General features: G+C 42.6%; 1 protein-coding gene across 2 annotated transcripts; it reads right to left on the reverse strand.

Annotated features, from left to right (window-relative positions):
- Positions 1–249: 249 nt before the first annotated feature.
- rlbp1b (retinaldehyde binding protein 1b) lies at positions 250–30,549 on the reverse strand. Of its 2 annotated transcripts, none has more exons than XM_052040614.1 (7): positions 30,538–30,549; positions 24,868–24,996; positions 19,452–19,656; positions 14,893–15,071; positions 12,335–12,493; positions 6,831–6,941; positions 250–402 (listed from the first exon to the last, which is right to left on the reverse strand). In XM_052040614.1, exons 1-7 carry the CDS (start codon positions 30,547–30,549, stop codon positions 250–252), a joined length of 948 nt encoding a protein of 315 aa, XP_051896574.1. The 2 variants fall into 2 exon arrangements, with proteins under 2 accessions (XP_051896574.1, XP_051896573.1); XM_052040613.1 differs by lacking the exon at positions 30,538–30,549 and adding an exon at positions 28,402–28,413.
- Positions 30,550–57,649: the final 27,100 nt, after the last annotated feature.

The following is a 57,649-nucleotide window of genomic DNA, read 5'->3' on the forward strand; positions in this document are numbered from 1 at the left end:
AATGCAGTTAATATTTTACTAGTTATCTTTAATTAGTTATCACTGACCTAAAACATTAACTCTGTTCCTCTCTCCGCAGATGCTGTCTGACCTATTGAGCATCTCCAGCTTTTCAGATATCCAGCATCTGCAGTTTTTTTGTGTTGCCTTTTGAAAACAATATCCTGTGGTAACTAGTCTGCAATTAGCTTCCCCCCCACCCTCCCCACCTCCCTAGTTAAGGTTTTCTTCAATGCCATTTATGGGTAATTAAAGGGCAGTATCTTCTGATTCAATGCCAAAGATTTTCTCAGCGATCATTTTGCCGTCATATTTGGGTTGACTCCCTCCAAAATCTTCCGGGAGGATATCAATATCAATCTCCTTAAAGAAAGCTTCCAGTTCCTCACCATGGACATATACCTGGAAGAAATAATTGGTAATTATTCATTGTTATAAATAATTAAGGTGCTACCAAGGCTATAATTTTGCAGAAATTGTGGATTTTGCGATATTCGACCTCAAGTGGAAATATTTGGCAGAAGGTATCAGTGCAGAAACCAGCCCACTCACTCCCTCACTCCCTGATATTTTTTCCCAATGGTTGGTCCAGAAAGGAAGGAGAGACGGTGGAGCAGGGTGTGAGATAAGATGGAGGTATGTGGGAGTATCAGTTCATGCCTGACCATGAGAGAACAGGAAAACTGGTGGCCTACCTGCAGAGGTTTTGGGGAAGTCAGCCCAGCTCATTGGTGAGGAGCAGTCAGCAGGTTGGTGGGAGCTGGTCCAAGGTCTGGATTGGACAGAGTGTTGGTGCTGCCCTCATCCCAGGTCCAGGTGTGAGAGAGAGTGAAGGAGCACAATCCCTCCACTCTTCCTGTACATCAATGCCAAGAGCCACACCTCACTCCCCAGGCATGGATAACAGCTAAAATGATGACTATCACCTGCATGTGCTCCTCCCCTTCCCCCCACCTTCTTATTCTGGCTTCTGCCCTCTTCTTTTCCAGTCCTGATGAAGGGTCTCGGCCTGAAATGTCGGCTGTTTATTTCCCTCCATGGATGCTGCCTGACCTGCTGAGTTCCTCCAGCACTTTTTGTGTATTGCTCCAGATTCCAGCATCTGCAGAATTTCTTGTGACTGACAGCTTGGAATTGGCAGAAGGTGGTTCCCAACAAGAACCATTATTAGCAGGTAACAAATGTCCTTAACATGTATAAGGAGTGGTTCAGTCAATTCTCCCATCCCATTGAAACAAATATGCCATCTAACTTTTGAAAATTATTGCTATTAATAAGAAGTCAATATTTTCCATATTTTTTTCTGTTCTGTCTACAATTCAGCTGTAATTTGTTGAAGTTCATCCTACAATTTATGTTGAACCCATAAATAATCTAATTGGGTTAAAGGTGCAGCATTATGTATAATTTATGTATAATTCATGTTTTTTTTTGTTGTCTGAATCTATGTGCCTGTGATGTTGCTGCAAGCAAGTTTTTTATTGTACCTGCACCTCACCGTACTTGTGCACATGACAATAAACTCGAGTTGACTTGTAAACTCATTCACTGTTATCTGTAAAGGACTATTTTAAATGGTAAGCTGACATTTCTACTATCCAACACGAACAAAGTTTTTAAAGAATTACATAATTAACTTTATTAATTGAATTTTCACTTCTTTTACTTCCAATAGGTTTTCTTCAAATAATTTAAAAAAAACAAGGAGTAATTTCCAAAACTTTGCTAAAATTTATGCTGCATGTTTTCCATAAGGAGAGGCTGACATGGAAATTATTTTGCACCTTAGGAAGTGTACTTTGTGTGAAAACCTTGTACCAGTTTTGTGGGTGGTGCCTATTGGGAGTTGGGGTTGGTGTTGGGAAACAGACTAGGCCAAGATCCAGTTGTGGGAATGGGGTAGTGACGTGATTTAGGGCAGGTCGGTTGGACAGGAGGTGTTGAAAGACACAAGCAGGGTGGCGAACAAACATTATGAAAAAATCCTTAGCACAAGAACACAAGAAAATAGAAGCAAGAGTTGGCCACCAGGCCCCTCAAGCCTGCCCTGCCATTTAATACGATCACAGATGATCTATGTAGGCTTCAACTCCCATTCTGTGCAGGTTCTCCACAGCTCTCAGTTCCTCAATCTTTCAAAAAATTATCTTCCTCCACCTTAAATACTTCCAATGATCCAGCCTCCACAACCCTCTGGGGGAGAGAAGTCCAGAGATACACTACCCTCTGCAAGAAGAAATTACTGCACATCTACATTGTAGGGAACAGGCTCCTCATCTTCTATGTCCCTTTGTTCACGGCTCTCCCACCAGTGAGAACATCTCAACATCTATCCTGTCAAGCCCTCTCAGGATCTTATATGTCTCAATAAAGTCACTCCTCATTCTCCTTAGCTCCAAAGGATACAGACCCAAACTCTACGAATGGGACAATCTTCTTATTCCTCATTAAAACATATTCTATTAAAGAAAAGATTGGAGACACAAGGACCAAGGTTATTGAGGGATATTGAGGCCCGAGTAAAGAAAAAACGGGAAGTGCATATCAGGTATAGGCAGTTAGGATTAAATGAGGCACTTGAGGAGTATAAGAAATGTAAGAGAACACTTAAGAGAGAAATCAGGAGGGCTGAAAGAGGACATGAGGTTGCTCTGGCAGACAGAATGAAAGGGAATCCCAAGGGTTTCACTAGCTATATTAAGAGCAAAAGGGTAGCAAGGGACAAAATTGGTCCTCTTGAAGATCAGTGTGGTCATCTATGCAAGGAGCCAAAAGAGATGGAGGGAGATGTTAAATTAATTTTTTGCATCCGTATTTACTCTGGAGACAGACACAGAGACTATAGAACTGAGGCAAAAGAGTAGTGAGGTCATGGATCACATCTGGATAATGGAAGAGGAGGTGCTGGCTGCCTTGAGGTGAATGAAGGTGGATAAATCCCCAGGACCTGACAAGGTGTCCCCTCGGATCTTGTGGGAGGCTAGTGCAGAGATTGCAGGGGCCCTGGCAGAGGTATTTAAAACATCCTTAGCCACGGGTGAGGTGCCGGAGGACTGGAGGATAGCTAATGTTTTTCTATTGTTTAAGAAAGGCTCTAAGAATAAGCCAGGAAATTATAGGCTGGTGAGCCTGATGTCAGTCGTGGGTAAATTGTTGGAAGGCATTCTAAGGGATGGGATATATAAATATTTGTATAGGCAAGGCCTGATTAGGGAGAGTCAATATGACTTTGTGTGTGGTAGGTCATGTCTAACCAATCTTATAGAGTTCTTCGTGGAGGTTACCAAGAAAGTCAATGAGGGAAAGGTGGTGGACATTGTCTCCATGGACTTTAGCAAGGCCTTTGATAAAGTCCTGCATGGGAGGCTGCTCCAGAAGGTTAAGTCGCTTGGCATTCAGGATGAAGTAGCCAATTGGATTCGACATTGGCTTAGCAGGAGAAGCCAGAGGGTGGTAGTAGATGGTTGTCTCTCTGACTGGAGGTCTGTGCCTAGTGGTGTGCTGCAGGGATCGGTGCTGGGTCCATCGTTGTTTATCATCTATATTAATGATTTAGATGATAATGTGATAAACTGGATCAGCAAATTTGCAGATGACACCAAGATTGGGGGTGCAGTGGACAGTGAGGAAGGCTATCAAAGCTTGCAGCATGACCTTGACCAGCTAGGAAAATGGGCTGAAAAATGGCAGATGGAATTTAATGCAGACAAGTGTGAGGTGATGCACTTTGGGAGGACAAACCAGGGTAAGAGTTATACAGTGAATGGTAGGGCTCTGAGATATGCAATAGAACAGTGGGACCTGGGAATACAGATCCATACTTCCTTAAAAGTGGTGTCACAGGTAGATAGGAGGGTGCAGAGGAGGTTTACTACGATGCTGCCTGGATTAGAGGGCATGTGCTTTAAGGAGAGGCTGGACAAACTTGGGCTCTTTTCTCTGGAGTGGCAGAGGCTGAGGGGTGATCTGTTGGAAGTGTATAAAATTATGAGGGGCATAGACAGGGTGGACAAGCAATATCTTTTTCCCATTATTGAGCGATCCAATACCAGAGGGCATGCACTTAAGGTGAGAGGGGGTAGGTTCAGAATAGACGTGAGGGGTTAATTTTTTTACTGAGAAAGTGGTGGATGCCTGGAATGTGTTGCCTGATAGGGTGGTGGAGGCAACTTCATTGGGGGCTTTCAAGAAGGGCTTGGATGGGCACATGAATGAGTGGAAAATGGAGGGATATGGGCATTCTGTAGGTAGGAGGGATTAGCTATGTTGGCACAACATTGTGGGCAGAAGGGCCTGTTCTGTGCTGTACTGTTCTATGTAAAGAAAGCTTTTGGAACTTTGGCCTTCATAAATCAGGGCATAGAGTGCAGGAGTTGGGATGTTATGTTGAAGTTGTACAAGACGTTGGCGAGGCCGAATTTGGAGTATTGTGTGCAGTTCTGGTCACCCACCTACAGGAAAGATCTCAATGAGCTTGAAAAAGTGTGGAGAAAATTTACAAGGATGTTGCTGGAATTGAGGACTCGAGTTATAGGGAAAGGTTGAATAGGTCAGGACTTTATTCCCTGCAGCACAGGAGAATGAGGGGAAATCTTATAGAGGTATACAGAATTATGAGGGGTATAGAAAGGGTGAATGCATGCAGGTTTTTTCCTTCAGGTTGGGTGAGACTAGAACTAGAGGACATAGGTTTAAGGTGAAAGGTGAAATACTTAGGGGGATTCTGAGGGGAAACTTCTTCACTCAGAGGGTGGTGCGAGTGTGGAACGAGCTGCCAGTGGAAGTGGTAGATGTGGGTTCAATTGTAACACTTAAGAGAGGTTTGGATTGGTAAACTGACGGGAGGGGTTTGGAGGGATATGGTCCGGGTGCAGGTAGATGACTAGGTGGAAGATCAGGTCGGCATGGACTAGATGGGGCGAAGGGCCTGCTTCTGTGCTGTCACACTCTATGGCTCTATGCCTAAGAGACTGCAGATGCTGGAATCTAGAGCCACAGACGATCTGCTGGAGGAACTCAGTGGGTCAGGCAGCATCTGTGGGAGGAATGGAATTGCCAATGTTTCGGGTCGAAACCCTGCATCAGGCCTGTAGTTTCCCTATAACTCTCAATTCACCAACCTTTCTAAGAAAAGGTTGGTGCCTCAGTCCTGGGCCTGGGAAAGCTGCTCCGCTTTAAGTAACATGAAACCAAGCCACAGCTGTCTAGTTAGTTCCCCCTTCCGTGTGACTGAGCCAAGCCATTGGTGCAACCATGATTTTTACACAAGTGACATCAAACATGTGTGTACAATGCTTGACACCTCTGTGCCGACCTGGCTCTCCCAGTGTGTACATGCAGAGGGGGTTTGCAGCAAATTTTCCAATCTGCACAACCCCCCTCGCATTTAACAGTTTGTTTTTAGACTAGATTCCTTTGTATCCATACAGAAACAGACTGCTAATCAAAGCAATTGTTAGCCCAGTGTTTGTATAAGAGAGATATAGTGACATTCTTTTGATTGGATCCTTTTATTTGATGTCTAAGAAAATGTTAAAAGTCTTGATTCAAGGGAGAGAGGAGTGTGAGTCACGGAGATTGGGAGTATTTTCTTTATTGAATTGCATTCTATTTTTCTCATGTTCTGATTAACATGCTGTCCCTCAGCAAAATATAATTGCATGTTCACATTTACACAGTGTCACCAGCTCTACCTCAGCAGTAGTTTCACTTTACATCTCAGGTGCCTGTATTTTACCAGACTGCTTGTGTAACATTCACTCATCCAACTGAATCTTCCGAAGACTGAAGACAATACCTTCAGCACAAACCCCGGTCCCTTGCCACAGATTCCATCTCACTCTGCAGCCAGTCTCAGACTGAACCTCAGCTGAGCTCCCACTAGCATATCACCTTGACTGATGACTTCTGTCACATGATATTATTTGTCTTTACATATGTCTCAGCCCAACTGATGTTAGTGACCTTTCTTTCAGCTTTTAATACCTCCTGACTTGATTATTCCAATGTTCTCCTGACTAGCCTTCTATTGACCAGTCTATGTACACTTAAACTTATCAAGATTGGTATTGGGTTATTATTGGCTTATTACAGTGAAAAGCTTTTGTTTTGCATGTCATCTAGACAGATCATGCCATACATAATTACACTGAGGTAGTAAAAAGAAAACAGAATATAGTGTTGGAGTTACAGAGAAAGTGCGGTGCAGGTGGACAAGTAAAGTGCAAGGGCCACAACAAGGTAGATTGGGAGATCAAGAGTTCACCTTTTAGCATATGAGAGGTCTGTTCAAGAGTCTGATAACAGTCAGATAGAAGCTGCCCTTGAGTCTGGTGGTTTGTGCTCTCAGACTTTTGTATCTTCTGCCCAATGGGAGAGGGGAGAAGAGAGAATGACCAGGGTGAGAGGGTCCTTGATTATGTTGGCTGCTTTCCCGATGCAGCGGGAAGTGTGGTCAATGGAGGGGAGGCTGGTTTGCGTGATGAACTGGGCTGGGTTCACAACTCTTTGCAATTTCTTGTGGTCTTGGGCAGAACAGTTGCCAGACCAAGCTGTGATGCATCTGGATAGGAGGCTTTTTATGGTGTATCTGTAAAAATTGGTAAGATTCTACTCCACTTGTCCTGGCACTTTCTTAAAATTAACAACTGTTTTAGCATCAGCTATGATATGTGGATGAGAAATTTTGACCTTCAGAACGGAGATTTACTTGGGATATCTAAAGAAATTTATGCACAGAGCATTATGGAGAAAATCTTAATAGGGATTTAAGTGAGAGCAATTGGTTAGAGAAGTGCTCAAAGGAACATTCCCTCTTGTTATGTACTTACCCTCTCCAAAAGTTTGCCCTTCAGAAAAGGCTTGACCATGTTGTAGGTGGTGGTGAAATACCAAGGCTGATGGATGAAGTGTACAGCTTTAAACCGAGCAGGGAAGGAATCCTGGAAAGAGGAACAACATGAAACTATTAAACTCTTTTCAGAGTTTCCTAGTCTGGTGTGTATACATATATGTCTCAGGATAGAATAACTGAATGGTGATGGAGACAATATCCCATCGCTCAGGGCTCAACACTTGAGATATCATTTGGTGAATAAGCAAAAACAAACCATCTGCATTGTCAGTAGAAGATCCTTTGGAGTAACTTGGGTTAAGCCTAGTGTACAATGGGTTCAGTGAATGTGTCACTTGGATTCAGAACTTCCTCCTGAGCTTCCCGTCTCAGCAAAGATGATTTGGAACTGAAGTTCTCGTCCTTCCCATGAGAAAGGGAAGATAATTGGGAGACTTATCTGCAAGTTGGTCTTATTGACCAGCCTGAGGCAGCATCATAGCAATGAGTTGCACAATGTGGACCATGGCATGATATGTCTTCAATAGTCATCTAAAGTAAGTATAAAGTGCGAGTTCATGGACACGCATACATATGTTTCCTGCTGTTGTTAAGATTGTAGATTAGGCAGAAACCTTCACTACAATTAATAGGTACCTTGGTGATAACTTGATAAGTATTAACCTGCGAGACTGCAGACTGAGAGTTGGGAAGTGGGATTAGCTTTAAGTCCGTTTTTGCTAGCATGGACATGATGAGCTACACGACCTCTTTGCACGTTCTAATCTTCTATGATAATATCAACAGTTCCTTAGGATAGAGGATGACTTGCCTCCACTCCAGTTCTGTAGTGGCTCATGAGGGACCCACAGATTCAGCCACAGATGGGGCAGGAGGTGTTTGACGGGGCGGGTGGGTGGCTAGTTTGGGAGAAGGTGTCATCCTTCTGCTGCTTCCACTGGGCCTCTCTGAGCACCTGATGAATGGACTCAAGGTTTTCAATGCTATCCTGAAATGCTCCTTTTCCAATATGAATGCACAAAGGCCGGAGATTCCCAGGAATTGGTGGGAATGTTATATCTTTTTAAGGAAGCTTTGAGAACATCCTTAAATTATTTCCTCTGTCCACCTGGCAAGCTCTTGGAAGCTCAGAATAGTAATTTTTTGTTTCAGAAAGCTTTTGTCGGGACTGCAAACTTCTTAGCCTGCCCAGAGGCCTCAATGGTGGGAATGTTGATCTGGGATAGGACACTGATTTTAGGTCATTTCTCCTGTGTCAGCATTGGTGGGACTTCCCCAGAGCTTTAAGCTGTCTGCTGCAGGTAGTCCTGGTCTTAGAAGTGTACGGGAAGTCCATGAGCTTTGAGCTGGGTTTGAGGTCTTGATCTTCAAACACTCATTTCCTCAGATGGCCAAAGGCTGCACTAGCGCATTGAAGGGAATGGTGAAATGGTGAATTTAATCATTGACGTCAGCCTTCACAGAGAGGTGGCTCCCCAGATATGGTAAGTGGAGCACTTTTTCCAATGTCTTGCTGTAGATCTTCTATTGTTGGAGAGTGGTGTTCTATAGTAGGGGGAGGGGGCTGGAAGAGGAAACTTGTTCTTTGTATGTTTTTTTCCTCATTGCCCCCCCCCCATTTCTCATTTCTTTCTCTTTTTTTCCCCTTTTCTTTGGAGCAGACTCGATGGGCCGAATGGCCTACTTCTGCCCCCTTGTCTTGTGATCTTGTGATGTTGAGTATAACGCCAATATCTCATATGCTCCAGTGAATGAGTGGATGATGATTCAGAGCTCAGTTTGTGATTGCATGCATCAACAAGTACTGTTTGCATATTGCAGCTTGATAATTGAGGTCGGATTCAACTTGCTTCTGGAGCAGAGGGAACAAAGGTTGACTAGCTTTCCATTTGTCCTGTAGATTAGTTCTCCTCCAGAGGGAAGTTTGTTGGAAGTGAGGTGTAGCAAGGCAGCAAGAAAATCTGAGGGAAGTGTTGGGGTAATGATGCAGCCTTGTTTGACACCAATCTGCACTGGGATTGGGCTGTTGCATACCTAAGATAAGATACCTTTATTAGTCACATGTACATTGAAACACACAGTGAAATGCATCTTTTGCGTAGAGTGTTTTGGGGGCAGCCCGCAAGTGTCACTACACATCCGGCGCCAACACCTACTGGTTAAGATCAAACTTGCATGCTATCATGTAGCAGAAGTAAGATAGGCACAACTTTCTGATTTAAGAAGGATGCTCCACAGTCCCTCTCAGTTGATGGGGGAAAAGGTTTATATGAGGTCCAAAAAGGCCATATAAAGTGCTACTCCGTGTATTTCTCTTGGAGTTGGTGTGCAGTGAAGATCACATGACTGGGCCTCCACCTGGATGCAATCCACACTGTAATTCAGGAAACTACTCTTCAGTCACTAGCATGAGGCAACAACAAGATCCCTGCCAGTGGCAGACAGCAGGGTGACCCCTCTGTAGTTACCACACATTTACCCCCTTTCTTGAAGGTGGTCACAATCATGTCTCTGGTATGTCTTCCTCTTCCCAGATGTACACTGTGAGCTGATGACTTCTCTGGTAAGCTTTAAGTCCTCAGCGGGAATACTGTCTGCTCCAAGATCTTGTTGTTTCAATGTGGAATGGCAGGGCAGTGGGACTGGATTATTTGCTTTGGAACTGAACGAAGGGTGCTCATGCCAAGGACAGAATCACTCTAATGAGCTCCTTGAAGTGCTCCTGATGGTCCTTCTGCTCTTGATAAGCTTTCCTCACCTCTTGGCTTTTCAGATTGGCAGTCAGTAACCAGTGGTGTGCCATAGGGATCGATGCTGGGCTGTCACTGATTTACAATCTATAGTTTGATGACTTGGATGAAGAGATCAAATGTAGTTGGACCAGATATGCTGATGAGACAAAGATAGGTGGGTGAGCAAGATGTGAGGAGGATAGAGGGTTTGCAAAGGGATTATAGATAGGTTTACCGAATGAGTAAGAAGTTGGCAGAATCTCACAGTGGGTGGTGAATCTATCAAATTCTCTACTCTGGAGGATTATGGAGGCTGGATCATTGAGAGTATTTAAAGAGAAAGTAAATTAAGTTTTGACAGGTCAGGGAACTGAGGGAGACGGGAACTGGCGCGGATGAGGAGATGAGGCCTGGGGCATATCATCGATGATCACATTGAATGGAGGGGCAGGTTTGAGGGGCTGAGTGGCCTACTCCTGCTCCTATTTCTAGTGCCGTTATGTTCTTAGATGGAGTGTAATGTGAGCAAATGTAATGGATCCACAATAGAAGAACTTAAAAGCAAATTATTAATTTAATTGGAGTGGACTGTTAAATGTTGCAATACAAGTGGGGTCCTAGTACAAGAAAGACAAAAACTTAGTATGTAGGTACAGCAAAGTACAGCAAAGAAGGTTGTCTGAGGATACATAGATCCACTGGAAAGTTGGGCAGAGGGTGGCAGATGGAATTTAGTCCAGACAAGTGTGAGGTAATGCACTTTGGGTGGTCAAATTCTGGTAGAGCAGGGACCTTAGGAAAATTGATATACAGAGCGACCTTGGGGTGTAAGCCCATAGCTCCCTGAAGCCGGCAACACAGGTGGATATGGTAGTGAAAAGGGCATTTGGTATGCTCGCCTTCATAGACTGAGACATTGAGTATAAGAGTTGGGACGTTATGTTGCAGGTATACAAAACATTCTGGTCGCCACACCATAGGAAGAGTATGATAGCATCAGAGAGAGTGCAGAAGAGATTCACCAGGATATTGCCTGGAATGGAGGGCTGTAGTTATATGAGATATTGGATAGGTTGGGTTTATTCTCACTGTAATGTAGGAGACTGAGGGGTGACCTTATAAAGGTTTATAAAATTATGAGGGGCATAGATAAGTTAGATATCAGAATCTTTTTTTCCCAGGGCAGGACAGAACTTGAAGGCTCAACTTGAAGGTCAGGGGAGAGAAATTTAAAGTTAATTGAGAGTAATATTTTCACACGGAGGAACAAATACCTGGAATGAGATGACAGAGGAGGTGGTGGAGGCAGAGACTATTACAGTGTTTGAAAAGTGTTTGGACAGGTACTTGGATAGGAAAGCCTTAATTCAGGAAAGTGGGATCAGTGTAGATAGGCACCATATTCGGCACGGATGAGATGGGCCAATAAGGTCCATTTCTGTGCTGGACGATTCTATGATTCTATGATACTGTGATGAATTAGTAAGGCTCGTGAACTGTTGACCTTTATTGCAAGGGGCATGGAGAATAAAAGTAGGGAAGTTTTGATGCAACTTTACAAGGCACTGATGAGACTGCACCTGCAGTACTTCATGCAGTTTTCTTCTTCATATTTAAGAAATGATATTCTTGTATTGGAGGTAGTGCAGAGAAGGTTCACTCATTGATTCCTAGGTTGAAGGGTTTGATGTAGAAAGAAAGGTTTGAGTGGTTAGGCCTAAGATCATTGTAGTTTCTAAAGAGAGGTGATATTATTAAACACATCAGATACTGAGAGGTTTAGACAGGGTGGATGCTGAGATGATAGTTCCCATTGTGGGACTATGTAGAAATGGGGCATTGTTTCAGAATGAGGGTCATCCACTTACAATAGAAATGAAGAGAAGTTTTATCTCTTTAGAACTTTAGAACTACCTACCCCTGAGAGCTGTAGAAGTAGACTCACTGAATACATTCAAAGCAGAGATTGACAGATATTTGAACTCCACAGGAGTGGAAGGACACAGGGAGAGAGTGGGAAAGTGGTGTTGAAGTCAAGACTGGATCAGCCACGATCTTTCTCAATGGCATAGAAAACTCGAGGAGCTGACTTACTTACTCCTGCTCCTTCTTCTTATATTCTTATGTTTTTGTGGCTCCAAAGAGCCCTTGGATGTTTGTGGTGTTTAGGCCATTTATGGCCTTGACTGCACTGAAGAATCCACTAAACCTTTGTTGCACAAATGTCCCTCCAAACATAGTCAAAATTAAATCGCTGACCTGGCTTCCAAATGGTAGAATGCTTCAGATGGAGGAGAGGCCTCGGAAACCAGGGGAAGTGGAGGCAAAATAACTCAGAGAAAAGTGAGGATAGGAGGGAGGAATCAGTGAAGACACAAAAGATTGCAGACACCGGAGCAACAAACAATCTGCTGGAAGAGCTCAGCGGAGCGAACGTCCACCAATCACCTACCGGCCCCTGTCTCACCGCTTCCCCCTCTCTTCTTTATACTGACTATCCTTCCTTTTTACACTCAGTCCGAGCACAGGGTCGACCCAAAATGTAAACAATTCCTTTCCCTCCACAGACGCCACTCAACCTGCTGAGTTTGTTGCAGAAGGAATTAGTGGTTGCCAGCTCTACTCATTGACTCAAAACAAAAGAAGTTAAATTCATACTTCGAAAGAAATGAAAAGATAGTAAAAGTACATGTTTCTTACTTGAATTTTCCAACATAAACCCCTCTGGTTTTGCTTTCCCATTGCTCACCTGAAGCATGTCCACCATTTTCTTGAGTTCTGAGGGTTTAATGCCAGATGCTTGTTGCATTGTGAATCCCTTGAAGTTTTCAATGATGCAAAATCCGTTAATCTGCGTCTCCTCATTCTCTAGAAGTTTCTCCAGGATCACACAGTAAGCGCGTAGGATCTAACGAGAAAGAGAATGGCTCACATCACATCCAATCATTCTTTGGTTCAGGTCTCCGAAATGAAAGCTCTGTCAGTGAATTTTAGCAAAGTTCGCTGAAGTGATAGCATCAAGTGGCACCAATGCCAATACTCCTGTTCCTGATCACTGTACAATGAAATGGAAGAACTAGGTTGTTCTCTCATGGACAGACAGCCAACTAACAAGCATTGTTCAAGTCCTAGCACTGAGCCATGTGATTTGTGCTGGGTTCATGCAGGAGATAGCATAATTAGGGAGGGGAAGAAAATCAGCTGGGGTTGATACCCTTATCTGCCATATCCCTGGTGAAAAGTGTGTGTGTTTTTAATGGGGGACAGACTGACAGGATGGGTGATGTCCTTCACAGTTAGATAGCCTTCTGACACTAGAGAAACAAAGGACAGCAGATGTTGGAAACTGGATGAAAAACACTGTGATGCTGGAGGAACTCAGCAGGCCAGGCAGCATCCGTGGAGAAAAGCAGGCGGTCAACATTTCGGGTCAGGACCCTCCTTCAGGACTTGAAGGAGGGTCCTGAAGAAGGCTCCTGACCTGAAACGTTGACCGCCTGCTTTCCTCCATGGATGCTGCCTGGCCTGCTGAGTTCCTCGAGCATCATCGTGTTTTTCAGCCTTCTGATACTCAGTGCTGAGATTTACACATGAAAATTAGCCATTTTTAGGGTAACTGGACAAGAGTCATATATCAATGGCCCTCAATTTTCATCTTTGTTGGGGCTGTGCGCATCGGGAATATTTACTCCCAATGCTAGAAGACTTTGTTGAGATTAGGACTTGGTCCCCTAATTTCCCTGCAAATAACAAGTGCATCCAGAACCTCCACATCAAACCCAAGCCAAATCGACTGGTGTAGCTGCTTGGGCTAATAGGGACTTTTCTTCCCCTCAATAACAAGCCATAGGATCACCCATGACAAACTGAAAAGGTCACTTTCAAAGAAGTTGCAATCAAACCCTTAGGGAGTTCAACCACGGCATCAGTCTAAAGCCCCAAATTGCATCCCCACCCCTCCCCTCTCCAATTCACTGAGGTCTGCCAGTTAGTCTAGTCTAATGATTTTTCAGAGCCTTTTATGTGAGTCTTGGCCATGAAGACCTCTCTCTGGAGACCAGGCCACCCACGCTCCCATGTTTTGTGGCAATATTTGGAGCAGATAAGTGTCTCCAACTTGTAAAACCCATGTACAAATCAGGACACAGTTGGGGTCGTTTTAACTCACTCCTTGAGTGTAAAGCTCAAGTTCATTAGAGACCTTGCCTGATTTTCTTCATTGTCAATGAGGATGGAAGGGATGCTCAGGTGGTTTTGATTAGGGTCTGGGTGGTAAATTACCAGCAGTGATGTGCACATGTATATTCCAATACCAGGCCTTCAAAAAGGGAGAAGAATAAGGAAAGGGAAAAGGCTAGCAGCAAAGTGCCAAGACCCAGGGTCAATCCTGAGCTTGGGTGCTGTCTCTGTGGAGTTTGCATTTTCTCCCTGCGACTGCGTGGGCTTCCTCCAGGTGCTCCGGTTTCCTCCCACATCCCAAAGACATAGGGGTTAGTAGGAAAATTGGCCATGGTAAATTGTCCCTAGTGTGTAGGTGAGTGGTAGAATCTGGGAGGAATCGATAAGGATGTGGGAGAATAACAAATTGTATTATAATAAGATCTTTATTATAATAAGATATCTTTAATAGTCACATGTACACTGAAACATGCAGTAAATGCATCTTTTGCGTAGAGTGTTCTGGGGGCAGCCCACAAGTGTCGTCACACTTCCAGCGCCAACATAGCATGCCCACAACTTCCTAACCCGTACGTCTTTGGAATGTGGGAGGAAACCGGAGCACCCAGAGGAAACCCACGCGGACACGGGGAGAACGTACAAACTCCTTACAGACAGCGGCCAGAATTGAACCTGGGTTGCTGGCGCTGTAATAGCGTTACACTAACCGCTACACTACCATGCCTGCCCACTATAGGAATAGTGTCAACGTGCGGTTGATGGTTGGCACAGACACAGTGTGCCGAAGGGTCTGTTTCCAAGCTGTATGTCTCTTAGACTCTCTTGGAACAATTGCTTGGAAACATCCTTTTGGGTATTCTGGTTGAGACTAAAGTACACAAGAGTCAGAAATAAAAACAGAAAATGTTGGGAACACTCAGCAAGTCAGGCAGCATCTGTGAAGAGAGAAACAAAGTTAGAATCTCAGGTCCAAGAATGAAGGGTATCTGACGTGAAACATTAACTTTGGTTTTCTTTCCACAGATGCTTTCCGACCTGCTGAGTATTTCTTGCATTTTCTGTCTTTGTTTCAGATTTCCAGCGTCTGCAGGTTTGGTTTGATTTCCCACCAGATACAAGTTCTGTTACCTCATCGAAAGTAATTTCCTCATAATCCCAGTTCTCAATGTTGAAGAGCAAGACGACGCGGCCGTACTTGTCCCGGTTTGTGAGAACGCCGGGATAGCCCGCCTCAATGGTGCTGCGGACTGCCTCTGGTGTCAGATTCTCAAAGAGCTCAGGGTATTGTTCACGGAAACGCACATAACCTAACGGAGAGAGAAAACTGGAACTAATCAGCCCATTCGTGTTTGTATTGCAATACTCATTAGTCACTGGACTGGTCCCAAGGATGAGGGGTTTGCCAAATGAGGGGACTAGATCAGGATTCCCTAGAGTTTAGAAGAATGAGAAGAGAAATTTACAAAGTTTTAAAGTACTTGACAGGCTAAATGCAGGGAAGATGTTTCCTCTGGCTGAGGAATCTAGGACCAGGGAGACAATTTCAGAATAAGGGATAGCCTAACAAGGAGACATTTCTTTACTCAGAGGGTGGTGAATCTATGGAACTTTCTACTCTAGATAACTGTGGAGGCTTGGTTGTTGTGTTCATTAGAGCAGAGATCGTTAGATCTCTACATGAACAGCAAGAGAATCAAGGGATAAGGGGATAGGGCAGGAAAATGGGGCAGAGGTAGGAGATCATGAACGAATGATGAATGGCAGATCAGGCTCGAATGGCCAGATGTCCTACTCCTTTCATATTTCTTATGTTAGCTCAATGATAATAATACTGAATACCCCATTATCTATGCAGACTTTTATGTGATGGTCTGTACAGTTCCCAGATTGGGTTTTCTGTTTTTGTTTGTTTGTCATAGATTCATATAGCATGGAAACTGGCCCTTTGGCCCGACTGGTCCAAGCTGACCAAGATTCCCACCTAAGCTAGTCCCATCTGTCCGTGTTTGGCCCATATCCCTCTAAATCTTTCCTAGCTATGTACCTGTCCAAGTACCTTTTAAATGTGGTTAATGTCCCCGCCTCAACCACTTCCTCTGGCAGCTCATTCCATATAAGGACCACTCTCTGGTTCAAAAAAATTGCCCCTCAGGTTCCTATTAAATCTCTCCCCTCTCACCTTAAACCTCTGCCGTCCAGTTCTTGATTCCTTAACCCTGGGAAAAAGACTATGCACATTGACCCTGTCTATGCCCCTCATGATTTTATACTCCTCTGTAAGATCACCAGTCTCCTATGCGCCAAGGAATAAACCCCTAGCCTGTCCAACCTCTCTCTACAACTCAGGCCCTCAAGTCCTGACAACATCCTCGTAAATCTCCCCTGCACTCCTTCCAGCTTAATGACAACTTTCCTATAGCGGGATGTTTAAAACTGAACACAATATTCCAAATGCGGCCTCACCACTGTCTTGCACAACTGCAATATAACATCCCAATTTCTTTACTCAGTGCCCTGACTGATGAAGGTCAGCATGCCAAAAGCCTTCTTCACTACCCTGTCTACCTGCGACGCCACTTTCAGGACACCACGTACTTAACCTATGTCTAAACCTTTAAATTGACTAAGTGGAAATATCTGAGAATAACGGCTTAATATTGATTGCAAGCCCAACTCAATCAGTTTTATTGTCCTAACCTACTTCAGGTGAATGCAGCACTTGGTGTGTACAATATTATGGAAAACAAATTAGCTCAAATGATTTAAAAATGGGTGTGCATTGAACCAATTCTCAAGTCACTGGGCAGACGTCACAACCTCAAAAAATCACTTAAGAAAGCTGGTCTTTCGATGCAGGATCTTCGGATACAAAACCAGAGAAGTCCAATTCACTTCCAACTCTTAGGAATTTATAAGTACACTGAATTTGCATTTTTAGAATATTTGTCCACATAGAAATGCTTGAATTGTAAAGAAGCAGGCCAGCTTAAGTACAGCTTCTTCATAGTCAAGACATATAAAAGGTTTTAGTGCCCCTAGAAGCTTTAAAGACGTCAGTACTTACTGGTGAATACAATACTAGGGATCATTGGTAGATGCTCACTAATGAATCCAGTTACAAACTTCTTCACCCTGAGGGTGGTTAAAATCTGGAATGTGAACAAACAGCTTTGATGCATTTCAGAGAGAGCTGGCTAAGAAAGTGGGGAAAGGGATGACTGGCTGACAGGATGAGGCAGGTGAGACGAACTGATAGAACACGGCAGCAGCACGAACCAGTTGGCCAAATGGCCTGATTTCATCAAGTCACAGAGATTCATAGAAACATACATCATGGAAATAGACCCTTCGGTCCACCGAGTCTGCACCGACCATCCAGCAGCCATTGACACTTATCCAACATTAATCCCAGTTTTAGTCTCCCCACATTCCCATTAACTCCGCCAGATTCTACCACTTACCTACACACGAGGGACAACTTACAGTGGCCAATTAACTGCCAACCTTTGGGGTGTGGGAGGAAACTGGAGCACCCAGAAGAAACTCTGGTCACAGGGAGAAGGTGCAAACTCCACACAGACAGCACCCGAGGTCCGGATTGAACCCAGGTCTCTGGTGCTGTGAGATAGCAGCTCTACTAAGCAACTACACCTCTATGCTGCTTTTTGCTGCATATTCTGCTCAATTATTTGGCTGGTGCAATGAAACAGCAAGTCTTTGCTGCTGATTAGTACCCAGCACTTGGACTACTTGCAGTCTTAACCATTCTTCAGAGGGATGGGAGACCATCCAGTTTTAATCATTTAATCTCATTAAAGTATTTCTGTTTTTTTTTTGTTTAGATGTCAGCACTTACTTCTCTTCCTGGTCTGAATTATTTCTTTCCTGGTTTGCTCGACTGCTGGACAATGTCTACTGTGTCTCCTGTGTGCAATGAGATGAACCTTACACATGGAGAGGCCACTAATTAACACACAAAAGCTGGACTTTCCCATGCCAAAGACTGGGCTCTTTTCAAGAGCAATTACTGTACAACAGACAGAGGAAACACGTCTCCAGTTTAATGAGTATCTTCGAGGTCTCAAGTGGGTGACCTCTTTCTCATCTGCTGATTAGATTTTGAGGGAAGGTTGAGTGTTGGACTCCACACAAACCAAAGCTATTTGTTGGTTGTGGTCCAGTCTACAGTGTGAGCTGAGTTAGCTCGGATGAAGATAGGGGAGCAGACAATTGCTCTTGAATGAGAGATGAGAAAGATAAGCTCCTGCACCTGATTGGTCCAAGGTGGCTCCAACTGGAAGGTGTTTATGTACTGACACTCAAGCAGCCAATCAATGCTCAACAGCCAGCCTCACATGTATGAAACCACTTCAACAAATGAACCTGAGGTAAGGGAGCAATTGGCAAACTTTATTTTCTTTTACACAATGAGGTCATTGCTGGCATGTCCAGTATTTACTGTCCATCACTAATTTCACTTCAGTAGGTGGTGATGGGCTGCCCTCATTAGCCATGTGGTGAAAGTACTCTCACAGTCATGCTGGGTAGAGAGTTCCGTGGTTTGAGGTCGAACAATGAAGAAGGATCAGCCAGTATATTTCCAAGTCAGGATTCTGGGTGACTTGGAGAAAAACCTGGATGTGGTGTGATTCTTCTGTTCCTGCTGCTTTTGCCCTTCCTGATGGTAGAGGCCACAAATTGGAGGGTCACCAGTGAATCAATGCAGTATACAGTATTTTGGAGTACTCACTGCAGCCTCAAAGCACTGGTGGTGGTGGAAGGAGTTAAGCAAGGTACTCTTTCGTTCATTGGTTGTAAGATTTTTTGAGTGTTGTTGGAGTTGCATTTATCCAAGCAGGTGAAGAGTATTCCATCGCATATAGAGTCATAGATTAATGCAGCACGGAAACAGGCCCTTTGGCCCAACTCATCCAAGTCGCCCATCTAAGCTAGTCCCATTTGCCTGCATTTGATCCATATTCCTCTAAACCTTTCCTATCTATGTACCTTCCAAATGTCTTTCAAACGTTGCTATCGTACCTGCCGCAACCACTTCCTCTGACAGCTCGTGCCATATACATACCACCTTCTGTGTGAAAAAGTTGCCTCTCAGATTCCTATTAAATCTCTCCCCTCTCACCTTAAACCTATGCCTTCTAGTCTTTGATTCCCCAAACATGGGAAAAGGACTGTGTATTCTCCCTGTCTATGCCTCTCATGATTTTATACTCCTCTATAAGATCATAGAAAGCTCTGTAGTATCTGATTTGTGCCTTGTATCCTGGTAAAGTAGCAAAAATCTATCAACCATGCCCTTCCCTACATAGCTCCCCGTTGCCAAAACAAGCATAAGATGGCCAACCGTGGGTGTCCACACTGTGTTTGCCACAATACCATCTTATCCATCATTTGATGCTAAATCAATGTTTCATTGTTTGAGCAGTTCATCTTTCTGACTGAATTGGGACTGGGCCCTTCACCATCTGGAAGTAGCTTGGACCCGAGACTTAGTCCTCCCCTCATTAACCAACAAGTGAAGAAAAATAAATTCTCGCCCAATTGAATACAATTTGCCCGTATGCAAAATCAGAGGTGTTTCTCTCTTGAAAGTCAGTATCTAAAACATGTCAGGAAGCTGACTCCTGCATTTCCACATATCCTTAATTGCCCCATGGTTCACCCCTCACCTTTGAGAAGATCATAAGATCTTTTCACATCAAACTTCCTTGCTCTAATAAATCTCAGGAAGAAAGAATCATCTTTGTCTTTTGTTTTCTCAAGCACAGTCTTGGCGAACTCCTCTCCTGCGTCGGCAGAGTCCTGAACAAGGGTTTGAAGCTCTTTCACACATGTCACCCGTTTCTCTTCTGTCTCATTCAATTCGTCCTTGGCCTTTGGAGAGAAAAGAAAGATTAGAGTCATTCTGCAAGAATGTTCCATCACTTAGGACGACCACTGGGCCAAACCACAGATTTAGATCTCAAATGATAAATGGCCTTTACTTCAAGAATTAGAATTAAATGGGTGGGAAGATGGAAGAGTGGGGTGGAGAGGTGGTAAATCCATCTCTACCTCTCTTTACACAACCTAATATCCAGTGAATAACATCTCTAGAATATGCCTTCAAGCACTCTGTAGTACAAAAAGGGAATTTCTTAAAAGGGAAAAATAATTGCAAATGGAGGTGTTTATAAGATAAGATATTTCTATTAGTCAATTGTACATCTAAACACAAAGTGAAATGCACCTTTTGCGTAGAGTGTTCTGGGGGCAGCCCGCAAGTGTCGCCACGTTTCCAGCGCCAACATAGCACGCCCACAACTTCCTAACCTGTACGTCTTTGGAATGTGGGAGGAAACCGGAGCACCCAGAGGAAACCCACGCAGATATGGGGAAAACGTACAAGTACAATTAAGCTTAATTTTGAAAATATATTTTTACCTATTGTTATTGATGGAGGACTCATATAAGAGAGGACACGTCTGGGAAATCGGTATCAGAAGCAATGTTGGAGAGGTCTGAAAGTCTAGCAATGTCAGGATTGTAGTATCAGGACTTGTCAGAGCTGTTGGTGTGAGGTTGGGTAATACATGCATCAAAACACTTCTGCATCTGCTCTGCATAGTTTTCCACTAGCTGATCTCATATTTGGAAGAAAATAGATTACACCGCTGCATTTTAGCATACTCAGGTATTTGCTCTGGTACTTAGATAAGAAGGAGATCACTGCTAACATAAAGCCATCTGCTAGAGTTACTTGGTTGAACTTTGAACCTTTCACCATGTCAAACAACACTTGCAGATAGCCTCTTCCGTGACACTTAAACAAAACAGATGGGAAATGAAATTCTAATCCTGACTATTCTTGTCTTGACCTGACATGCTGAAGTGCACTGACCCCAATTCAAAGGATAATAAAGATAGCCCTTTTACAGGGCAGCTATCTGTGTAGATTTGACAGCAAGCTGCTTGCTCATTGTATACAGTTTAGTAGGCATGAGATGATTTTTTTCAGATATTTGCTTTGAAGGCCTTGCTGCCTTTGAAGCAGAGCTTTAGACTATGCAGCGGATCACAAACATTTTTCAATCAGTAGGCAAACCTAAGTAACACACTGTATCAGTCAACCTGGGATGGAGAACAACCTTTCTTAGATATCCAACACATCCATTAACCATCCGGATATGCCCTCTTCTCATTACTGCTATTGCAGAGGAGGTACAGGAGCCTGAAGACCCACACTCAACAATTCAGGAACAGCTTCTTCCCCTCCACCATCAGATTTCTGAACAGTCCATGCGCCCATGAACACTATCTCGTTATTCCTTTTTGTTTGCACCATTTATTTATTTTTGTAAGTTATAGTAATTTTGTCTTTGCACTGTACTGCTGCCGCAAAACAACAGATTTCACGTCATAAAAGTCAGTGATAATAAATCTGATTCTGATACCCAGCTATGGAACAGCCAGGTGTAAAACTGTTAATATTTCACCTGCCTTGACCATAAAACAGATCTTCCCTTCTGAAAGTCAAAACAAAATCACTTCAGATACCACTTCAATTATTTATCTACACTAATCCCATTTACCTGTGTAGTCTACCATGCTTTGGCAATTCAAACATTCATCCAAATACTTCCTAAATGTACCTGCTTCCACCACTCTCTCAGCCATGGCGTTCCAGATTCCAACCAGCCCCTGGGTGAAAATATTCTTCCTCACATCTCCTCTAATCACTGAACCTATCTCCCTCTCCTTTGAGTTTTGTGTACTGAGAGCCTGGAGGAGTTACGCACCCCTCTGTGTGTTCGCTAGTATAGGTGCATCTAAGTTTGTGGGTGTGCATTTCCATACATCTTGTATTTGTCCATATCCATCCCTTCCCCATCCTCTCTGCAAATTAAAACTAACTTGTCTTCCCCCTTTCCCAGTTCTGATGTTCTGACTTGAAACTTCGACTCTCTTTTTTGACAGGTGCTGCTTGACCTGTTCCGTGATTCCAGCTGTTTTTTGACTTTCATCCTGTGTTTGTGTGTGAATGCATGTTGCACACTAGTGTGTACATACAGGTGGGTGAGTGCATATGTGTGTGTGTGTGTGTGTATTGTGTTTGTGTGCCTGCATTTGTGTATGTCTTTGTGTGTGTGTTGTGTTCACCTGTGTGTGTGTTTGTGTGTGTGTGTGCATGTATGTGTGTTTGTGTGTGTGTTTGTGTGTGTGTTGTGTTCACCTGTGTGTGTGCATGTGTGTGTTTGTGTGTGTGTTGTGTTCACCTATGTGTGTGTGTTTGTGTGTGTGTGTTCACCCGTGTGTGTGCATATGTGTGTGTTTGTGTTCACCTGTGTGTGTGCGTGTGTGTGTGTGTGTCTGTGCGATGTGTTTGTAAGTGTGCATGTGTGTGTGTATGCACTGTCTGAGTGAGGATGTCTGTGTGTTGATATCTGGATGTGTTGATCTGGACAGCAACCAACATTACTTTCTGTTTCCTGAGTTGTGTGGGCACGTTCATTTTTTTGACCTTTAAGAGTCATCAGCTGTTTTCCTGGAGCCCAAGAAAAATGCCCTTTGTGTAGAGACCTTGAAAAGATAAAGTCAATCCTGTGGCAGAGAATTAGCAAAAGAAAGAGAATTAACAAAATATCATTTGTGGTCGAACAGGTCAGTGTTGTGGGATGAAAATGCTTTTTAAATATATGTTTAAAAAGTAGCAAAATAATAATTGCCTTTATATTTAACCTGAGGCCTTTGACAAACACAGTAAACTATATGAATAAACCTGAAGAGTTATCTGTTTCTTCAAACCTCAATTCAAATTGCAATCACCACTCTGTGCTATGCTTTAACAAATGATTGTTCTGTGTCTCTCCTCCTTCCTATCTCTGTAATCTCTTCTAATCCAGCAACCCTCTGGACTTCCTGTGTTGCTCTAATTGTTCTGCAATTTAGTCTCTCCACTGCTGTTTGTCATGCCTTCTACTGCCTTAGGCCTAAACTCTGCAATTTTCTTCCTTAACCAATGTGCATTTCTTCTTTTCTCCTCTAAAATGCTACTTAAAACCTACTTCTTTGACAGAGTTATCTGCTGTGGCTTTGCATCAACACTCTTATTTTAGCCCTCCTTTTTGTCAAGTCCTTTGGGATGTCTTGCTGCATCATTGAAGTTGTATAAATGCAAGTTGCAGTGCTGCTTTAGAAACTGAGATTTTGTTCCCTCTTTCTCCCAGAGCTTTGCCTAATGACTCATTTGGTAGCATTGAGAGAATCAGGGTATTGTCCCTCATCTCAAACCCCTTCCCCTGGCTACTGATTCCACCCCCTCTCTGGCCCTTATCACGGAGTGGAACGTGCTCCTCATCTTGGAGTCCAGTTTGATCTTAAACTGAGGTAACCCTATCGTCCTGGATCCTCTTGGTTTCTTCCTACCACGGCACTATCACCACTCTGTCCTTCAGCTCAGCCCAGCTGCTGCTGAAACCCTCATCCTTGCTACCTACAGACTTCTCTTGGTGGCTCTCCCACCTCCCTGATGCTGTAAACTGGGACTCATTCGAAACTCCCCTCTGAACACACTGTCCCATTCGCTGCTGTGCTCCCGGCCCACAATAGCTCCCATTCATGGATTCAAATCCTTCAGCCCCGCTGTTCCTTAGCTCCTGAGCATCCTGTGTGTGTGCATGTGCCTGAGTGTGTGTGTGTGTGTGTGTGTGTGTGTGCCTCTGTGTGTGTGCGTGTGTGCGTGTGTGTGTGTGTGTGCACCTGTGTGTGTCTCAGTGAGTGTGTGTGTGCCTGTGTGTGCCTGTGTCTGTGTGTGCCTGAGTGTGTGTATGTGTGTGTGTGTATGTGCCTCTGTGTGTGTGTGTACCTGTGTATGCATGTGTGTATGCCTGTGTGTATGTGTACACAAGTGTGTGTGTGCATGCATGCATGTGTGTGTGTGTGTGTGTGTGTGTGTGTGTGTGTGTGTGTGTGTGGGCTTCTATAATCCTGTGTGTCCATGCATACATATGAAGGTACACATATATTTATTTATAGAATCATGGAAAGAAAGACACCACTTAGCTGATAATAGTAAAGAAGAGCCATCAAGCCCAGCCTCACTAGGTACAAACCCCTGTGGGTCACAGCTCTTCTCATACACATCCAAGCACTGTTTAAATGTGCTGAAAGTTTCTGCCTCATCACCCCTTTCTGGCAGTGAGTTCCAGACTCCCATCATCCTCTGAAAATACTTTATTCCCCTGTAATCCTTTGACTTTAATTCTTTGCCCATGCTTCACTATAGTTTATGACACCTCAACAAAGGGAAAATGTCCCTTCCTAGTTACTCCATCCGTGCCCCTCATAATCTTACACCTCAGTTCAGTTTCTCACGAACATCCTCTGTTCTAAAGGAAACAACCCCAGACTGTCCAATCTTTCCTCGTAGCTGTAACTTTCCAGTCCTGCCAGCATCTTCATAACTCTCCTCCACATCCCCTTGAGTGGAATCACATCTCTGTAATGTGGCGATCAGAGGTCAACACAGTACTCAAAGCTGCAATAATTAACTGCAATAACTTCTACAATAACTAATCTGCTGGAGGAACTCAGCAGGATGAGCAGCATCTGTTGGGGGGGGGGGAGGGGGGGGAGGAATTGTTGTTTCTTTGAGTTTCAACCCAAAACACCTACAGTTCCTTTCCCCCCACAGATGTTGTTCAAGCCGCTGAGTTCCTCCAGCAGATTGTTTGTTGCTCCGGATTCCAGCATCTGCAGTCTCTTGTGTCTCTCTTAATCTTATATTCTATACCTTGGCTGATAAAGGAAAGCATTACATTCTAACCACCTTGTTGACTCATTCTGCTGTATTTAGGGACAGATATGAGAGCGCGCACATGTGTGTGTGAGCATGTGTGTACGTGCATGATTGTGTGTGCGTGCATATGTGTGTGCGCGCATGTGTGTGTGCGTGTGTGCATGCGTGTGTGTGTGTGTGTGTGTGCGTGTGCACGCGCGTGTGTGTGTATGCACGTGCATGTCTTTGGCCATTGATAATGCAGGAAGCTGTGCAGCCAACCTGCCTGGACTTTCCCTCCCCAAAACCCAAGGATACCACTCACTGACCTTCTGCAGTGTATGAGGGGGCAGCAGCTCACACTTGCCAAACACTGGCCCGTGATCCTTGGTGGTAAGATGCTCAAGTTTAGTGCGTAGTGCTTGTTCCTCCTCAGAAACCATCCGGAAAGTTCCTGTCTGCTGAAGGAAGGAACACACTGATTACAATATTTCAGTAATGAAATTATAAGCTGCTAAACAATGTGACAGAGCATGTGGACAGTGGTTCATCACTGGAGGGATAAGGGAGCCATGTGACCTGACACACATTGACATGACCTGGATAGGGGTTTAACCTAAACAGTGGGGCGGGTGGGTGTTCAACAGACTGGAAAAGTATGGATAAAGTAAAAGGGAAGGGGAGCACAGGAGAGGTTACTGAAGTCTCCAGAATAAAAAATAAGACAGAAAGTTCAGAAAAGGATAAGAATTTAACTTCATGCAACATGGAGACAAATTTGAGAAGAAGGGTGGTGAATACAGGACTGAAGGTGGTATATTTGGATGCACACAGTATACAGAATAAGGTAGATGAGCTTATAGCGCAGTTAGAAATTGGAAGGTACAATGTTGCGGGCATCACAGAGTCATGGCTGAAAGAAGATCACAGCTGAGAGCTAAACATCCAAGGATACACATCCTGTCGAAAAGACAGGCAGGCGGGCAGAGGGGGTGGGGTGGCTCTGTTGGTAAAAAATGAAATCAAATCCTTAGCAAGAAGTGACATAAGATCAGGAAATGTAGAATCCTTGTGGGTAGAGTTAAGAAATTGCAAGGGTAAAAAGACCCTGATGGGAGTTGCATACAGGCCTCCGAATAGTAGCCAGGATGTGGGGTACAAATTAAAACAGGAGATAGAAAAGACATGGAAGAAAGGCAATGTTATGGTGGTCATGGAGGACTTCCATATGCAGGTAGATTGGGAAAATCAGGTTGGCACTGGATCCCAAGAGAAGGAATTTGTAGAAGGCCTATGAGATGGATTTTTAGAGCAGCTTGTGGTCGAGCCCACTAGGGAAAAGGCAATTCTGGATTTGGTGTTGTGCAATGAACCAGATTTGATTAGGGAGCTTAAGGTAAAGGAACCCTTAGGAGGCAGTGATCATAATATGATAGAATTCACCCTGAAGTTTGAGAGAGAGAAGCTAAAATCAGATGTTACGGTATTACAGTTGAGTAAAGGTAACTACAGGGGCATGAGAGAGGAGCTGGCCAAAGTTGATTGGAAGGGGACCCTGGCAGGGATGACAGAGCAGCAATAGCAGGAGTCTCTGGGAGTAATTCGGAAGATGCAGGATCATTTGATCCCATAGAAGAAGAAGCATTCTAGTGGGAGGATGAGGCCACTGTGGCTGACAAGGGAAGTCAAAGACAGCATAAAAACAAAAGAGAGGGCATACAGTATTGCAAAAATTAGCAGGAAGCTGGAGGATTGGGAAGCTTTTAAAAACCAACAGAAGGCAACTAAAAAAGCAATAAGGGGAGAAAAGAGGAAATATGAAGGTAGGCTAGCTAATAATATAAAAGAGGATACCAAAAGTCTTTTCAGATATATAAAGAGTAAAAGAGAGGCAAGAGTGGACATCAGACCGCTGGAAAATGATGCCGGAGAGGTAGTAATGGGGAACAAAGAAATGGCGGACAAACTGAATAAGTATTTTGCATCAGTCTTCACTGTGGAAGACACCAGCAACATGCCAGAAATTTGAGAGAGTCAGGGGGCAGAAGTAAGTGTAGTCGCTATTACTAAGGAGAATGTGCTTGGGAAGCTGAAAGGTCTGAAGGTGACTAAGTCACCTGGACCAGATGGACTACACCCCAGGTTCTGAAAGAGGTAGCTGAAGAGATTGTGAAGACATTAGTAGTGATCTTTCAAGAATCAATAGAGTCAGGAATGGTTCCGGAAGACTGGAAAATTGCAGACGTCACTCCACTCTTTGAGAAGAGAGGGAGGCAAAAGACAGGAAGTTATAGGCCAGTCTTCAGTGGTTGATAAGATGTTAGAGTCCATTATTAAGGATGAGGTTTCGGGGTATTTGGAAACACATGATAAAATTGGCCAAAGTCACCATGGTTTCCTTAAGGGGAGATCTCGCCTGACAAATCTTTTGGAATTCTCTGAGGATGTAACAGGCAGGATAGACAAAGGAGAGTCAGTGGATGTTGTTTACTTGGATTTTCAGAAGGCCTTTGACAAGGTGCCGTACATGAGGCTGCTAAACAAGATAGGAGCCCATGGTATCACAGGAAAGGTACCAGCAGGGATAGAGGATTGATTGACTGGTAAAAGGCAAAGAGTGGGAATAAAGGGGGCCTTTTCTGGTTGGCTGCTGGTAACTAGTGGTGTTCTGCAGGTGTCGGTGCTGGGTCCATGACTTTTCATGTTATATGTTAATGATCTGGATGATGGAATTGACGGCTTTGTGGCAAAGTTTGCAGATGATACAAAGATAGGTGGAGGGGCAGGTAGTGTTGAGGAAGCAGGGAGTCTGCAGAAGGACTTGGACAGGTTGGGAGAATGGACAAAGAAGTGGCAGATGGATTACAGCGTAAGGTCATGCACTTTGGTAGAAGGAATAAAGGCTTAGACTATTTTCTAAACGGGGAGAGAATTCAGAAATCGTAGGTGCAAAGGGACGTGGGAGTCCTCTTGCAGGATTCCCTAAAGGTTAACTTGCAGTTTGAGTCGGTAGTAAGGAAGGCAAATGCAATATTAGCATTCATTCCGAGAGGACTAGAATATAAAAGCAAGGATGAAATGCTGAGGCTTTATAAGGCATTGGTCAGACCACATTTGGAGTATTGTGAGCAGTTTTGGGCCCCATATCTAAGGAAGGATGCGCTGGTGATGGAGAGGGTCCAAAGGAGGTTTATGGGAATGATTCCGGGGTGAAAGGGTTAACGTATGAGGAGCATTTGATGGCTCTGGGCCTGTACACACTGGAGCTTAGAAGGATGAGGGGGGAATCTCATTGAAACCCATGGAATATTGAAAGGCCTGGATAGAGTGGGCGTGGAGAGGATGTTTCCAGTAGTGGGAGAGTCTAGGACCACAGGGCACAGCCTCAGAATAAAAGGACATCCCTTTAGAACAGAGGTGAGGAGGAATCTCTTTAGCCAGAGGGTGGTGAATCTGTGGAATTCATTCATTGCCACAGATGGCTGTGGAGGCCAATCACTGGGTGTATTTAAAGCGGAGGTTGATAGGTTCTTGATTAGTGAGGGTGTCAAATGTTACGAGGAGAAGGCAGGAGAATGGGGTTGAGAGGGAATAATAAATCAGCCATGATCAAATGGCAGAGCAGACTCGATGGGCTGAAAGGCCTAATTCTGCTCCTATGCCTTATGGTCTCATGAACTGATTATAAGGGGGCTACCCTTTGTAAAAATATATTTTTCTCACTAACTTGTACTTAGGATAATTCAATTAACTCTGTCAACTGGTGATAGATCACAGTGTAAGTCCCTCCACATTCCACTGCATTGTCCATTAATAATGTAAAATATTAAAACAAAATTATGTGGATATGGTTGCATACTTACAATCACAGCCATTTTTCCCTGAAGTTCCAATTTGTTTTAAACACTGAAAGAATAAACAAAATAGTATTAGACAGCTGTAGGAGGACAAGAACAAGAACAAGGTCCTTAACTCCTCAAGCCTGTTCCACCATTCAATAATGTCATGAACAATCTGCATTCTAACTTCCCCTGTTCCGTTGATAGTCATTGGCCTTAAAACTCTGACTTTAGTTTTCACTCCACAGATCCTGCCTGACGTGTTGAGTATTTGTAGCAATTCTCTCAATTTCAAGCAACCACGGTGTTTTACTTTTTAATTCTAAGTCAACCTATCTACCCCGGATATTCCCTTCATACTTTTGGCTTTTAAAATTAATTAATCTCAACAGAGAATGAAGAAAGGGCAATAACAAATTGCAGCTCCAACACTGGTACAATTCTTGCAGAGAAGAATGATGCTACCCAGATATAGTGCATCAGAGGAGTGACTTCAAATGTGTGCACATATAGGGGTTAGATCTTCCATTGGGTTCAATAACACAGGAATTGTGTCAATAAAGGCCTTTGCAGGTAACTTAAGAAATCAGAGGGTGTGGCCATTAAACCAAAGAGGCACTGAAACAGTGGGAAAATCTGCACCTTTTAGTGCAATGGCATCAATTTTGTTGGAAAAACATGTCTGTAGAAGGAAAAGTAGACAAATGACTGTTCTGAGTCCAGTTGGTCACACAGTGGCACAGCCAGTTGTGCCACTGCCTCTCAGTGCCGGAGACGTGGGTTCGATTCTGACCTTGGATACTGTCTGTGTGGAGTTTGCATCTTCTCCCTATGACCATGTGGGTTTTCTCCAGGTGCTCCCTTTTCCTCCCACATCCCAAAAATGTGCCGGTTGGTGGGTTAATTGGCCGCTATAAATTGCCCCTAGGGCATAGGTGTGTGGTAGAATCAGGGAGAGTTGATGAGAATGTGGGGAGAATAAAAATGAAATTAATGTTGGATTTGTGTAAAAGGGTGGTTGATGGTCAGTGCATACTTGATGGGCTGAAGGGCCTGTTTCCGTGCTGTATTTCTCAACGATGCTCAGTAGTGCATTTCGAACCTTGGTGTGTTGATCAGGTATCTGAGACTTTCACTTACTACAAAGAATATTTGGAAATGTTCCTTTAAATTGAATGACATTGGGAAATTGATGCTAACGTTGAGAATGACCCTGCACAAAATGATGATGTACAACAGTTCAAAAATATATCTTGTCGAATGAAATGGGTTCAGAAACATACAGTGTAATTGTGAATCTACTACTGCCATGGAAAGCAAAAAATCTTTTACTTAGTGAAGTTGTGGAGGAGGTACAGAATCCCTTCAATCCTGAAACCCTAGAAATTATAGAGAGCTATAAACATAGGACTAGTGATTTGAAGCCAAGTAAGGCTATTGACGAGAATGTCATCTGAGTCTTGCCACTGTGACTTTGACATTTTCACAGAACTTGTGAATATGAGAAGCTTATAAGACCATAAGATATCGGAGCAGAATTAGGCCATTCAACCCATCAAGTCTGGTCCGCCATTCAATTATGGCTTTTTTTTCAACCTCATTCTCCTGCTTTTTCCCTGCATCCCCTAACCCCTTTACTAATCAAGAACCTATCAATTTCTGCCTTAACCACCCAATGACTTGGCCTCCACAGTCCTCAGTGGCAACGAATTCCACAGATTCACTACCCTCTGGCTGAAGGAATTCCTCCTCACCTCAGTTTTAAAGGGACATCCTTTTATTCTGAGGCTGTGCCCTCGGATCCTAGACTCTCCTAGCAATGGAAACATCCTCTCTACATCCACAGTGTCCAGGCCTTTCTGCATTCAGTAGGTTTCAATGAGATCAACCTTTATCTTTCTGAACTCCATTGAGTACAGGCCCAGAGCCATCAAATGCTCCTCATACATTAAGCCTTTCATTCTTGGGATCACTCTAGTTAACCTCCTCTGGACCCTCTCCAAGACCAGCACATCTTTCTTTGATAGTTATTCCTTATAGTTTAATCTATAAGAAAATTCAGTTAAAATTATTCAACACACAGAATCTCACATTTGATCTTGCATGCAAAATTGTAATAACCATGGAAATGGAATTGAGGAAATCTAAGGACGTTTATACAATGTCCGACATAAATACAATTAAAGAGGTGCTTACAATGGCTTTTAGGACAGTACGGAGAAATGCTCAAAGATACCAGGATGTTGCCTGACTGGAGGACTTTAGTTATGGGGAGAGGTTGGATAGACTAGGCTTGTTTTTCCTAGAAAGAAGGAGCTGAGGTGTGACCTGATAGAAGACTATACAGAGCAGATAGTCAAAATATTTTTCCCATGGTAGGAGGACAAGAGGGCATAGGTTTAAGGTGAGAGGAAGTTTTGAAGGGGATCTGAGTGTTGTTTTACACAGAGTAGTTGATATCTGGAATGTGCTGCCAGAGGCGGTGGTAGAATCAGTTAAAAGGCATTTAGACAGACACTTAAATAGACATTGCATAGAAGGACACAGTCCTAAAGTGGGCAGATGGGATCAGAGCAGATGGGCAAAAAGGTCGGCATGGACGTGATGGGCTGTAGGGCCCATTTCTGTGCTGTACAGCTCTATGACTCCATGATACCTACTCAGGTATTAAAGGTTACAATGACCATATTCATATCAAGTCTGCTGCAAAATCAGTGTGCGTTGAACAGTGTGATGTGGCTAAGCTGTTTCCCTTGGTGGGTGAGTCCAGGACTAGAGGGCACAGTCTTAGAATTAGAGGGTACCTGTTTAAGACAGAAATGAGGAGAAATTTCTTTAGCCAGAGGGTAGTGAATTTATGGAATTCTTTGCCACGTACAGCTGTGGAGGCCTGATCACTGGGGGCGTTTAAGGAGGAGATTGATAGGTATCTAATTAGTCGAGGTATCAAGGGATATGGGGATAAGGCTGGAAATTGGGGCTAGATAGGAATAGATTTAGTTTAGCTCATGGAGCAGACTCGATGGGCTGAATGGCCTACTTCTGCTCCTTTGTCTTGTGATCTTGTGATCTTGTGAACTTCAAACTGTCTCTGAAGAACCTTCTGGAGTTAAATTAGGACACAATGGAGTTCTATCGAAGGCAAGCCACAGAGACTACGCAACAGTGACTGTAGTAATACCTAAAGCAAAGGAAACTTTTCAACCATGTGGTGATTACATGGTGACATTGAGACCAGCAGTCAATGATGAACAGTAGCCATTACCTGCTTCACAGGATTTCGTTGTAGAACTGACAGGAGCCAAATTTATAACAAAACTAGATTTGCCACATGCATACATTCAGTTGAATGTGGATAAGGAATAATCCACATAAAAACCTGTATTTGTATAAAAAAATCTACCTACAGTCTGAAATAAATCTCTGAAGTTCTTTCAAGGTACAATGGACATAATACTGCAAGGTATGGATCAGTGTCTGTGCAATCAGGACAACCTACTAATGGCCACAAGCACTGGAGAACAAAATCTTTACATGTTCAGGTCGCTGTCAGAGTACAATGCAAAGCTCAAAAAAATCAAATGTGTACATGTACAAGAAGAAATTGTTTATCTTGGGCTATAGGATGCAACCAGTCAAAGAACAAATTGTGATTGTGAAGGGAAGCAAATTTGAAAGCATTGCAGAATTTAGCATGGTAAATAAAGCATTAACATTTTCAGGCATGGTACAGTAAGGTGCTAGGTTACTAGTGCCGTCACATCAGTTACTGAAGAAAGACAGAAAGTGAAACTGGGGCAATGAACAGGAAAATACACTGGAATTTTCCAGGAAGAGCATGCCATCAAAGAGTTGAGATCCATTTTCTTATGTCATGGCTTATCAGGAGAGTTAGTGTTGAATAATCGTCCTCAGGTCTGTTCATTTCTATTTGAATGTTTCATGAAACATAAAGGATAAGCACTTGCTTATTTTCAGCATATCATCCAGCATCAAATGATATGGAAGAGACACATGAGAGTTATCAAACGTGTACTAAAGAAACAAATGTCACAATGGTGCTCAAATTTAACAATGAGGCATCCTTCAGCAAACTTCTTGCAGAACGATGCAAAGTTCCTAACGCATGGAAGGCTCAGAACCTGACAGAGCTAAGTTCAGCCAAATCTTGAGGGAACAGTGGAAGAGGAGTAGTTGAGACAGAAATGAAATTATGACAAGCCACAGAGAGACACATTTTAAACAATATGACAGAGTTTGCTTGTTAAACCACCGAAGAAGTATTCAACACAAAGAGATACCAAGTAAAAATAGACAGAATTGCAATGAATCACTTAATTCCTACAACAGAATATCGAAGTGTATGTGATCACGGGTGTATTCAGATGGTGATCCAATCTCTCTTTTGCTGATTCAGAAAGCTCGAAAAAAATTGTGAAATTTGTTAGCACTTGTTCAGAAACCACAATAATGGGGTCCCTTGGGTAACGCTCTCCTGTTGCAGGAACAGTGGGCACTCGCAGTCAAATTTCCCATATTAGCACCTTCCCTCACAGCTCTAACCTCAGTTAGTCGCACTGCTTAGAGAGTCACACCTCAATGAAACCAGCGCTCTTTCAGTTAATGGGTAGTCTTAGTAGCAAGAGTGCATGCAACAATGATGGAATGAAAGTGGTGGAGTCCTCCTATGGAGCCAAAGGAATCTGCATAGACTTCTGAAAAACAGTGTGTGCAGAAACCAGCTTCCTTGTGCAAAGGATAGGAAATGGCCAGGGAATGTTTGTAGAGACATGACTATGCCTGTGTGTTTGAGTTTCCTGCAAGGTAGTCAAATGTTCTTTCCAGGTGTGAATCAAAGGCAGCATTGACAAAAAGTCAATTGTTCACACTTTACCACTTGAGCAATATTTACTCCCACACTGGACCAGTGAGCAGCAAAGTGGCATGTCTCAGCAGAGACAACCTACATGGATCCCAAGGCAGTGTTCTGGACTTTGAGAGCAGAGCAGGCACTTGCATGAACTTGCACGTGAGGTTTTCAGAAGTCACAGATGTGAGTGAGGACTGCCTTGTGTGGAAGAGTAGCCGCGCAGACATTGCATCTGCAGGAAGTGTGAAGTAGCTTGGGACATTTTGCCACATGAAAGGAGCTTTGTAAATGCAAGTTATTGTTGTTGCAAACATTTTGACTTTGCTCTGTCCACAGTGGCGTTGTTATTATTGGTGGTTATGGAGGCACAATTAGCCAGTGCTTTAAAATAACTTTAAAGTACTTCCAAGCCTCTGTGCTCTGCAAATCCTGTGAAGTTTTGTTCTGCTCTGTACTACACCCTTCTGCCTTGGCATTCATTGTCTGATTCTGGTCCGAATATCCCATCTCACGATTTCCTCAGGAAATATTCTCATTTCCACAAGTAGACAATCAGGAATTCTGCAAGTGCCTCAGATTTTTAAAGTTTATTGACAGCTCTCAAAGAAATCATCAAACAACAGAACTTCTTGTTTGGACAGGAAATAAACAACTAAAACTGTGAGCAGCAGCAATGCTGGGAAAAAATATAATATCATTCGTGAAATGATGTTAACATTACCCAACATCAAACCAGCCTTAAACCAACAAAGGACTGATCATTTCTTTTATAACTGAGATTAAATATACAAATAGACCATGTTTACGAAATAAAATGTTTTGTTAAAGGGAAGAAATAGAGGACATAGTTCCTTTGACAATAATGTTCTGAGCCTCCAAGTAAAGTTTCACTCCTCTTCCATTCATCATTCTGCTCAATTTCAAGTCCAACCCAGGCCCAAGCTGAAACAAGATAGCCAAGCTATGCATCTCCCACCAAGTGATTTCCTCCTCAGGAAATCTCCTGCCACTTGTAGGGTTTCAGATACACAGTGACTATCCCTCCATATCTAAGAACCATAGGAATAAATGACTGAAAAAAATAGGATGCATGTTTACATGCCCTACCCCCAGAGTGAGTTATAACATCCTCCCTGATACATCGCAACTTCATTATGAGTTCCCATTATAACACTCTGCCTGTTACATCACACTATCATTATGAGGTTTTGTTAGAACACCCTCTCTGAAACATCGCACCTCATTATCATTGGTTAGGATACTCTCTCTGCTTCATCGCTCCCTCTGTTATAATATCTCCTCTGTTTCACTGAGCCTAATATTTAAGGAACTCTCTGTTCCATACCAAACCTTTACTATAAGACTCTGGGTTATAATCTAGTCCCTGAAATAAACCTGCCCACGTGTTCTGCCTATCCATGTTTTGCTTTCCTTTACTCACTCCAGACAGTGCATTCTTGTTACTCTCTGCAAACAGCATGTTCCTGGGGGACTTGTGTAACCATGAGTAGATGGAGTAGAATTGTCACTTAAAATATATTCAAGCATGTAGCTCCGATAACTGCTGCCTTGCTGTTTCTTTATGACTCTGGGGACCAGAATTAAAACTGAGGGGGAATGTCTGAGCTTTTATATTTAAATTGAATCCTCTTAGGAAATTGCAAGGATCATGGAAAATCAGATGTGTTAACCCTCCACTGAAGGCTTAAAATTGGTTCAAAATCTGCACAGCAATCCTACTTCATAAATATAATTGCTCTTAGCATTGACCTTGGTATTCCTGACTGGAGTCCCAGCTCCGAATTGCAAGGGGATAGTGGGTGCAGGATGAGGCCAGGGTGAGGAATGTTAGGCAGTGATGATTTCCATAGAGAATAGCCTGATTAACCTCTCTCGCTAGGCTTATGGTGAGTTACCTGAGAAAGGAAGAAAGACATGCATTTATATAGCACCTTTCACAACATTCCAAAGTATTTTAAACCAGGTAAATTGCTTCTGAATTGTAGTTACTACTGTAGCAATATTTCAGCCAGTTAGTCGCCATACTATAGGAAGGATGTGATTAAGTTAGTGCGGATGCAGCAAAGTTTCACAAGGATGTTGCCAGGACTGGAGGGCTTGTGTTGTAAGGAGAGACTGGATAGGCTGGGACTGTTTTCCCTGGAGCGAAGGAGTCTAAGGGATGACCTTACAGAGGATTATAAAATCATGAGAAGCATAGATAAGGTGGATTGTTGTAGTCTTTTTCATAGGGTAGGGGAGTCTAAAACTAGAAGGCATAGGTTTAAGGTGAGGGGGAAAGATTTAAAAGGGACCTGAGAGGCAAGTTTTTCACACTGACGGCGGTGGGTATGTGAAACGAGCTGCCAGAAGAGCATGCCTTGGTCATCATGGACAAATTGGGCCAAAGACTGTGTTTCTGTGCCATATAACTCTATGACTCTAGTGCACAACAAGCTCATTCAAACGGCATCCTGATAAAAACCAGCCGAATTACTCTTTTGATAATGTTGACTGAGGAAAAAATTTTGCTCAGAATGCTGGGGATAACTTTCCTTTTCTTCTTCTAAGTAGTGCCCTGGGATCTTTTACATCTTGCTTAAGACAGCCGACATTTTGGTTTCATGCCTCGCCTGACAAATGGCACTTCCAACAGTGCTGCACTTCAGTAGTATTGCACTGGGCCACCAGCCTAAGTCACTGGAATAGGTCATCAACCATGAACCCACTAGCTCCGAGACAAGACTACTACCTACTAAACCAAGGCAGGATTTGCGCTTACAGAACCATACGTGAGCAAGAATCAACGCCTTCAGGAGAGGAGGGGTGGATGGAAGTCTAGTGGAGAGGAAAGTGTAAGTTCAGGTCTGTAACCAGCAGTTCTGCTGCTCAGGCAGCTACACAAAGCCATTCAGTGTTGTAAAGATTACCGTGTAATCTTGTGAAATGCGATTAGTCTACACAAACATGGTACATAGCAAACCAGAGTGACCAAACAGTGTTAATTAGTACAGAGTAATGCTGTGATACTGGGAACTGAATGAGACAGATTGATTTTTCTTTTAAGGAAACATTCCTTTTGTTCACCAAACGCAGCACCTCATATTCCACCTGGGTAGTCCACAACCCATGGTACGACCACTGAATTTTCCAACTTCAAGTAACCCACACTCCTTGTGCCCCTTCCTCTCTCCTTCTGGTTTCCCCCACACCTCTGTCACTCAGTTTCATTCCCCAACCCCACCTGATTCCATCCGCCTATCACCCACACATCACACCGCCTGGTTCTCTCCTACCCTCCCTCCCGACTGCCTCCATTTGCCCATCATCCTTCCCTGATCTGGTTCCACTTATCACCTTCCTTGCTTATCAGATTCCATCATCTGCAGCCTCTTGTTTCTACTTACCACCTTCCAGCCTCCCCACTTCCCTCCTCCCCACCCTGGCTCCATATGTCCCCTTTTTTTCTCTTTCCTTATCACCCACCAGCCACTGTCTTCTGACCCTACCCCACGCCCTTCCCCACAGCTGCAGCTGTTGATCATCTCCCTCCTCACCTGGTTCCACCCATCACCTGCCAGCCCCTGCCTCACCCTTCCCTCTCATCTCTTTAATACTGCCCATCTCCCCTCTATACTCTCAGTCTTGACACAGGGTCTTGACACAAAACATTGACCATCCGTCTGCCTCCACAGATGCTGCCTGACCCGCTGAGTTCCTCCAGCAGTTTGATCTTTTCCTCCAGATTCCAGCGTCTGCAGTCGCTTGTGTCTCCTGACACCAAATCTGTTCTCTTAAGTGGACTTAGAATATCCCAAGGCACTATTCCAAAGAAGGGCAGGGGAGCTATACCCAAGTGCCCAGTCTGATATTCATCCTTCAATCAAGATCACAGAAAGATGATCTCATCACTGTCACATTGATGTTTGAGGGATCTTGCTGTGCAAAAATCCAGTACTGTATTTCCCATGTCACCATAGAGTCTTTGATTCAAGAATAATTCTCTGTGTGTCAAAGACCCTGTGATATTTTGATATAAGGAGAAGTGTATACAATGAAAACACCACCAAGACCCAGGTCAGAAACAACAAGTTTAACATGCATGCAGTCATCTCACTTCTAGTTAATGATGTTATTCACTTCAATGTGACCTAAGGAAACATGGCTATGTTCTAATATGTGCTGTGCAGCGGTGAGACCACTTCCAGCTGCCTACCAGCATGGTTCCTGGGGACATGAATGCAAGACCGATCTGGTATACCACAAGCTCCTCTGGGACAGAATGCCAACGTGCAGACTGGTGTACCTCCAGCAAGTAAACCCAGTCATTTGTGCTGAACTGGACAAACTCAGATATAGATTATTTCACGTGTCAATAAATGGAACACTGAAGGTTGTGATCTCAAGACAATCACCAGGATACACAAAAGGGAGATTAGAAGAACCATTTCTGACACTAAGTGTGGGAATGTGAAACACTGTGCCACAGGAAAGGAGTGGTGAGGAACTGAGTGCAGCAAGGGATACTTGTTTATACAAGACAATAAAAGAATATGGCCACAATGACTGAGACAGGGTAAAATTAGCCCATACCAGGTGCAATAGTTTATCATAGCCAAAGCTAACCGAGCCATCCAACTGACAGTGACTGAGGAGTCTTACTAAGGGATACCAGCTTTTATTTAAATGCAGATTAATTTAATTACTTGACTTTAAGTTCCATAACTGCTGTAAGGAATTTAAATTCATGTCTCCAGATCAATTGTCCTAGTCTCTGCATACTGGTGCTGTAAATTAACCAATGTATGCCTATATCTTCTGCAAAACATTCCTCATTTCCCTTTTCAATGAATCTTATCTGGTCCAAGTACTTGTCATAAAGTAGAAGACGGTGCCAATGATTTCTGACTATTTTGGCCAACTGGGAATACTCCTGAAGTTGGCTTTTACCTGAGACAGTAATGGGAAAAATTCAGTTCCATTTCCAAAATGCTTCCCAAACAATAATGTGTCAGGAACAAATTTGGGAAGAGGCTATAAGAAACTGTAAATTACTTCCTAGTCAATAATTTTGGAAACCTTCACCTTCCTTATTCAGCTTGGTATCCTAACTTCTTTGAATTGTTGTAACTTTAGATTGTATTGTAACTTTTCTGGATACTTGGCTGTGTCTTACCGTCCCTTCCAATCTAGCAGTAGTGTGGGTGGAAATAAAGTAAAAATTCTGATTTAAACTCAAGAGTAGATTATTTCCCTGTTTGGATAGTGTTGAAGTAAATGTCTTTGCCATTTTGAAATGCAAAGATTTTTTTGTTGCTTAGTTGTTTGAGGGGAAAACCCACTATCCCATCTCAACCATCAGGGTAACTTAGGATAGGAACCAGCATCCTTGACTGTGATGTCAACAGGATGAGAGTTAATTTGTTTTTATAGTTCAGTCTTTTATCTAAGAAGCACTCTGAGAGATTCTGATCCCATAGAAATCCCATTAATATCTCCATGCTTCTCAAACATCATTTTACAAGATGTGGATTTTGCTGACAAGTTCAGCATTTAATTCCCATCCCTAATTGCCCAGGTGAAAGTGGTGGTGAGCCATCTTCCTGAACCATGGAGTCCTTCTGGTGAAGATATCTCACTGTGATGTTGATCATGGGTCCAGCGATGTTGAAGGAACAATTAATGCCAAGTTATGATGGTATGTCAACAATCTCCTGGAGGATCTCAGCGGGTCGAGCAGCATCTGTGGGGGGGTGGGGGGAGAAGTAATTGTCTACTTTTCAGGTCAAAACTCCCTTCCTGATATATGGCTTCAACCCAAAACATTGACAATTCCTTTCCCCCCATGATGCTGCTGGATCCACTGAGTTCCTCCAGCAGATTGTTTGCTGCTTCAGATTCCAGCATCTGCAGTCTCTTGTGTCTCCATTTTATGGCGCCATGTGATTTGGATGGGACCTGCAGGGGGTGGTGTTCCCTGTTGTGCTTGTCCTTCTGGGTGAAAGGTTGTGGATTTGGGAGGTACTGTTGAAATAATTAGGCAAGTAACTGTGTTTTGTAGAGGGCAAACGCGGCAGCCATGAATCACCTATCTGGAGGAAATGAATGGGTTGCCAACTTAAGGTGATTTCAAGTGTATAAATTTAGCCAAGTTAGTGTATTTAAATATTATATTGTAGTAAAGGGGTATCAATTTAAGATAATCTTTAAAAAAGGTTAAGGGGCAGACTATAAAAGATTCTTTGCATGGAAAGTGATTTAAAAATGTGGAATTTTAACTGGCCTAAACGAATTCTGCTTCTTGAATATCCTCAGTTTTTATCACTCCACTATGCATGAGCTGCCAAGGCCCCAAAGCTCTAGAACCACTTCCCAAAACCATTTTGCCCAACTACCTCTCCTTCCATCTCTAAAACATTCCACAAAAGCTCTCATTTTGACCAAGCTTTTGATCATCAAACATCTCCTTGCATGGCTCAGTGTCAAATTTTGTTTGATAATGCCACTGTGAAGCATATAGATGGAGGTGTTCATTATTGATGTTGAATTATCTGTTTGAAACAGAAGAACATTAAAGAGTATAACGATCGGCAGAAGAGTAAAATGACTCTAGGTTTATTACTCAATGAAAAACACTGGCACATGCTTACTGGACTAAATTGTATTGTTTTGCTACACACAAGACAAGAATGATGCTTTACCTTCAGTACCCCGGTAAGCATGTTCAGACTACTGTAAGATTTAAATGTCCATTGAGATCTTCCAAGTTAGGTGAGATGCAGTATAAGGGACCCTCCACATTGATTTCTGATCCAGTCATGATAGAGAGCCCTGTATTATGCCAAATAGATATTTCTACTTCCAGTATTGGGCTCCTTCAGATCCTCATTACCAGGGAGTTGAGCTCAGCTCATCCTGGGTACCCAGCATAATAATCCACAACTCTTTCACTGTTTCCTCATCATTACCCTGATCCAAATCCCTACATAAGTCCTTAGTCCTCTGTTCTCTGCTGTGTCTGCCTCTGATTCTGGATCTGCATTGAATATTTTCACAGATTCTGGGCTTTTTTCCCTCCTGTGTCCCTTTACAAATCTCTCTTCAATGATGCTTATCTTTTTAAACTTGGACTCCCATATTCTGTGTTGATATTCCTCAAACCATCCCTATCTTGGCGTCAACTCAGACCGGTTAGAAAAAGGTGTGTTTTCATCTCTCCTTCTTGAGATTTGATTGGATGACTGATCATCAACTTGAAACTTTAATTCTGTTTTTCCCTCCGCAGATGCTGATTGCCCTGCTGACTATTTCCAACATTTTCTGTTTTTATTGCAGGTCTCCAAATTCACAGTATTTATCAGACAGCAAGAAATTTCTTTAACACCCTCGAGGTACATTTATGTGTTCAGTTTCCATATTCGTCTGCCAGAGTTACAAAGGATAGGAAAAATTCTGAGTTTCAAAGCACCTCAGCACAACTCCCTGGGTACCAAGTCCTATTTATCATAGCAGGGCTGTATACAGAAAATTAAATTTAACTGCCTTTGGATGTGCAGACACCTTATACACATATGCACAGAGGCGCATATGCTTAATGCAGTTAACGATTGTCGAGTGAACTATGCTGGCACCTTGCCCGCCATCCCATCTCGCACTCCACGCACCCCCTGCATAAAATGATGCATTGAGGAAAGAAATTAAAACGTTAACTCTTCTCAAAGAAACATAAGTTAAAACATTTGTTTTTAACTTCTGAAGCAATGACTTGTGTTTGAAGTGCAGTTAGTGTTATCTTAGAGAAATGCAATCATTAAGAGTGCATATAGTAGGTTCAACAGGAAATATACTGAACAGCCAGCTAATCAATTTATGTTGAGAGAGGAATTCCAGCTAAAACCTTGGATGAACTTCCTGCTCTTTGCTGAATCCATGAGAATTTCACAGGATCACTAACATCCACCTGAACGTGCAGTTGGGTGGTTAGTTTAATGGGTCACATTTCTGACAATGCCCCATTCCCTCAATGCTGGATCCCTGGATCAGATGAAAGTCCTTTGAACCTACAACTGTCTCAGTGAGAATGCTATCAACAAACAAGCCAACACATCACAGGTAGTGATATTGCCAAAAGAATGCCACCTTTCAGATCAGACATTAAAAAGAAGCCACAATCTGCTGGAGGAACTTAATGGGTCAAGTAGCATGTGTGAGGGGAAAGGAATTGTCAACATTTCAGGTCAAAACCCTGCATTCCTTCCCCCCACAGATGCTGCTCAACCCATGATCTTCCTCCAACAGATTGTTTCTTGCTCTGGATTCCAACATCTCCAGTATCTTGTGCCTCCATTAAAAATAAGCCCTGTCTACCTTCACAATTAGATATAAAAGATCCCATGTTACTACTGTGGCCAATATTTAATCCTCAATCAATATCACACAAAAAAAGATCATTATCACATTGCTGTCTGGGAATTTGCTACCTCATTTCATATATTACAATTGTGACAACACTTCAAAAGTACATCATTGGCTGTAAAACACTTGGGACAGCTGAGATTGGCTGTAAAACACTTGGGACAGCTGAGGCATTGAAAGCTCTTTTTTAAAGGTAAGGAGCAGTTCCCTGAACATGACCATCATAGAGATGTGAGTTCAGGCATTAATAATTCTGCCACTTGTACGTACAGAATACACAGCAACATAGTTATAATATCACCTGGAACTATATTACCTTATTATGATTACATACATGTACATTTTAATCTGTAATAAAAACAACACATTAAAAGAAGTATAAGTGAAAGCTATGCTGTTGTCCAGCGATTCTTGACTGATTTAGGGGCCACGGTATGCAGTACAATAGCCCTGGGATGCTGTCCCCTCTGACATTCTGTCGACTCCTTCAGCAGCAGCCCAATCTCCACCGACTACCTCTCACATGCAGCAAAGCTAAACCTGTCGACTTTGCAGCTTGAGGAATGACTCCTGCATCCTGCAACTCAGTCCCCTCCGTGCTACTTCCTCCTGTTCTACAACTCCATGTTGAATCTCCCAAGGGAATGGAAATTAATAGAATGAATTCTAATTATTCATTAACATAGAATTGGAGAATCTCTCATCTAAACCCTGAAATGAATATTCTGACATGAGTATTGAAATGTTTACATTTTTGTATTTACCTGTGAGTATACTCCGCCTGTAAGTTCCTATTTGTGAATTAGTTTACCTGCTTTTTCTTGTTGAGCCAAGTCTTTCACAAGTTCCCACTGCCTTCTGATAACAGAGCCAATAGGAGCCTAGAGGACAGGTTATTCAAACACAAAGAGATCAGGGTGAACCCTAATTTGGAATTTAGCAGCATTCGCTATTCAGCACTGGTTTGGGATTAAGATCAGAAACAGCAAATCCTGACTGTTCATTCCCACCCTGGCTCGAAGGTGCTGAGGCTAACTGTTGCAGCCATTCTGTCTGGATCGTGCTAAAGCCCATCTTTATCAGCAGTCATTCATGTCCCACAATATGCAGAGTCTGAACTTTAGAATGGCTTTATAATGGGCATTATATCCAGTCACTTCAATCACTGAAACAATTTCTGAGGAATATTTTCTCAGACATTAAATCAGGAAAGATAGCATTTATAATTCATTAATCACACAATACTATGCCTGCTGTCTTTGATAATGGTTAAGTTTACATCACATAAATAGTACACACCATCAGATTTATAATATTAATCCCATATTATTAAACATCACTCTCCTGCAGGTCAATTAGCAACAGTCCAATTAAACTCTGAAGCAAAGACTTGAACTGAAATTGGCTTCATTGTGAAAGTAGTGAGCCTGAGAGCGTACTTAAAGCTTTTCCTCATAAATCATGGAAGTTAAACACTGAAGGCGCAGATACACAGACAAGTATTGTTGAAATGAAGGAAGAATACCAGTGAGAGCACATTCCGAGAGCAACTGTTAGAACCATTAGGAAGAACTATTTTAATGGGCAGAGAAATGACGGAGAAAGCAAAACAGTGAATAGTGGAGAATTGAGACATTGGAACCTTATTTGATGCGTACATGAGAAAGTTCAGGTTAGTGTTGCATCTGGGATTTTGACAGAATATTTCAGATGAATAATTTTACCTTAACATTTTATTGGAGATATTTGAACATTTCCAACATTTTTGGCTCTGTTTCAGATTAATGATATTCACAGATTTTTTACCAGAATGCTTTTTGAAATCTTCCATCATTTCTATACTGTTAATGCAAATTTTAATCATTCACTCCTGTACACTACAAGAATGCATCTATTTTACTTGGACAGATCAATATGCTTCCATACCTAACCATAAAAGTGTGCCTACATTCTGTCTGATAAAGCTGACAGACTGAACAAAACCTTTGGATGGGTAGGAATAATTGTCACTCACCAGGTGATGGCAGAAAGTGGTTTATAAGTTCACTGTGTCCAGTAAAGGAAGGCACTAGGTTCTCTGTGAAGGTCCACACAACTGGAAAGCCGCGATCCTTGGAGGAAAGCTTTGTAGAGTCAGTTGATGTGGATTAGATTGTCACAAGGCATCACTCAAAACAACTTTTAATTAAGCCAGCGTAAAACAGCAAGCCTTCCATTTGTGAATTGCAGGTGGAGGGGGAGGGGCGGCAGGGGACGTGTGTGAAAAATAGGCTGAAGGTCTTCCAAGTCTTATTAACTAGCACAGATTGGTGGTCAAACACAGCAGGCAATTTAAATAAAAGTTGTCAAGGCTGATGATACCAGCATTGGAACAAAAGCCTTATCACCAAAACTCACTCAGAAAGAAACATCAAACCACATTTTGCACTTTCCAAGTCCTAGTTATAACTTATTGTCAGCTACAAAACTAAACTGTTCAACAGGGATCATTATTAACTTTACTTGCATTACTAGAGGTGTTGCTATTCAGATGAGATTTTAAACCAGGTCCCCATCTGCTTGCTCGAATTATCATAACAGTTCTAATGGCAGTACTTCAAAGAACAGGAAGGGAGTTAATATCCTGGTCAATACCTACTCTCCTCCCATCATGGGTGAAACTGTTCTCCTGGTCAGAATCACATTGCTGCTTATGGGAGCTTACTCTGTGCAAATTGCTACCATGTTTCTGCATTAACCACATTAATCACCCTGTAAAAGTTCTTCACTCACTGTAAAGCACTTTGAGATGTACTGAAAATTACTATGTCAATGCAACTTTCTTTCTGATAGATGGTGAATGCAGATACAATTGTAACCATCAATGGTACAGAATGGGAATGTACAATGGGAATGGTATGTAAATGACCTCACCTTGACAGAAGCGTCCCAGAACGTACTAGGGGAGCTTGATAGATCCATCAGAAAGATAGTTAAAGAAATATTACATCTGCCTCCGGATACGACTGATGGAATTTTATATTCCAAGTTAAGAGATGATGGCCTTTGTATACCAAAACTTGAAGTCCAGATTCCAATCGCAATAATTAGGAAGTGACAAGCTCTCGAGGAGTCTGAGGACATTACGATTAAACATTCCTTTGAATGGGCAGGCGAGAACAATGAAGCTGCCATTGAGAAGTTGAAGAAGCTAGCTGTGATACAAGATATTATCATTGCCCAAGATATATCTGCGCTAGCCACTATTACGGATAGACATACCGAGAGCTTTGATGAGCAATTGGATGCAGATTTAAGACAAAACGTCGAGAATGACACTAGACCGCCAAAATTCAGTATTGATTGGTGATTGGCCGAATTCAATAAATGGACAACGAAGAGCTATCAAGGTGTTGGTATCAAAGAATTTCAAAATGGAGTAAAAAACGGAGAGAACAGTGCAGTGGAACCTGAACTGATTCCTATGTTCAAAAAACAAACTTGCTCCAGATTACAGCATCTGCAGTTTCTTGTGTCTCCATGATTCCAGTGTTGTTCCATTTTGTTGAAGTAATATCACATTGCATATTTGTCATATTCTTGGCACAAACGTTATGTGTGAAGAAGTTATTATAGATACACAGAGGAAAGATATTCATTCAATCTGGACTCAAACTAACCCAAAATCTGAAAGATGATAATGCCAGTGATCTCATAATTTCACCTTCCACCCACTCCAGTTAACCTTGTTTCATCATGCACTATTATGACATGAGTGTTGAATGAGGTAAGCATAAAATAACATCATTACTAGCATTGAGCAAGAGAGCTCACAGACCAGTGTGCTGATCCAACAGTCCCAGTGTCTTGTCTCCATTCCACATGAGTTGCTCTATGATGTGCATCTTGGCATTGTTTGTGCAGTAATGTTTCATTTCAAGTGTCTGCCAACCTCAGTTCTGTTTCATATTTTATAAAATTATTCTTCCCTTCTTAATTAAATCATGAATTCTTCCATGTCCTGTCTGGCTGTGTTTTCACAGGAAGATGTTCAGAATTATATTCCTGCTTCTGAGTCCACACCGACCCATTTCCCCCACTCAACAGCTTCCTTCTATTTGACTAGTGGACTCAGTAGTGGACTCAGCGCAATACATCATGGGCACACCCCTCCCCACCATCAGTAGTATCTACATGAGATGCTACCTCACGAAGGATGCATCTATCATTAAAGGTCCCCACCATCTGGCCCATGTCATTTTCTCGCAGCTACCATCGGGCAGGAGGTACAGAAGACTGAAGTTCCCACACCACCAGGTTCAAGGAAAGATACTTCCCTTCAACCATTTGGTTCTTGAACCAACTGGCACATCCCTAATCAGTGCCTCAGTATAGCAACACTATGACCACTTTGACCACTTTGAACTACAATGGACTTTGGTTTTGTTTTGTTCTTATTGTGTTCTTTGTATACTTTTGTATAATTTATGTTGTTAATTTATGTTTTTCTTGTGAAAGTTGTGTATCTGTTACGTACATGTACTTGTGCATATGACAATAAACTCGACTTTGACTATAACTCTGTGAAGTTCTAATAGTCTTAGTGCTGGGAGCATGGTCACTGATGTTTTATGTGGACTTCAGCCCTGTGCATTTTGTTTGCAGAGAATGATTTTGATATTATCACACAGTGACAAATATGTGCCATTTTAGTGGAGATTTTAAATTTATCTATCAGGCAGTTAAATCATACATCATAGAAATAGCCCTTCAGCTCACTAAGTCTGTGCTGACCACCAAGCACCCAATTAAACTAATCCTATACTCATTACGTGTTGTTCTCCCCAAATTCCCAACAACTTCCCCCCAATTCTACTACTCTCCTGCACACTTGGGACAATTTACAGTGGCCAATCAACCTGCCAACCCGTACGTCTTTGGGAGAGACAAACATGAGCACCCGGATGAATCCATGCAGTCGCAAGTCGAATATCTAAGTACCACAGAGTTTCCCTAATCTGAATTTCACAGACCTTTGACCCAAAGTCAAAGTCAAGTTTATTGTCATATGTACGTGTATGCACAGGTGCAATGAAAAACTTACTTGCAGCAATATCACAGGTACATAGCATCATATAAGCAGTATTCATCCACCCCTTAGATCTACAAGGGAAAGTTAAGCCCCACCCACCCAACCCTCACCCCACCCCTCACTATGGAACAGCCTGACCCAAATTACCATGTTGCTAGTGACTGGCCTTTTGAAAGCAGCAGTCTCCTGCTGCATGACATTTTGCTTCCATCTGCCTGTCAAGACCCACTTGCTTCCTGCAGGTAGACAACCAACAGGTAGGCATGTGTGGGAAACCTCGTTGATAAAAATTCCCCCAACCACATGTACTTACACCCAGACAAAGAATTACTACTCACTAACCAAACGACTGAAGTACTCACTAACTGTAACAGCTGTTAAGGAATCTTTCTTGAATATTTTATCAATACTATAATTCCAAGCAAACTCATCGCCAAACTCCAAGACCTGGGACTCAACACCTCCCTTTGCAACTGGATCCTTGACTTTCTGACCAATAGACCGCAATCAGTGAGGATAGGCAGCAATACCTCCAGCACGATTATTCTCAGCACTGGTGCCCCACAAGGCTTCATCCTCTACTCTACTCTACTCTACTCTACTCCCTATACACTCACGACTGTGTGGCTAGTTTCTGCTCTAACTCCGTCTACAAGTTTGCAGATGATACCACCGTAGTAGGCCGTATCTCAAATAATGAGTCGGAGTACAGGAAGGAGAGAGAGAGCTTAGTGACGTGGTGTCATGACAACAACCTTTTCCTCTATGTCAGCAAAACAAAAGAGCTAGTCATTGACTTCAGGAAAGGGGGCGGTGTACATGCACCTGTCTACATCAATGGTGCTGAGGTTGAGAGGGTTGAGAGCTTCAAGTTCCTAAGAGTGAACATCACCAATAGTCTGTCCTGGTGCAACCACATAGATGCCACAGCCAAGAAAACTCACCAGTGCCTCTACTTCCTCAAGAGGCTAAAGAAATTTGGCATGTCCCTTTGACATTCAACAACTTTTATCGATGCACCATAGAAAGCATCCTACCTGGATGCATCACAGCTTGGTATGGCAAATGATCTGCCCAGGACCACAAGAAACTGCAGAGAGTTATGGACACAGCTCAGCACATCACGGAAACTAGCCTCCCGTCCATGGACTCTGTTTATACCTCTCCCTGCCTTGGTGGAGCAGCCAACATAATCAAAGACCCCACCCACCCAGGTCATTCTCTCTTCTCCCCTCTCCTATCAGGCAGAAGATACAGAAGCCTGAGGGCACATACCACCAGGCTCAAGAACAGCTTCTATCCCACTGTGATAAGACTATTGAATGGTTCCCTTATATGATGAAATGGACTCTTGACCTCACAATCTACCTTGTTATGACCTTGCACTTTATTGTCTACCCGCACTGCACTTCTCTGTACCTGTGACACTTTACTCTGTATTCTGTTATTGTTTTTACCCTGTACTACCTCAATGCACTGTGTAATGAATTGATCTGTATGGTGGGTATGCAAGACAAGTTTTTCACTGTACCCCGGTACAAGTGACAATAATAAACCAATACCAATACCAATACCAAAGTAAAAGTAACTCTTCTCAAAATCTTAGAGTAACTTGGAATAATCATTCTACTGTTTAGTGCTGGAACAGAGGCTTCAAAATAACCAAGTTCTTCATTGGGGAGCAGGTCTAAGAATAATTGTTTTCAGGAGGAACTTGTTTGCAAAGGTTATATAAAATAAACCTTGTTTGCTTTTTGTGGTTCATCCTCTTCCAAATGTCAGCAAATTTGTGATTGTCTGGGATTTCTTCATTCCTCTCATTTACTTTGCAAATTAACGATTGCAAGTAAACGCATTGTCTAGCTCGCTGAATAGCTCTTTGTTGGTTTTTCCCAAAAGAATTTGCTCCCCTTTCAACTCCCAGCCATTCCACAACCTCTTGAGATGGGACACAGGGCTAGTGGTCTTAATTAGGATGTCATAACCGAAAGAAGAGACGATTCCATTGCCCGGCAACAAATACTTGCTTCACGAGGAGACAACAACACAGCTAATGCTTTCATCCGCTACAGCTTGGCTCACAAACAGGACCTGGTCATTATCAATTATGCCTGTTGAGGTTTACCATGCTGTGCCATCTGTATCAAGGACGAGAGTCCAGTGACTACACCTATGAATGAAACTGCCACTCAACGGGTATTCTAAGGGGGAATAATGTCTTTCCAATATAGTATATTGTTTAAAAGGTTTTCACAACTGCTATGGTTCCTGACATAATTCTACTTCCATTATGTTCCTTTTTTTATTAAGCATTTTCCCTAAATTTAATCATTCTACCACAAATGGCCATACTTTTAGCTACCTAGGCTCATAACCCTGAAATTCTAAGTCTCTTCATCTCTCGACCACTCTCCCATCCAAAGACAATCCCTAAAAGATAAGACATCTTTATTAATTACATGTACATCGAAACACACAGTGAAATGCATCTTTTGTGTAGAGTGTTCTGGGGGCAGCTGCAAGTGTCGCCATGCTTCCGGCACCAACATAGCATGCTCACAACTTCCTAACCCATACATCTTTGGAATGTGGGAGGAAAGTGGAGCACCCGGAGGAAACCCACGTACAAACTCCTTACAGACAGCGGCTGGAATTGAACCAGGGTCGCTGGCGCTGTAATAGCATTAGGCTAACCGCTACACTACTGTGCCTGTCCTTTACAAACTTATGTGGTGTCAGCTTTTGATCAATAATGCTCCTGTGCAGCTACTTGCCATTTTCTACGGTGTTAAAGGCACTATGTAAATACAGTTGCTGTTGTTGAGTTGAAGTGAAGCCCACTCTGTATATTGTAGGCAGATATGAAACCATGATCTTAAACCTGGAGTGCAGCATTCATATTTTTCATATTATTTTTATGTTTTATTTCTCATATTTTCTTATGACATAGAAGGAGACTGTTCAGCCCATCAAATCTATGCTGGATCTCAGAGAAATCCCAAGAATCCCATTTTCCACATTTCCCTGTAACCTATTCTCTGTCACATACTCATTAACTTCCCCTGATTCTCCTCTCACCCACCTACACTCAGGGCGATTTACAGTATGATCACAGGGAGAACTTGAAAACATCATCGGACATCACTGGAAGTCAGGATCAAATCTGGGCCACTGGAGCTATGAGGCAGCATCACTACTTGCCCAACCACTCTACTGTCTTTAGCTATTTTGGAAGGTCCTGTATTGGTAGCAAGACGGGCTGAAGATCCTGACAATTTAGAACAGGGAACTTCAGCCCACGATGTCTGTGCTGAACATGATGCCAAATTAAATCGATCCCTTCTGCATATGGCCCATATCCTCCCATTCTCTGCATAATTATGTGCCTATCTAAAAGCATCTTAAATGCCTCTGTCATATTTGCTTCCACCAGCATGTTACGTGCACTCTCTGTGTAAAAACTTGCCCTGCGATCTTCTCTAATTTTTCCCCTCTTACTGTACCTTAAGGTTAAGTTTAAGGGGTTTTGAGATAAATATATGAATATGCAGGGAATGGAGGGATATGGATCACGTGAAGGCAGAAGAGACTTAGTTTAATTTGGCACTGTGTTCAGCACCGACATCATGGGCTGAAGGACCTTTTCTTGTTCCTGTTCCTGTTCCATGTTCTACGCCCTTTAGTATCTGATATTTCCACCTTAGTAAAAAGAATCTGACTACCTACTCTATCTATGCCTATCAGATCTCTTCTCAGCCTCCGACACTCCAGAGAAAACAATCCAAATTTGTCCAACCTCTCCTTATAGCTCATACTCATGGACTATTGAACAGTTCCCTAGTATGGTAAGATGGACTCTTGACCTCACAACCTACCTCGTTATGACCTTGCACCTCATTGTCTACCTGCACTGCACTTCTCTGTAACTGTAACACTTTATTCTGCATTCTGTTATTGTTTTCCCTCGTACTACCTCAATGCACTGTTGTAATGAATTGATCTGTATGAATGGTATGCAAGACACTTTTTTCACTGTACCTCAGTACATGTGACAATGATAAACCAATTTACCAATTTAGAATACCCTCTAATTCAGGCAGAAACCTGGTAAACCTCTTCTGCACCTTCTCCAAATCTTCCACATTATGCGGGTACCTTTCAGTTTCACTGACGACTTTGCTGTCAAATGGCTTGCCGAGATCAGTTTATAATCACGTAATGGAGATTGGCTGTTATAAAACAAGTCTGAAGTAAAGGTACTGTTTCCATTCATGGATTATCACATGGACTTTGATAATTGGAAAAGGAACCAGATGGGAGATAGTGGGAAATTATTTTACACAAAAAATTGTTATAAACTGGTATGCACTTGCTGAAATATGCCAAAAGGAGATCTAAAAGTAACTTTCCAAAAGGAATTGTACTTGGAAAAGCTAAATTTAAAGGGCCATGGCGGAAAACCAAGGGAATGGAACTAATTGGACAGCTCTTTCATAGAGCTGGCAGCAACACGATAGGGCAAATGGCCTCCTATTTTGTGTAAGGTTCCATGAAAGCTGACAGCTGAGTCTCCGCTTAAAGCAAAAAGCATTCTTGCCTGGTCTTAATAGGCAGACTCCTTGGTTCCAAGCCTGAATGAAATCAGTGACACTAATTTTCCCAGACAAGAGTACGGAATAAGACCAGCAAACATTGTTGGCCTTCTGTGTTGTTTCAAGACAGAGTTTCAGGAACAGAATAAATGGCAAATAGTGTAGGCAAGGAAAGTGTGCAATGTTGAGGGTTACATAAAGCAGAGAAAGGATTAGGAGATTAACTTTCTGTAATTCCTAACCAAGATCACTTATACCGGCAATCCTCCCCATGTAGTAAGACTGTAATAAGAAAAACTTCTGGAAATGTTTCTATAAAGTATCCATGATAGCAACACACTTTAAGAAGATTCAGCAGCAACTAAGTTATTCAAATCTTATTCCTCCCTGCCATTATGTGGGTTTAATGTGGTAAAACACTGAACAAAGTCTTAATCTCCTTCTTTATGTGTTGCATCATTCCTCATTATTGTTATTCCTCTCTAAGGACTTTATTAACATTCTGCTTTAATCTCAGCAAACTCAGTTAAGATTCTGCTCCCAACAATTTGTAGCCTTGACATGAAAGTCATGTGTATGTATTTTTACATTTGTAGTCTCATTCAACAATAACACCAACTTGCATTTTTGTGGCACATTTGAGGTAGTAAAATGCCTCAAGGCAACCAAGCTTTCATAAAAACATGACACCAAGCCACTTGAGGAAATGTTTGAGCAGATGATAAAAATCAGAATTAATGGGGTAGGTTTTCAGGAGTGACATAAGGGAGGAGGGAGAATTGGAGAATTTAGGGTGAAAATTCCAGGTAGGGATTCGAGAGTGGTAAGCAATACTCGGCAATTGTTTATTCTGCTTGGATTTAGTAGGCTTGCAAGGTTGTAAAAGGCTGTTCAGAATATTACTTCAATCCTTACCATCAGAAGAGATTTGTTAGTATTTAAAGCTTGGATTAAATATAATTGAACATGGAGATATACTTGTATGTGGTCTGAGACTCTGTGGTGTAGACAGGCATTGCAGCAAAGGCCTTTACAGGCTTCTCTGAAACTTTCAAATGCCTCCTAGTGTTGTTACACTGTTCTTGCACACACATTCCTGCTGAGAGACTTCTGAGTCTGTTTAACTGCATACCTTAGTGAGATCGACAACTGAGAAGAAACCAGCTGATCATTGCTAATTAGAAGCAGCTGGCAGAAAAAACAGTGGCTCAGAGAAAGACTTGTTCCTCACACTGCCTTCATTGAGAAGCTGAAACCCCTGTCTGTGCTCCAGAGTAGTACCGGATGCCCATGTGGAAACAGGAGCTTGCTTAAGTTGTGCTGACTGGAGGCTACATTGTAAAATCCTCTCTAACACCGGCACCAGGAAAAGGGAGGATACTGTGGGCAAGAATGATAGCATTATGTATGCCTCCTCGTACAAGGATCTAGTAAAACTGAACACGAGAGAGAACTTTATTTTCTTGGGTTACTTTGAAGGAAATATAAAGTGGTTTTGTAACCAAGCTAACAGTTCTGCCAATATAGCTTCCTGAATTCACGAAACATTTCCAAGTTACTCAAATCATCAGTTAAGCAAATAAGTTATCTCCACAATAATTTATCAGTTTTCATGATTTCTGGTCTGACTTTTCCGTGCAAGTACATAGGACAGCAGAAAATTAAAAGCAAAGATTGCCCCTGTCCTGTCACTCAACAATTGTTCTATGACAGCTCTCTTAAAAAAAAATCAAAGCAAATGTTTTAGTGAAGCTACAACACTGGCATATATCCGAAGAGTCAGAAAATTATCCGGCATATCCTGTCCACAAAGAAACATAGTAGCCACAGATTCCATTGTCTTTCTTTCACTTCATTAATGACTTTTTTCCATCCTAATGTCAGAAATATTTATGTTCTCTGATGATTGCACGATGTTTTAATTCCATTCTCGATTCCTCAGATAAAGAAGCAGCCCATATCCACATCTATCAGTATCACAACAATATCCACATTAGGCTGAAAAGTAGAAAGTAACCTTGCACAACACAAAAGAGAGACTAACCATCTCCTCTTGATAATCAACGGCACCACCAGCAATATTCTGGGAGTCACCATCGATCTAAAAGACAACTGAACCAGACCAAGAGGTCCTATGGATGCAAGAACAGGTCAAAGGCCAGGAATTCGACAGTGAATTACTTCCCAGATTTTTCCAGCATCTATAAGAAACAAGTCAGGACTTGATGGAACGTTCTCCATTTACCTCCAACAACGATAACCCTCGTTAGACTGTCAACCTCCTACCCTGATATCACTCCTTCCACTACCAGCACAGTGTGTGCCATCTACAAGAGGCACTACAACAACTAATCAAAGTTCTTTAACAACAACATGAAATTCTCCACCACAGAAGGTGATGGGGGCAATTCACTGAAAACATTTAAGGAGGTTGATTGGTTCTAGACAAAAAAGGCATCAAGGGGTGAATGGTGGAAGCAGGAATAAGGTACTGAGATAGACGATCAGCCATGATCGTACTGAAGAGAGGAACAGACTTTAAGGGACAAATGACCTAATCCTGCTCCTGTTTTCTACATCTTAGGTTTCGATATCCCAAACCCACAATATCTCTCTCCGATTCAGACAAGGTCAGGAGGCACATGGAAATGTCATTACCACCAAAATTACCTTTCAAGACTCACCGTAACTTGACTGGGAAATGTAGTACTGTTCCTTCATCATTAACGAGGAAAAATCCCAGATTTGCCTTGTTAACCCCACTGTGGGGATACTTTTACCACATGAATGCAGTGGGTGAAAAATGCAGTCCTAAGGATAGTTAATGAAAGCAAAAAGTGGACTTGTTTGTGATGCCCACGTCTCGTATGTGAATAATTATTTCAAAATATAGCTCTATAATTCTCAATACCATTTAGAAGCAGCTAGTGATCCAGTTCATTTTTATAACTGTAAACTGATTTTAAATCATTTTCAATCTCTGTAAATCAGATCATTGAGGAAACTTGTTTTCTTCTAACCTCTGTAACCTTTATTCTTGCACTCTGAGTCTTCTAGACCTAGGCTGTTATTCAAGTGTCTTATTGTTACTCTTTCTATCTAATATTTTGAATGAAAGCACTTTAACCATGTTCTACCAGCTCTTTTATGTTAAACACCAAACATATAAGCTTAGGAGTTAGAATTCACCCATTTTGATGCACTAAATGAGTGGTGTGATTACCCCAAACTCCAAATAGGGTTTCAACAAAAATATTGCTAAACTGGGACGTTCTCACCTTAAGAAATCATTGCTAAGGTTTTCTCCATTTGCCAGCAGTAATGAGCAACTTGCACATTCATAGATGGTGGCTGCTTGCTGAATTCACAACTGCCGTCTTAGTCACACTCGACCCCCTGGTAAATGGATCTGCGCCATTGAAGTGCTTTTTTCATGGAGGTGGGGGAAATTGGAGAGAGGGGGAGAGAATGGATGGGGGAGAGGGTAAAATGGTGCACTGCACACAAGAGGGCCACGGATCACAATGTCTTGCGCTGAGGTGCACAGGTGCTGCGATCTTTCTCAGAGCTACAGGCCCATGAAACAGCATGATAATCAGTATGGGGGACCTAATAAAGAGAAAAATCAGTCACATGCCATGCCTAATCTACTGCATGATTTGTTCCTTGTTTGATCACGAATGAACAACAAAAGTTGCACGTTATGACCCTTTGATCCAATTTCTGTTGGTTAGTCCGAAGCTCACAGCTGATGACATCACTACGTATGTGATGATGATGGGAAACTGATCCCCACACTAAAGTGAGTCAAGCATTGAAGTGGCCAGTCCAATTTCCCAATGGATGTGACTTTAACAAAAAATGCACACAAATACTTCAAAACGTGAGCAAAATGCCTTTGTGCATGATGTACACACATAAAAAAGTCACATGTCTTTCTTGTTAATCCAGGTTCAAGGCTACGATGCTGGTTTTTCCTCTCTCTACCTATCTAGAGCTTTATGAGAGTTGTCTGCACAACTCCTTCCGTCCTCCCTTCCCCATCGCCTCAGCAGAATTCACAGGCTTTTAAGATCAAACAATACTGTCTAATCACTGCTTTTTGATAGTTCTCAATCACTACAGTTGGCCCTGGGGGTGTAAAAACATGATTCCCTCAAATATCGTACTTGTCTGGTAACCTCTGTGGGTAACCTCTTCAATGCCGCCCTTCCACAGTTGAATTGGGCAACAAACTTTCACTGTCCCAACTTGCATGTGAATAATGGCCATTTAGGTGAGCTACTCTTGGGCAGTGCTACATCATGTATCACAGTGGAGCTGCAAGCCTCTAGAAGATCAAGAGGAAAAGTAGGGGAAAGATCACTAACTGGGCAACTTGGCTGAGTGACACCATAAGGTTTAACAGGATAAAGAGTTTTCCTGTGAAGATTTTAGGTCAAGGGCTCACCAAGAGTAATCCGAACAGAGATTATCCCTTTCTACATAAAGACTACATTCTGTGATGCTTGCCTCATTGCTACTTAGAATATTTACTTTACTTTAAATTATATTCCGCCTCCCAGCTTAATTTACAGACAATGGCCTTTCATTCATGGGCTGGATTTGGCTGGTATTGAATAACTATCAGGGCACCTTATTCTCCATTTGTGTTGTGATTACTGCTGTGAACGCAGGATCACAATCTGCAAATGTGTTACATAAGAATATAAAAAATAGAAGTAGGAATAAACTATAAGGTCTCACCAGCCTGCACTGCCGTTCGCTGGACCCTGACCTATCTTTGGTCAAGGGTCTGTAAGAGGTCCCCCAATTCTATTGTTCCTTCAGGTCTACCTGTTCATAAATTATGCACAGAAAGAAATGTTTAACCTTCACCAATGCTTTTAGTGAAGATCGCCCACCTCATTCAAAAGCTAAGGGACCAGGAATAAAGTGTATCCAGCCCACCAGCTTAGAATGATCCAGGAGCACCCCATTCCCTGTCCCCCAGAAACAGCACTGAGTCCAGTGGGACATTTGACTCTTGCAGTACTACTGGACACAACACCAAGTCCAGGCAGGTTTTGACTCATCTCCAGCTGAGGACTAATCACTCCTGGGCTACTCTCCTTATGGGATGGACAAAGCAGTGAGCCTTTGAGACATGGGGAGCCTCATGGCCACAGGATAAGAGTGTTGGAGGAGAGGGAAGCATGTATTGTTGAGGTACAGGCTGTCTCATATGACTCAGGTAAATATTGTGTCCCTCTACCTCATATCCACATTACAGAGCAAAGAAACACGTCCTTCAGCCCATCATATCCAGACCAGCCATCAAGCACCTATCCATACTAATCCCATTTACTAGCGCTTAGTCTATAGCTCATTCTGCAATTCAAGTGCTCATCCAGATTCATTTTAAATAGCGTGAGAGTACCTGCCTCCACCGCCTTCTCTGGCAGTGTTTTCTAGATCACAACCACCCGCTGAGTGAAAAAAATTCAGATTCTCACCCATTCCATTCCTGCTCTTAGTCCCAAAGAGCTAATGGTCTCAACTTTGAACATTCCACTGCTGAGCCTCCAAAGCCCTCTGGATAGAGAAGTTCAAAGATTTCCTTTCCTCTTGGTGTAAGTATTTTTTCTTGTCTCAATCCCAAATGGCCAACTCTTTATCCTTAGATTCTGCCCCATGTTTCTGGACTCACCAGAGGTAATCACCTCTAAATCTCTGAAAATCTCTCCAGGAATTTTGCATCATCTCTCTGTTTTGTGGATCAATTTTGGCCTCATCACCAAAAACACCTTTCCAAAGACAAAGCTAAGTGATCTCACAGCCAACAGATCAGATTGAAGCTCTATCGCTCTATCACATCTAGTCTTGAAAGGTTGTGGACAAGTAAACAGCTAATGGGAGGAGGAAGAGGTTCCAAGAACACTTCCATTCTCAATGATGGTGGGGTCAGCACTTGAGTGATAAAGAAAAGCCTGAAGCATTCACAAACATGGTCAGCCGAGTGCATGATCCAATTCGCCTTCTCCTTGAGATCCCTAATGTAAACCAGTTTGATTCACTCAGCGTGATATCAAGAAATGGTTGAGAGTACCAGAAACAGCAAAGATTATGGGATAGGACAACAGCTTGACAGTAGTACTGAAGATATGCACTCCAGAATTAGTTGCATCTCCAAGTAGGCTGTTCTAGTGTTTTAAAGTTTCAAGTATAGTTATAACACTGCAAGAGTGGAAAATTGCCCAGGACAAATCCAATCTGACTAATTTATTATCTAGTTCATCTACCCTTCGTCATCACAAAGTGATGGAAGACATCACCGACAATGCT

The sequence above is a fragment of the Pristis pectinata genome, chromosome 28, assembly GCF_009764475.1.
Source record: "Pristis pectinata isolate sPriPec2 chromosome 28, sPriPec2.1.pri, whole genome shotgun sequence".
Lineage (NCBI taxonomy): Eukaryota > Metazoa > Chordata > Chondrichthyes > Rhinopristiformes > Pristidae > Pristis > Pristis pectinata.

What these genes read in the sequence shown, in the direction of transcription:
- rlbp1b (XM_052040614.1), bottom strand. An exon ending in ATCTTATGATCTTCTCAAAG is followed by an intron (nt 15,072 to 19,451) that starts GTGAGGGGTGAA and finishes TCTCTCCGTTAG; the next exon opens with GTTATGTGCGTTTCCGTGAA. An exon ending in AGGGCAAACTTTTGGAGAGG is followed by an intron (nt 403 to 6,830) that starts GTAAGTACATAA and finishes TATTTCTTCCAG; the next exon opens with GTATATGTCCATGGTGAGGA.